Raw genomic sequence first — 72,089 nt, 5'->3', positions numbered from 1 at the left:
ATAATAGTATAAATGCAAAAATCGAGTAAACACAAATCTGTCCAGAAGCCAAAATCGAAACAGATTTTTTGGGCACCTAAAAGAAAGCCTACTCGACTTTTCCTTATACCTCTGAAACTTTTATTTTTGTTTCTCCTTTTTTATTTCTCCTCTTCACAGTTTAAGCCACTCTTCTTGCATAGCCTATCTACACAAGAAACATAGAGCCTTGAACCGAACATGAATCAATCACCGAATGTCCAACTCAAAGCACATATAACAATCTCAACCTTGATTTGAATCTCATAAACCACATCTCTATAGCCTTCATATCCTCAACACCATCAAATGTTATAAACACTAATACCTCCACCTCTATATATGTAAATCACTAACACATGTCTATAATCCCTCCAAGGACTTCACAACAAATGCAATGAAAGATAAATCAAGTCCACATATAATTGAAACATGTTTATGTTCAAAGCTTTTGGTCATCATATTTGTTGAGTTGTTTTTTGAAGTCTTTACCAAGGTCAACCGCTTAAACTCGAAATCATCGAAACGATATTAATAGCAATCTATATCGTTCTTAAATGGATTATATCTTTTTCTTATCCAAAAAAAAAATCATACTTTCACTATCACAATGCACTCTCACCAAATTCAAGTTAAGGATACAACTCCCCAATGAGACCCTTCAACCACCTTGCTTCATTGAGTGACTCTAAAATGGTTATGAACTCGACTTTGGCCGTAAACATGGTCATTACATGTTGTAAAGAAGATTTCCGACTAACCGTTGTAGTACCCAAGAGAATAAAAAAACCTCCGCTAAAAGTCGATTTTCTATCATCCAAGTCGTTCATGTAGACCAAATCGCAATAGTCGTTCAAACCATTAGTGTCTCCTCCAAATTTGAGACTTAAGCTCGAGGTCCCTTTCAAATATCCCAACAACCATTTTACAGTATCCCAATGTCATTTACTCGAGTTATCCATATACATACTAAACATACTCACATGTTAAGCATATTCAGCCTCGAACATACCACGACATACATCACACTACCCATGACACTAGTGTAGGGAAAACCCCTCAATGATTTTCTTCTTGTTTGGACTGTAAATATAGATCTTTTAACGGTATAAAATGAGAAATAAGCTGAGTAGAAACCAGCTTTGCACTATCCATGAAGAAGTGTTGTAATAATTTCTTAATGTAAGTCCTTTAACTAAGATACAATATGTCTTTGTTTTTATCCCTTATTATCTCCACACCAAGTAGTCTTTAAGACTCACTAAGATCTTTCATATCAAATTTACTCAATAGTTACTTCTCCAATGCTTCCGCGTCAAGCATATCATCTACGCAATCATTATGTCATTCATTTATAACACTACATAAATACAGAACGCAACACATGTATTCTTTATGTAGACACAACTATCATAAGAGTTTTGTGTGAAATTATGTGACACCATGAAGGAATAAAACCTCTTAAGTCTTATAACTTTGTCTTGGAGATTCCTTTAAGCCATAAAGAGGCTTCTCCAACCGACACACATGATCCTCCCTAACCACTACCTTAAAGCCAACTAGTTGTTTCATATAAATTTCTTCTTTTAAAGATCCATGAATAAAAGTCTTTTTCACACAATTTATGCAATTTAAGTCGTTTGTAGCCACCAAAGCTAGTACAACTTTTTTGAAAGATGCTTCACTACTAGATAGAACACCTAATGGAGGTCAATTACCCTTTTTTGTGCAAGAGGCCACCTTCTTCAATGGCTTTGAAAAGGAAATTCCTGTAAAACTTGCTTAGGTTCTTTTTGTTGAGTATTTGCTGCTTAAGAATTGACCTTTTGATAATTTGTGTATTTTCAGTTGCCATTGATGAACAACAAACAGAAGAAGATGAAAATTTTTGGAATTTAGGAAACTTAAAGGGATGAAGAAAGAAAGAAAGAGATAAAGGAAGAAAGGAAGAAAAAAAAAGGAGAGAATGGTTTACAATTATGTATAAACTTAATAATGGAAAATAGATTAAGAAAGAGAATAAAAATGAAGTATAGAAAATAAAAAATTGTAAAACTTGACAAAAAAAAAGAGGAAAGAGAGAGTAAATGAGTATAAATGGCAGAGAAAATTTATAAAAATGAGAGGAAGTTGGGGTTAGGATTGGGTTTATTTGAGAGGGAGATTTACTTTGAAATTTGAAAATTCCTCCCACAAAGTTGGTGATGAAGTAAGGTTTAAAAATTATTTGTCGCTAACTTTTGCTATAAAATTAGCTACAAAAAGCTTTGTAGCTAGATTGCGACAAAGCATTTTTGTAGCTAATTTGTACCTAACCTTCTTTACATAGAAATTTGTTTTGTTTCCAAATTAATTTCTTTTTATAGTGTATATATCATTCTGATTATGGCGTTGCTCCACATGAAAGAAGGGTCCCTCCCTTTTAGATACCTTGTATACCACATTCACTCTGGAAACTAAATTTTGATGACTATGATAATCTCATTGGTCTTCTTAAAAAGTTGCCTAAGAGGCTCTTTGTCGGTCTTTTACTTGGACTACTGAAAATTTTATGGGCATTGTTATTCATTGCCACCCCTACTTCAATGAAATAACGAAAATGTCTCTGGATTTTAAATTTGTTTAACAAACGTAAATCTCACTTAATAACACTATAATCACTTTAAAAACATTAAATTAAAAGTTTAAACGTAATCTCGAACATTTTTATCGCGACCCTATATATATATATATATATATATATATATATATATATATATATATATATATATATATATATATATATATATATATATATATATATATATATATATATATATATATATATATATATATATATATATATATTGAATTTTCAGTGGTGTCGCTGCATAATATACGAACTCAAACACGGTACTATCTCTCTAAAATCTCTCTAAAAACGTTCTCTGAGTTTAAACAAGCTAAAAGTTTGAATCGATTTACAATGGCTAACGAAAGCGACTAAGAATCTGATTGGGTACGTACTTTAATCGATTCGAATGGGTGTTTTTTTAAAAAAATAAAAATAAAAATTGGGTCGCATGCGATTGGACTATGGATGAGTCGCACGCGACCCACTTTATTTTTTATTTATTGTTTTTTGTTTGATTATTTGCATTATTATTATGTAAATTATATAAATATTTATTTATTTATCTAGTAATTTATATTATTATTAGGTAAATTATTTTATAATTTATATTATTATTATATAATATATGTTGTAGTAATTATTTTATTTTCTAATTTATATTATTATTATTTAATTTATTTAAATAATTTTGTAATTATTTTGTAATTTATTATTAATTTCTTATTATTATTATTATTATTGTTGTTGTTGTTGTTGTTGTTGTTGTTGTTGTTGTTGTTGTTGTTGTTGTTGTTGTTGTTGTTGTTATTATTATTATTATTATTATTATTATTATTATTAATTTAAATAATTTATAATTATATATTATTATTATTATTATTATTATTATTATTATTATTATTATTATTATTGTTATTATTATTATTATTATTATTATTATTATTATTATTATTATTATTATTATTATTATTATTTTCTTATTATTTAATATTAATTTTTATTTTATTATTGTTACAATTATTTATTTTATATTTTGTATTATTATTATTTTATTATTAATTATTAAAGTAAATTCTAATTTTTATATAATATTCAATATTTTTATTATTAATGTTTGTTTGTATAATGTTTTATTAACCTAATGTATGGTTTATTCATATTTTAAATTTGCAGGACTATGAAAACTTAGGGGACAATGTAGATTACTCTGGTAGATTTGTTACAGCCAGGAAATTTGATTCCGTAGATGGATTACATAGTTGCGCCGATGAGATAGCAATAGGAATTTGTTTTCAATTTACACGTGCTTCTTATAAACAAAAAGAAAGACGTTCTAGAGTTAGTTTGTATTTAAGATGTCAACACTATGGTAATATTTGGGGTGATTTGCATAACCTAGATAATGTTGCTCGATCAGGTTCTAAAAGTAGAACATGTCGGTGTAAATTTATGATTGTAGCAAGTAGTCGTAAACCAGGAGAAAGACCTTGGACAGTAAGGGTGTGTCCTGGGGAAAAAGGTAGACACAACCATCGATTCTTAGTGTACATAGATGGTCATGTAAGGGCAAATAGGTTGAATGTAGATATTCGGCAGCACATACGAGAGCTTAGTGCAACCGGCATGCAACCTGCCTTTATCATGACTTCAATTAGAAAAAATTTTCCAAATTTTTTACTAGTATGAATCAGATATATAATGTAAGACAATCAATAAGGAGAGAAGAGATGGTGGGTAGGCCTCCCCTTCAACACTGTCTTTATATGGCCACAGAGCATCATTACGTGGTTTGGACAGACTTGGATAGTGAAGGGCAATTGAGCAGATTATTAGTTGCAAATCCTACCTCCATCCAAATGATACATACGTGGCCGTATGTTGTGTTGATAGATACAACGTACAAAACAAACAAAAGCAAAATTGGCCGCTGTGTGAAGTAATCGGAATGACGCTAACCAATCACAACTTCTTGGCTGCGTTCTGTTTGATGCGAGATGAGGCGGCTGTGTCATATTCGTGGGTGTTACAAGGATTGAGAGATATTTTTGGCACAACTCAGACTCCTAGCGTCATTGTCACTAATCGAGATGAGGGTTTATCTGCAGCTATTCGTCATGTCTTCCCAGGTAAAAAGGTTTTGTTGATTAAATATTGTCGTTATCTTTATTGAATATGTCTTAATTACGTTTAATGTTGTGTTTAATGTAGATGTGCAGCATTTGTTATGCATATGGCATATTGCCAACGACGTTGAGAATATGGTGGACAAGTTGTGTGGCGGGAAAAGAAATCAACAAGGGCAGATATTCAGGAAAAGTAGATGGAACATCTTGGTTGAAAGTTCTACACTCGACGAATTTGAAGAGAGATGGCAATCGATTGTGACTAGCTGGTCGGTTAGGAACAAAAAGGTTGTTCGATATTTGGCTGGAACATGGATTCCACTTAAAGAGAAATTTGTGTGTGCATGGACGAATGACTATTTACACATGAGTTACCAGACTACCAGCAGAGTTGAAAGCCAACACTCGTCTTTCAAGTATTATCTTGGTAGCGGTAATAGCTCATTTGATACCCTGTTTAAAAGGGCACGCGCACAGATAACAAACCAGCAAGGCAGGATCCGACAAGCATTACAGGAATCCATGAATTCTATTTCATGGTTGTTGCGACATCATTTCTTTAGACCTTTATATCGCCATGTATTTATTTTTTCCTTGGAGCAGTTGCGGCTTGAGCATAACCATATGTTAGATTTGGGTAATTATGTGTTTAACAAATGCGGTTGTGCACTTCAACACACCCATGGATTGCCGTGTGCTTGTTATTTATATCTGTCGATCAGTTCACAAGGTTCTTTGTATTTGGATGACATTCATCCATTCTAGAGTACCTTGACGTACACAGAGGTAAGAGATGACACAAATGAAGAAGTACGGCACGCAAACGCCGACAACAAAGAGTGCTTTCAATCGTTGGTCGATAAAGTCTTAAAAGCTGATCCCACAGTTGTACGACGATTGTCCCAGGTACTTGAAGATGAATTACACCTTGATGGAGCCGATATACCTGAGCCTTACGCAAGTCTACCTAGAAAGGGAAGACCAACCACAAGCAAAACCCTTAGAAAAAATAAAAGCTCATTTGAATATAGTAGATCATCTTCTCATGGTCGAGGATCTAGATCTTCATTCCCGGCAGATCTAGTGGTTGGGAAACACAACCCTCAGTTGGAATTAAGTTTAGTTTTAACTTATCCGGTAAATGACTTTCATTTCCGTTATTTAAATTAGTTTGTTACAGCTTAATCTTACTAACCTTATTTTTAATAATTGCAGATGATCCAGTAGGTCGTGATTTTTCACTGTTTTCATAGCCCAATCACATCCCGCACATTCTCCCTCCTTACTTGTTTGATTGGATTGATGTTATAGGTGATGGTATCTATGGTTTTAGAGTTATTGTCGTCACCGAATTAGGAGGCAAGGAGGCATGGCCTCTTTTAAGACGTGCAATGTCCATGGAAATGAAAATGAACAGAGAGGAATACCTACGTGTGTATCTATCAGAGCAGGCGTTAGACAACGCTATATTCAGAATTGGTTCACTAGGCAATGGACATGCTCCTTATATTCACTGGATGGAAGCAACGATGGCATTATACTCTGCAGCAACATTTCTTAACATTGGCATTGCTTATTACGGTTCTGCTGATGGTAATCTGATCTACAACTATTTGGTTCTTCCGTTAAGGAAAGCAGTGGATGTGCATAGTGTAAATCAAGTTATACATACATGTTGGGTGAATAGAAATCATTTTGTTCAACTATTAATAAATGATGATTCATCTCCGCAACCACCAGTCCAGCATTCATGGAGAGAAGCAGTTGACAATGCTTCCAGACATATAGAAACGCATTTTAGTAGCAGGATTTTGCTTTGGAATAGACTATATGAGCCACGACCACCACAACATAATAACACCACTGAAGATGCTGTAAATTTAGATAGTTCATAGTGTAACTATTGTGTACATCAATATTTAGTTTAACTATATATGTAGATGGGACTCAATTTGTAGATATTCCATAGTGTTACTATTGTGTACATCAATATTTAGTTTAACTATATATGTAGATGGGATTCAATACGTGGATGAAATTCAATATGTATAGAATTGAAGTAAATTAATAAAAGCATTGATGTAAATCAATTTAACTATAATGTAAATAGCATTGAAGTAAATAAATAAAAGCATTGATGTAAATTAGTTTTCAATTACAAAACCAGACAGTCTATGAAGGGCCATGCCCCTTAAAAGCTTGTCATTCGACAAATAAATCTCTAACATCATCAACGTACACATCTAAAGCCTGTCTTTCTCAGGGGCTCATTTTCGGAACAGGAGGCAGTCTCATCAATGGAGCGACTCGACTCGACCATTCATTTAGAAACTATAAAAAAAAAAAAAGAAAAATGGTGTGAACAAGATATTAAACATCTAAATAACACAAACACATAATAGAAAACAAATAAATTAAAAAACTAACGTATTCCACTCTGCTTTCAGCTGGACTAAAAACTACGTTCGGTCCTTCACCGGGGAGGATGTATGGGTGGGAGGACACTTTGAACCAGTCAACGTAACTAGGATCAGCCTCTGATGGAACAGATGCCCGACGAAGTGCCTGATCACCAAGGCGGCCACAATAGAGAACCTACTCCATGCCTCCGTGTAAATAAGCGGAGAAGCAAAGGTCACGGAATAGGTACCATGTGCCGGTCGTAGAGCCTGGGTTGGTCTGATAGGAGCGGGGGGAATAGCCTGCACATAGCCCAGCTGTTGCACTTTCCTCTCCGACAAATACACCTAGACGAAATCAAAGCAAGTGTTACCGCCGATGTAGGCGGTGCGTGGGTGCTCATTTAGCAATGCCCTTGGAGAAGTCATGTACGGAGTCCATTCCACCTGCATACAAGCAAAATTTACATACAAAAATAAACTAAAATTAAAATAACATGAATAACAAAGTGTGATGTAATGTACAATACCTGAGCATCCGTCATGGAGTCCAATATACTCCTGCAGTCCCTCGGCCTGTTGATCAAACGACCTGGCTTGGGCGTGGACCACATCTCCGCCCTAGTGTTATTAGGCACATCTGCTTGACGAGGATGAGGGTGGAAAGCCGGAAAATACTCGTAAATCCATGTCTGAAGCAATGTGCGGCAACCAGCAATGGTCTTGCAACCAACCCTAGACGTCATTCCCAGTTGCCGATACATGTACACCAGCGTCACCGCACCCCAAACGTTCTCATCTTGATCGACGTTCACGGTTAGTATCGGGTGAGGTCGCATGCCGGTTTTGGTCTCATCCGCCAGCAGTGTAGAGCTGACAATAGCCATGTAATAGGTTGTCGATTGGATCTCCATAGCCTAGGACCGATGGCACAAGTGTATAACTTCACCAACGTTGATGCAACCGCTGGTGAATATTCCTTTCTGTCGTAGCTCGGACATGGGCTCCCCAAACAGACTAGTAATAGTGAGCTTCCACTCCCCCTCAACAGGTTCAGCCGATAGTGAACCTTCAATACCAATGCCCAATATGCGTTGCACGTCGTGCAACATAATCGTCATCTCCCCCCAGGGCATGTGGAAGGTGTTCGTATCCGGCTGTCACTTCTCCATGAAGGTCGATATCAAAGGACAGTCAATATGCTGGTGCATAATGTACGGTAGCCGGCCGAGGGGAGTGGCAGGTAGAACATCGTAAAGTGCATCAGTCATATCCCGTAGTCCGATGATTGCCTCCAACGACTTCTTTCTACTACGGCACTTTAGAAACGGAGGCGTACGCTCAGAGCCGTCAAAAATAACTTTAGCTATGTGCCCGCCATAGCTGGGTATCAGCCGCGTATCAGTGGGCCCCCCGGGCTGGGGTGATGTGATCAGTCAGTCCGTTCCAGCTGAATGTGAGCGCCTGCTCCCCCGTGGCGGCTCATTATCAATGCGACTATGTCCGGCGTGCTCAGATGCGTCTGCAGAACTAGGGCTGGCACGTGTGAATTTACCGTCGAGCCTACGGACAACAGTCCAATCCATTGGGCGACCAACTGCGGCTTAGTACTCATCATCATTATCATCACTAGAAACCCGCTAACTACTCTGGACACTAGTGCGCACTTGGTGCAGCGTACTCGACCATTGGGTCTCACTATGCCTAGCAGCCTCATCCTACATAGCCCTCCTAGCAGAACCCGTAACCTCCCTCTCATGAGGGTCCCTTCTGAGTAGGGTAGGCCTTGAATTATTACCGCTCAACAAGTGTCTAAAAAAAACCCTTTCCTTTCCCTTGATTACCAACTATTTACTACAATTTTGATAATTTAATTAATTATTATTAATACATAAAAATAATCAAACGTTACGTTAAATTAACCTCATGAACAAAACACAATAATTAATTAACATATTAAACTACTCATTATCAACAAATATAATTTAACAACAACAATATTTAACTAATCATAATCAACAAATATAATTTAACAAAATATTATTATTATTATTATTATTATTACTATTATTATTATTATTATTATTATTATTATTATTATTATTATTATTATTATTATTATTATTATTATTATTATTATTATTATTATTATTGTAATTAATTTTCTAAATTAGCAATAATCATAATAATAATAATAATAATAATAATAATAATAATAATAATAATAATAATAATAATATTTAAATAACAATTTAAAAAAATTTACTAACAATAACAATAATAACAACAACATCACCAACAAAAATAATAAAAATAGTATTTAAAAGAAAAATAAAAAGTTAATAAAAATAAAAATAATAATAATAATAATAATAATAATAATAATAATAATAATAATGATAAAAATAAAAATAAAAATAATAATAATAATAATAATAATAATAATAATAATAATAATAATAATAATAATAATAATAATAATAATAATAATAATAATCAAAATAATAATAATAATCAAAATAATAATAATAATAATAATAATAATAATAATAATAATATTTAAAAAAATAAATTTAAAACAATAATAATAATAATAATAATAATAATAATAATAATAATAATAATAATAATAATAATAATTTTTAAAAAAATTAAAAAAATTAAAAATTGGGTGAGTCGCTCGCGACTCGGAACGTGCGACTGAGCCACGGCCGAGTCGCCGGATTTGTGCGACTGACCCGCGGTCGAGTCACTTTTTTTTTCTTAAAAATTAAATTTAATTATATTCGAATGAAAATTAGCTCGATTGTTTGTTTGTGGTTTGAATTTCTTAGCTTTAATTCCACGAAATTTATGTTGTAATTTAATGTTTTAAGAGTGATAATGGTTTTATTTAGTGAGGTTGGAGTATATATAAGAAATTTTAAGTCCAGGGGCAAATTCATAAATTCATTAAGGCAGGAGTGGCGTTAAAATGAAAAGGATGGCATTTTAGGATTTTGAATTTTATTTGTAGAAAAAAATTTTGTATACCCATGTCAGATTTTTCTCCCTTCCATTAGTGCTACGTTAAATTTAAAAGACATTGTCGGTTAGAATAAAGTTGTGACTTCTTCCTCATTTCAGTTTACTTTCTCATTTTAAGTTTGTAACCTACGAGATCTCCCTCTTCTTTCCTCCATTAAAATCAACTTCAATCCTTCAATTAATCTCATCAAATTCCAAGTTTGTACCACTAATTAGTTCTGTCATCTTCCTACGTTTACTTAAGGTACTATTTTTTGTGTTTTTTTTCATTTTCGAAAATTAGGGTTCACAAATTGTTCATGAACTTTCACATAAATGTAGGTTCTTAAACTTGAAATTTACTATTTCTTATTGATCTACAACTTATTAAGGTACGTTTTTATTATAAAATTTTTAGTTCTTGTTGATTTTAAAATGTATGTCATTTATAATGGTCATATAATATCAAATTCTATGAATATGTCAAATGTACTTGTTATTTGCCATGATTTTCATATTGAGGTTTTTTGTTCATGAATTTAATGTAGAAAATGTTTTCGGCAATGAATCATTCTGCCAAGAATGCAGTATGAATTTAATCAAAAACAAACAGACAATCATATTCAATTAGGGAAAATGCTCTCGAAAATTCAACACAATTTTATTCATGTTCAACGAATCCATATCACATTACATAGTTCATTCGTTAAGTTAAACCACCGTCGCTATCTAAGATTGCTTCTTAAACTTTCTCATAATCCTTTCAGTCTCTTCTTTCCTATGTGTCATATCATCTAATTGTATCTTGAGATTAAATATCTCATCTTTAAGCTCTTGTTTTTCTTTTTCAAGCCGTATTATTAACTCTCTCTGCCATTTGGTACCTTCTGGAGCAATCCATCTAAAGTATGTGCAACCTAATCCTTCAACCAAGTAGAAAGGACAAGCAACAAAATCACGCCCAGGATCGAAGTTGCTCCAATCTGTATTAATCTCAACTTCATAACCACAATCACAAAGCTCTTCAATAGAATACTCCTGTGACATCTACGGAACACATATGATATAGTAACGTAAGTAAACATTCAAAAATAATATTAACATTTATAAATTGAGAATAACACTAACATAATACCTTATGTTACCTTTAAAAATTGATTAGCTAGAACAAGAATGATGGAGATTGGATACAATGAAGTAGGGAAATAAGGAAGTTATTTATAAAACATAATAACAACGGCTATTTTCAACTTTATAACGCCTATTTTTCTATTTAACAATGGCTAGTTTAATTCAAACAAGAAAGTCAATAAAAGTCAAACCAGTCAAGCATCAAGTGACTTGAGGCTTGACTCAAATTTTGACCATTTGCTTTGATTCGCTATTAGTAAAATCAGGTTTACACCGAGCCTAGCTTTGGAGGTAAAGACGCTTATTTTGGGAATAAAGTTTTTCCGAAACTTATTTTTTGAATAAAGTTGTTAAATTATCTTATTTTTTTACAAATTTTGTACTACATTAAAGGTAGAGACTTATGCTATATCTCTCTTCTATTGTTAATGTTTAAAGAGATAAAAAAATTAACAAATATTTTGTTCTTATCAACAGGGTATAAAAATTGTTTTTAATTATTTTGTCTTTTTAAACTTTATAACATTGTCCCACTTTGTTTGCTGTTACTAATAATAAATAAAGTAATTTTTTACTCTTATTCATTGTTAGTAACAACAAATTTATATATTATTTAAAAAGAAATATAGTCAACTCATTACGACAATCAAAAATAAAATATTCATATTAAAAGAGACAAATAAAGTAAATTATTTTAAAACTAATTTCGATCTCAATGCCATTATAGTTTAAAATCCCTTATATAGACGGTAATACACTTAAATTTTCGTCTCTTTACACGAAGCCAAAAACCGAATGTTACATTAAAAATAAAATAAAATAAACTTAATAAAAGAGAATTTATAAATTGTGAGGGAGAATTTCCGCAGCATTGACACTATTTAAAAAATTAAAAAAACACAAAACTTATCAAAATAATGACGCATATCTGATTGAAGTTACCACGAAATACGGGAGAGAATTGAAGTGTTACAGTAACTCTAATAAAAGGGTCATCTAACACCTCATGTTCTTAGATGATACGACAGAGACACATGCAATAGTCTCTGCTTGATAATGCTCTCCAGTCTCCATTTCCCAAATTTTATACTCACAAGTCACAATAATTATGCTAAATTGTCAAAGTCTTCCTAGCCATAAAATAATAGCAGTACATCAATACTATGAACCAAAACATCATGTCTTATAAATAAAAAAAGTTGAAGATTCAACTATAAAAGTAAACAAAAATAAGAGATAAAGTAAGAAAAGTTGTATATTTGAATGAAGTAAAAAAAATCCATGTAAACGACATTTAAAATTAATATATAGTTTTATGTGGACGAACTTTGAAATTAATATACTCCTATTAGTTCATGATTTTATGTAGTCGACACCAATCTTTTAAGATTAAAAATCTGACATTATTGTTATATTCTTTCAAAAAGGTTTTTATTGCCTCCGTTTTGAAATAATTGCAATTTATTTTGACATATTATGTTGTAAGTATCATACTATCAGTTACAAGTATAATAGAACAAAAGAATATGTATCTAATACAAGAAATGTACATAACTAATACTGGAGACTGGAGTCTAATTCTTGCGGTCAAAGGACTAAGGCAGCTGCTAAACTTTTGATCATTTCAAATCTCCCAGAAGAGAAGTAAACTTCTGGCAAAGATTAAAAGCCAGAAATTATCAAATTGCAATGATCAGATTGGGTCAATGTACCATAAAACTGAATTGACGAAGATTTACATAGGTACAGTATACAGCAAATCGTTCAGAAGCTACTATCCAAGTGTATCTAACCAAGAATCAAAATCTTCCAAAACCACCGGATTAGAACTGTGTTGGGGCGAAGAGGACACTGGTACCTGGACCGTGGATTGAAAAATATCATTTTTATTAGCACTCAATTCTGATGTTTCAGCAAGAAGGTCATCAAGCTCATCATCTAGACTGCTAGTGATGGGAAACCCGGCTGCAGATTGACTCGATGGATGCTGTAATGGAGCTTCATTAGTTAAAAAGCTTCCGGCCTTATGTGATACAGAGACTTTAGGTTGATTCATAGGAGTACCGAAAAAATTTGTCTCACGGAATGATCCAAGAAGCGTGTCAAGCTCTGCTTCTGCGGAAGTTGCTTCAAATCGAGAGGAAGATTTTGCGTCTAGTTCAACGACATGAGGAACTTGAGGCATCTTTATTTGGTCTTCCAAGCCTTTCGACTTGCTGTTAACTTCCTCGGTAATATGAATAACACGAGTTGGTTCACAAGCATCAAGAAATCTCTCATTGTCTGATTTTCGCTTTGTCAAATCTGCATTAGATTCTTGCTTTGTATCTGGATCATGGTGGCTACTAAGATCGGATGAGAACATTGTACTACTTTTATCCACATTATCTTGTTTAGCCATTTGTTCGTCTTCCAAATATAGAGCCAATAACTCACCAAAACTATCAACTCTTTCAACCCTGCGTCTCTCAGGTACCTGATTATCGGCGTCATTTGCATCTTGGCCAAGCTACAACATTGAACGATGGAGAAAAGATCATGTTAGAGTACAAATCCAATTTGTTTGGTTTTTCAATATGTTGCTAGGGAGAACCAAACATTTCAATTGCAAAAGTACAAATTATAGACAAATTCAAAAGTACAAATTAAGATTCATCCATTGACTACACTCTTGATATCAATTATCACCCAAATAGTATAATCAAAATCATCACAAGTTGTATCAAAACAGGACAGCTTCATCAACAGAACAAAACTCGGACCCACGTATTTGAAGAATCTAACCTATTTAGAAGTATAATTCCCTCGTCAACAATTTTGCAAAGCATTTAATTTACATAATATCAGCCAATTAGCTGAAGCTGACATGGAAATGGACACTTAGGTGTTTAGTGGGAATGATTCCAAAAAAATTTGAGCACAAATCTGCTCTTTCAGACATATAATCTTTAAGTTTGTTCAATGATCCAGTGACAAGTAATCAACATTTTCTTTTCAACATAGATTGACCCTATTATTTGACAGGTACTACTTCGCATACATAATGATGGCAATAATTTGCAAATAACTAAAAAAATATTCCTACAGGAAAGTAATATATGCAAGATGTTAACGTTGCTGCAAGTACCAATTCATTTTTCTGACGACAGAGATAAACTGATCGATACGATTAAAATAATCATACTAAGAAGAGTCCTTAAGAAGCGGGAAAAGATGTGGATTGCTATAAAAACGTTTATATTTTTAAAATATAAATCAAAATGTCAAACTACAAATTAACTGGCCACAAATTTTGAACTCCAAGCAGCTTTTAATTTAGTGGGATACGGAAGAATGAAAGAGGAAACTCAATTGCTTTAAACAAAAACATATCCTGGTCAATTAAAGAAATACATATCACAAAAGGAAGCAGAAGAAAGCATTAAATTTGTTAAACAAAAGTTAATCAATTACACTACTCAAATGACACCTAAAATAAGAAACTAACACGTCTCATTTTGTTTTGTTTAGTCTGAATCTCTCTAGTTTCTAGTATAATATGGACATATTCTTGCCAAATTTTATAACCAATAATCATGATAAATAAACATTATCAAGGACAAGCATGGAGAAAGCAAACAAGAGGAGCATATCATACAAAGCACAGAAGATAAATACACATACCATTTCTTGAGGCAAAAGATCTGGTTCAATGAAGAGTCTTTCAGCAAAACCTACTTTTGATAGCTGCTCTGCAAGGTCTTCTAAATCTAGGGTCAAAAACAATGCCTGCAATAGAATACGAAACAAATAAGACTTCACAAGGCATTTAAATATAATATACAGAGGGATCCTCATTACATATGAATGGAAAAACGAGAAGTGGTTTTCAAAATGAAAATAGATATACAGCAAATTCATCTGTGGAACTTTGAAGCAGAAGAAAAGAGACAAACAATTAGAATGTAACTATGCAGTAATTGAAAACAGACTTCAGTGACATCCTCTTTTTCACTTTTCATTTTCTTGGTTATGCATGCAAACTAACCTGTATAAATTTAGAGTGCAGTATTCACTACCTTGACAGGAAATGGAAATACGATTACTACCAGATTATAGCACCAACACTATGAATACAATTTTTTATTACAACATTCCATTACCCAATCGCTCTCACCTAAATTCCAACCTATATGGGGTTTAGGGAAATTGACGTACGCAACCTTACCCTTGCGATAACAAATAGATTGTTTCCAAATAATCCTATTTAATAAACATCATTGAAATGTGAAGCACACACAAACTACAAGATCAAAACTTGAGGTTGAAAATGAATGTATATGGTGCAAGCAATCAACTAAACCAAATATGCAAGTATGTAATGAATAGCAAAGTAAACAAGACAATATCACCATGATTTAAGATGGTTCACCAATTAAAGACTACATTCACCATAGCTAGCTAGGCTTGAATCAATAATGTGTTAAAAGGACAAAAACAACAAATTTGAAGGAATTACAATAGAGGGATTAAAGGAAAGAAAAGCTTAATGTTTGGGAATAATTAGAAGGAAAGGAGAGCTACAAATGATACTTTTGCCTTAGTAACATAAGACCTAGGTGTGAGGTACTTATAGGGTAACATAGGGCAAAAACGTGGCAAAGGGATAAGAACATTAGCACAATGAACAGAACGAGGCAGAAGGCTTTGGTGCCTTGTGCTCATACGAGCACAATGTGCTAGCAACCTCTGGTTGGATCTTGAATTTGTGCAACGTGTCCCAAGGTCCCCAATGCTCCCATTAGCTATCCTGCACTTCTCTTAGGCTGATTGCTAGCCTTGGTGCCCAAGTTTCTCCAACCAATGATTGCCCAATCATTTATTCCTAGATTATTCCCTTTCATCCAATCCCAAACTAGCATTAGACCCTTTTCTAATCCATGCCAACATACTCAATTAATAACCTTAATTAAGTCCTAATACTTGGTGTACAAAAGTCACCCATATTCCTAACAATCATCAATCTTCTATAGCTTTGCATGAATGAGAAGTGAACATGATATAATAAGCCATTTACTATAGGCTATTACCCGTAAATCTTTGGCACTATCAAGAATGGACAAGAAATTCAAATAAGAAAAACCAAATACTTGCACTGATAAGACAAGGAAAAAAGGAGGGCTTGACAGCTTCAGCAGTGCAGAAAAATTATTCAAATGTCCATGCTATCAACTATTGCTTTAACATTAAATGTAGTCAATACTCCCACTGTCCCTTAGAGTTTGCCTCATTTGACCAAAAAAGCTCTCACAAAATATGGTTAGAGAGGGCAAACTAAACGGGGTGGAGTAGTAATGTATTATCCAGAGCCCACACCATGATATAATCTTCATTGCAGCATCTACGCAAAAACATCAAAGCAATTCACAAGCAGCCAAAAAATTAAAGAAATTAAACACGTGAAAGCAATACACGAGCAACAAACAATATTGAACTACAAAGAAAGAATAGGACATGTGAATAAGAATCACATGTTCATATAGTTTACCAAACAGGTGAGTCCAAATACAATGTGTTAACAACAACAATCACATGTTCATAGAGAAAGATGATGGCTGAGGGCATGTTCGGAGGTAATGGCTGAGGGCATGTTAGAAAGAAAGACATCTGAACAACTTTGATGACTGGTTGCAATGCGCGGAGCGTAGGTGTACTTCTATTAAAACCCCAAAACCATTACCTGTAGGACATGAAAAACATGGCTCCACTAAATTCAATGCTACCAATTTATAGCCATTCCTCTCAGATTCCACATCCTGATAGGGGTACTAACAATCAAAGATGCACTGAATTCAACATTAGCAAGGAAAAATCTAACTAAAAGTTTTATGAATTCAGTTCTTTTCTAGGTCAATTTGCTCAGGTTTTGCAGATTGTGGCAAAACATGGCTGTTTGGTACTTGTATATTTTCTCCTCTTTTTCCTAATCCTCGAACATCATTGGCTACTAGAGGTTTTTTTTGGAGCTATTAAGGGGAGGTGGTTCTCAGTTTCTGTCTTCATTTGGCCTTTAGCCCACACAAAGTAATGAAATATCAATACCACAAGGGAAATCATAAGTCAAATAGGAGAACTAGAATTAGGGATCAAACGAAAAAAGATCTAAAGCAAACCCTTGGGAAAAAATAATAGCTCAAAGTCTAAAGCTAATATGCAGCAGTAAGTGTAACATCTTGACAAAAATTATGGCTCCAAAAAACTTCTTCATGCTTTGTGTAGCAAGCAAAAGATTGTTACAAAGATGTATTGTAATAACATGTTCGTTATTGCAATGGCAAAAAAACTAGCATTCCATGGTAGAACAAAAGACATAGATGTGAAGCATCAATTTATTCGAAAGCTTGTTACTGATTGGATGATCATTCAAGTTTAGGACACAAATGAGCATTCAGCTAATAGCTTCACCAAATCACTCTCATGTCTAACCTGACAACAACAACTCAGGTTGAGACTAGGTGTAGCCGACTATGACTCAAAAGGGACTATTGACTATTGAGTGAGATTCTGAAAGTTCACTAGATTCTAATGTACGCAAAAGAATAAAAGCACTTGAAAATCGTATAAGTACATCAACAAAATAACAACTAAAAAGGAAGCAAAAGAAAAAAATCACAACAAATTCAAATGAATTAAGGCAATAAGCATGAGTTTGATACCTCTTGAGTACCAGTCACTTCATCCTCCATAAGAAAATCATCATCCCAGTCCTGTAAAATCAGTTTTTCACCCCTAACGGCAAGCATTGGTGCCACTCCCTGACAGAACTCTATAAATAATCCAAAGCTATATGTTAAATGGATACTCAAGACATTAATATACAAGTACTAATTGACCACAAAGAACATCTACCATCAAAATTCAAATTAAGATTTAAAGAAGAAACTATATATAAATTCGAAGTAGAATAAAATCATAACAAAATTTCATAACTCTCATAATAATAAGAAAATGTTAGACATATCTATGTATATTATTGGGCCATTGTATATTGTTTTATATATTGTTATTTTGGGCCTAGGGTTTTTGTATATTGGGAGAGTTGTACACATTATAAATAACTTTAGAGAAGGCACACAAAAATATTATCACAAAATTTGGGCATGGTGTAAGAGCCACTCTCGATATTCTGTCTCCTTGTTACCTGGGTTGTGGTGATCAACCCAAAAGTTTGATTATTCGTATTATGCTAAGTAGCGACAACTTCGTAACTTCGTTTACGGCCATGACCTTATCCTTGAGAGCGCACCGTAAATTTGGATTCATTATTGGCACCAATGAGAAACCCACGGGTGCAAAACAACTTTATTAGCGAAACACCATACACACCATGATGGTGTCCTGGTTGTTACGAAGCATAGATTCGAAACTTGCTTCTACTATACTATTCCATGACAATGCTAAAGAGTTATGGACATACCTTGAAAAACGATTTTGCATAGCTAATGGACCTCATATTCAACAATTACGGGCATGTTCGTTAAGTGCTTCTAGGTCCTCAATCTTTCAACAGTAGCTCGATGGCAAGGCCAATGTGGTAACTAAAAATATGGGCACATTCTCGAGTAGGGCTGGCGTGGCTCTCCTCTTGTTAATTCAACTCAAGACCAAATGCAGGTTTTGATGGACTTATTCAATGATAAATCCTCTAGTGACCAAATGGCCGGTGAGAATATTCGACAGCGTCCTCTTAGGCTACCAAACGTTCGCAATTGGCAACGTACATCTATCTCCTACACTTGTTTGCACCATGTCTTATATGTTCCTAAATTTCAATGCAACTTAACTTTTGTTTCACGCTTGATGGATGATAATCCATGTACCTTGCAATTCACCAAACCTTCAGAGATCCTGATTTGCAGTCTCAACTTTAAGTGATTTTGACTTGTGGCATCGAAGATTGGGTCATCCCTCGTAACGAGTTGTTAAGTTACTTCTTGCTATTAGATCTAGTACTACTATGAAGAAATTGAATAAAAAATTTTATGTTTGTCTTCCTGCATAACATACACATGATAAATATCCTATTAGTGAACACAAAGCTAGGTAATTGTTTCATGATACATTGTGATTTGTGGGGACCTTATACTATCCTCGTCATGTGGTGCGATTTATTTCTTGACTATTGTTGATGATTTCTCCCGAGCTGTTTGAGTTTACTTGTTGCAAAATAAAACGGAAGTGTCCAAGTATTTTTCCTCTTTTCTTTTCCATCGTCAAAAGACAATTTGACACTAAAGTCAAAGTAGTACAAGTGATAATAGAATTAAGTTTAATTGCATGCAACCATTTTTTTACTAGTAATGGCATTGTTTTTCATTCTTCTTTTGTGGGAACACCTTAACAAAATGGTCGTGTTGAAAACATATTTTGAATGTTAGTAGGGCTTTAATGTTTCAAGCACACTCTTCTGTTAAATTTTAAGGAGAATGCGTACTTACACAAGTTCATTAGATCAATCATACTCCATCGAGTCTTTTTGGCATTAAGACACATTATGAAGTAATTTTTTATTTAGCCCCTGATTTTGATCCTTTAAAAGTTTTTGTTGGCATTAAGATCTCTCCATTTTCATTGGCATATTAAGACAATGAAAATGGAGAGATCTTCATTTCTCGTGATGTACAATTTCATAAGAATGAGCTTGCTTTTGAGCACATAATTGATGTAGATTCTAACATTGCTATACCTTCCGAGACATGGATTTTCTTGGATGACCAAGATCATCCAATTTCTGTGTCTTCTCCTCCCGCCAGCCTACATCTCCATAGGTTGATAGTTTACTTATACATCCACTTAATGATTCGAACTCTGCTCCTATGTGATGCTTTAGACGCCTCTATTCCTCTTGGACGTAGGCATCGAGAGAAACTCTCTAGTGTGTTACTTCATAATATGTTGCTCATTATATTCAACGAGTCCTCATACTTCATCTTCTGGTCTCCTAGGTACTATTTATCCCATAGCTTACTTGGTGAATTGTGATCATTTTTCTTCGTTTCATCATGCTTACCTTGCAGCAGTTGATTTAGGTGTTGAGCCTAGGTGTTTTAATGAGATTATGCAATATATTAAATGACGAGATGATATGCAAAGAGAAATTAATGCTTTGAAAGATAATGAAACATGGTTTATAACTAAGTTGCCTCCTAATAAGAAAGCTTTGGAATGCGAATGGGTTTACAAAATCAAATACAATGTTGATGATAATGTTAGGACGTCACAAAGCAGACTTGTCATTCTTGGCAATCATCAAGTACAAAATGTAGATTGAGACTTTTACACCTGTCGCCAAGATGGTTTCTGTTTCGGGCTTTCTTAACGGTTGTTGTTGATGTTCATCAAATGGATATTCACAATGCTTCTTACATGATGATCTTGATGAAGAGCACAAGAAGCTTCCCTCTGGTTTCAATAATTCAACTCCAAAACAAGTATGTCGTCTTAAAAAGTCTCTCTATGGTCTTCGACAAGCCCCTCGATGTTGCTAGCTAAGCTTGATGTCTTGCACCATTTTGATGTTCATCACTCTTACTCTGATTATTCGTTTTTATCTTTTTGTAGGGGAGTAATCATCTTCATCCCTTGGTAGATGTCGATTACATTATCAATTCTGGAAATGACGTCGCTATTGCCTCTTTTAAAGAATAATTGAATCGATGTTTCATTATGAAAGATTTGGGTGTTCTCAAAAAAATTTTGGGCGTTGAAGTTGCTCATAGTTACAATGGTTTCATTTTCTCTCAGCGAAAGTACAAGTGGATATTATCCAAATCCATTCATACTCTTGAGCAGAATCATAATCTTAGTGACAACATTAGTCCTTTATATTCTGCACCTGGAGAAATGACAATATCAATGTCTCATTTATCTAGCTTTCGCTCATCCTGATTTTGCTTATGTTGTCCATGTCTTTGATCAATTCATGCATCAACCATGACAAACTCATTGGAACACGAAATGTAAGGTCGTTGTTTTCCAATCGAAAATATCTTATCCGGATTGCGAGACGACACTTATACCAAATCGCCATGGGTCACATCCCGAATCGTCAAAATGCGCGCCCTTAACCACCATCACTAGTTTTCACGAACAGAAATTAGAAGAATGAAAAAGAAGATATGAAGAAGAGATAAGAAAGACGATGTTCTAAAGCTGTTGTTAATACGTAGGTCAGTACGTGGTGTTGCCATGGTAAGTTTCTTAAGGTTACTGGTGAAATTCAAGGGAGCCACCACTATGTAGGGTTTTTTTTGTTTTTTGTGAGATCCACTATTTTCCTTCATAGAAAATCTATAGGATTAACTTGTTTGTCACGAGCTTTACTTTTACCCTTTTGTTTTTGTTTCTTTTCCTTTTTCCTTTTCTTTTCTTGTTTTTATTTTTTTTTTCTTACTTCATCATTCAGTCATTCCAAGTATTATACAGTACACTACGTACTTCAAAAAAAAGTATTATACAGTACAAATTCTTGTATTTCATATATTGTCATTTGTTTTCTTTAATTTCTTTTAACTCAATCGAACTTCAATTTGTAAATTTTAAAATCAAAAAGGGCACCCACAGTTCCGGAGTCACTTTAGGTAGTGACCCCGCGTTCTCTTTCCCGTCCTACGCTCTAAATCGTATTGCGTTCCGGATAACTATGGTCACGACTAAGCTGAAATGGCTCCAATCTCTCTTGTCCAGCCTTGGCGTGTCTCCTTCTCGTTACATTCATCTTTACAGTGATAGTTAATTTGCTTACACATTGCTCGAAATCGTGTCTTCCACAAGCGTACCAAACACATTGAAGTAGATTATCATTATGTTCGTGATGCGGTTACAAGTTGGTCTATTTCATACTCAGCATGTCTCTACTCTTGAACTATTGTCTGATGATATCTTTACCAAAGCATTGGGTAAATCTCAATTTCTTTATCTTATGCGCAAATTTGGCATTTATGATCCTCAAGTTCCAATTTAAGGGGGGTGTATTAGACATATCTATAGTATATTATTAGACCATTGTATATTATTTTATACATTGTTCTTTTGGGCCTAGGGTTTTTGAAAATTAGTGGAGTTGTACACACATTGTATATAGCTTTAAAATTTAATAAGAAATCAAACAAAAATATTATCACAAAATCTTGGCATAAAAATCAATAAATTTAAGAGCAAAACTATTAGCAATGGAGTAAATTACAACTGAAAGGGAATGTGAAAAATTACCAGGAACTTTATCATCAAAAGAAGGGGAATAATAAGTGCGGGATTCTTGAGCTTGAGTAATCAAGTCCCTAAAATCAGCGCCTTTACTCTTGGGTTTAATCACATCCTCATCACCAACCTTTTTAGACATTGCGGGTTGACCCGACTCATTAGAACCCGCATTGATTCTGATGGGTGTTTCTTCAGATTCAATCTGTTCTTGTTCATCTTCATATCGATCCCAATTGGAAGGGAGTGAAGGTGGCTGTTGAATAGCCCTCTTTCTATCCCTAATATCTTTTTTGGAGGCAGTAGAAGATGAAGAAGTAGTAGATTTGGAAGAATGGTGCGGTTTTCTGGGTTGGTGATGTTGGGTGTGTGATCTCTTCGATTTCGCCATTGATTTTAAGTCCATATTCTTCTCTCCTGAGTTCTCAGTCACTCTTCACTTTCTTCTTTACGTATTCGTCGTTCTCTACAAACTGTCGTCCGTCAATGACTGTTTATTAATCACCCTCTGGCCTCCTTTCTCACTGCTTGTAAATCACCGCCGGCGGCTTCCGTTTATTCACCCGTCACCGCCGTTTCTTTGGCAAAAGAATTCGATTTATTTTCTGTGTTTGGGTTCTTTCTTATCTGAGAGTTTGATTTATTTCGGTCTTTTTTTGATTTATTTTCGAAGAGTCAAGTTTCTTAAGTGTGTTTTATTGTTGGTGCCCTAACATAGCTCGTCATGTATGAGACCGTCTTACGGTAAAATGACTTTAAAATAAGAAGTTTATATGCTAAAATTTATATTATAAGGCTATTTTACCCAAGTATGAGGCATGTTTCATAGTGAGACCGTATCATAAAAAAATTGAACAGTTTTCATGATGGACTTGATGGTTGCATCTTTTTTTTGGAAATAAGGCAAAATATTATAAAGCTAAAAATAGTTAGGGCATCATAAGTGAATTAAACAGTTTTCATGATCCTCCACAGCGGGTGGAGGAGGATAAACTACAAAAGCAAATAAAAGGTTTTAGGATACATCCTAACAAAGAAATAACTGACTGAAATCAAATATGGTAGCTTCATCTGTGAAGATCGGGGATGCAGAGAGCCAAAAGAGTATAAGCTGTTGGGGGAACTTCGTTCGCGCTTGGCGTAATAAGTAATTTGCTATGTGAACTTTCATTTTGGGGACATGGCGAATTTCCTTCTTCAGATTTCAGTTTGGAAGATCCCTACAAAAAGTATCAAGAAAGGAATATATGTCTGTAATAGAGGAACAGCCTGACAAGCTATCCACTGCTAGGGAGTATGAAATGATAGTAAATATGGTCCAAAAGAGGAGATCAGCCACCATAAAACCAGTAATAATAGCGAGGAGTTTCGCCATGTTAGCATTGAGAGCCCTAGCAAAAAGGATAAAGAATGAATGCAAAACCCCCGTAAGAGAGAAGCATACAACCCCAATGGTACAAAGCTTAGAGGATGGAAGGAAGGAAGAATTTGCTTGGATTAGCAATTTATCAAGGAGAGAAAAGTTAGGCAATGCAAGGAGATCTGGGGCAGGACGCTCCTGGAGAGGGTGGGAGTAGAAGAAGTCTAAGGCTAAGACTTTGGTGTGGTTGAAAGAAAAGGATGTTGAGGGATTGAGTTTGGCAAAGACCTTGTTGTTACGGTTGGCCCACGAGGTCCAAAGCGCAAAGTTGAACCAAGTTGGCCAAGGAATAGAGTTGTAGTAAGAAGAGGATCTTAGGTTTAAGTCCAACTAAGCGGAAAGCTCAAGGTTGAAAAGATTTTTTGGTAAGGCAGAAAAGCAAAGGATTCAAAATTCTTTGGCTACTAAACAGTCCCTAAGACAATGAATAGAAGTTTCAGCAAGAAAAGAGCAAGAGGGGCAGTCGGATAAAATGGCCATATTAAAAATTTTCATTTGCGGTGAATCTGTAAATTACTTCACATTAAATTTCAATGTTCGCTAAGGTGCTAAGACCATGGGGAAAAGAGCCATACAGATTCGTTCATTCGCAAACCCGGACTCCCACCTAACAACATGATGAGCCAGAGTATTGACGATTAACAAAACTAATATTCAAATCAAGAGCATAATTAAAAGCTGAAAAACTGCTAAACTAAAAAAATAGGCAAAAAAAACCCACTGCACCCTTAGCCAAACTAGCAATCATAGTATGAGCATCTCCCTCTAGGTGAATTCGATTGTATCCAAGCCTAAGGGCAAGATCAATAACGAATTTTGCTGCCATTGCTTCTGTGACATCGACACTCTCCACAGACGTTGTACTCTACGAACTCCAGTAGCCAGCAGTACACGGTACACCATTTGCATCTCTGATGACAGCACCAAAACCCTGATCATTCATCCCCATATGAGCATCAAAATTCACTTTAATCCATCCTTGGTCAAGAGGGCACCAAAAGTGATAAGTAACGCAAGTCGAATCTCGCACAACAGTTTGCACACTAGCTCTGTACTCCATACTCTCCTTATTATTTCCAATCAACATTAAAATTAGTGTTATTTTTCTATACTAGTATGCATGTACGGAGTTTCTAAGATTAAAATATATAAAAAAATCATGATTTTAAAAATAAAAATGCAAGTATAAATCATATTTATCAAGTTTAATTTTTCCATTAAAATGTAAAAAAATTTTAAAAAAATAAAATGATATTTAGAAGATAGAGAAATTGATGTGAACGATGATGTAAGTATAAATAACAATTTATTTTTAAATAAATAAACAATAATGAATTTTTAATAATAAAAACAGTTTGAAGGATTTAAAACACCTCATTGTATACAACTTTCAGTGTGATTAAAAATTTCAAAATTCTTATCACATACTAGTGTAAAAACTCATACAATGCACAATTTTTTTAGCATCGAGATATGTAAACATATAATATTAAAAAAATAAAATCAGAGAAAATTATGCAATAGAAATACTCATTTTTGACAATTATATGTATAAAACTACCTTGTAATTTTAAATATTATCAGCAATATATTATGCAGTATATTAAATTTTCTAACTTACTCAATTAACTATAAAAAATAATACTCCCTCCGTTTCTTTTTGTTCTTTCCATTTATTTTTTGAACAGTTTTCAATGTAAATTTTTTAATTCTCAATATCTCTAAATATACATAATAAAACATTATAAAAAATACATAATTAAAAAGTATACATTAAAATGAATCTAACGAGATCTCACATGGATATATTTTATCTTCTAAATATGTGTCAAAAACCTTGATTAAATTTCTCTCTGCATAAGTTAGAATATTCCAAATAGGAAGAGTATTAGAGAATAGAGCGAGTGGTCAAATATACTTTAATGATAGAGATATTGCTCAAGATTAAATGTCATGTCATTTTTCATTTCGCAAAACTCTCTTTAATGGTGACACTTGGTATTTTCCAAGCTTCTAGTAACTTGTATGATATTATATATGCAGTATATTATATATTCTCTAACTTACTCTATTTAACTATAAATAAACTTGTATAGAAACTCGTACTATACACAAAGTTGTTAGTATGAACATATATATAAATATAAATTTTAAATAGATATACAATTACATATTATTAGTATAGAATTATAATTCTTATAAAATAGATAGAGCACTTTAGAACATATAGTGCTTTTAATGAAAAAAATTACGTTGTTAATATCAGTACTAATTAATGTTCTCATACTTTTTAAGGTAAATTTGGGTAATCTTCTAACAACATTATCAAAATGATTCTTTGTCATTCACAAAATAATTTTTGATAATCATATATCTTTTGTTTATTGGTGAAATATTTTAGAAATGAAAATTTTAATGAGTAAACTTTATTCATATTTGAACATAAATAATAATTAGCAAATATTTCAACATAAAAAAGCAAATATATTCTAAAAACCTTTAATTGAAAATCTTATGTACCTTTTAAATTTAAAGATATAATTTAAAGAAAAAAATTCACAGCGAAAACCATTATCCATACCTGAAATCGAGTTGTAATTGGTTAAAACATTAAATTGCCTTCACCTAAAAAGGAATTAAAATCCAGGAAAAAAGATTAAGAAATTGGACTTTATTAATTCTAAGCCCTAAATTCATCCAATTCATCAAAAATGGATCTTCATTCGAATTCTAATTCCAACCAAAGGAAAAAAAACCCGAAAAAGGAAGAAAATGAGAAAAAAAAAAACTAACAGTAGAATTCATAACGAAAACCATTATTGATTATCCATACCTGAAAACGAGTTGAAATTAGGTAGAGTTTAGGGGAAAAATGGATTTTCTTCATTCGAACCCCCTAATTCCAACTAAAGGAAAAAAATAAAAAAAGGAAGAAAATGAAAAAAAAATTAATAGTAGAATTCATAGCGAAAACTATTTCATACCTGATAACAAGTTGAAATTAGGTAGAATTTAGGAAAAAATATTGGATTTTCTTCATTCAAATCCTAATTCCAACTAAAGGGAAAAAATAGAAAAGAAAAAAATGAGAAAAAAATAAATAAATTTAACAATAGAATTTATAGTGAAAACCATTATCCATACCTGATAATGAGTTGAAATTAGTTGAAACATCAAATTGTGCTTCACTTGGAAAAGAATTAAAATTTTGGAAAAAAAAAAGATTAAGGAACTAGACTTTATTAATTCGAAGCCCTAAATTCATCCAATTCATCAAAAATGGATTTTCTTCCTTCAAACCTTAATTCCAATCAAAGGCAAAAAAAAAGAATAAAAGGAAGAATTAATAGGTTAAGAATAAAAGGCAACAGTGAAACATTAGGAGATCCTAGGATTGGGGAAAATTAGGAGTAGATGAAAAAAATCAAGCAAATGGTAAAAATGAGATCAAAAAACAGCAAAAAGAAGGTAAATGAATGTGAAAAGGAAAAATACACATTATGAACCCTTAGATGGGGATGTGGCCAATAAGAAGATGAAGTGGCGTCTAACATGACAGCCTAATGGCAAAAACACTATTCATTTGCAAATGATGAATAGCGTTCACCTCTTAGAGGCTTTTATAGTTTATGGATATGGATTATGGATGTATGATTAATTATCTTCAACGGTTACAATAAGTACTCAAGTATTTGTAATTGATAATAAGACTTATTACTAATCACAGTTACCTGGAACGCTGGACGCTGGCCCGTTTCCCGATCTGGGACAACCGATCCCAAACGCGGGACGCTTGTGTATCGGAACAACGTGGAACGGTTACCAGATCATGAAGAGTGCAACCCATAAATTGTGTGTTGCCATTGTTGACCGTTAAAAATACAGTGAAGAAGCTAGAAGAAAGGAAGAGAAACAAAGAACAAGAGAAGAAGAAAAAATAATAGAAAAAGAAACTTACCTCATTTGACTGACTTAGGGCTTAGATGTCCGGCTACTGGGCTTATCTTTTACTTTTTTTATTTCTAACTCCTCTTATTCTTAAATGTATATTTTAATATTAAAATCATACCCACTCGTTCCGGAGTCACCTTAGTCAGCGTTCCACGTTTCCGTTCCCGTTCCACGTTTCAACCCGTATTGCGTTCCAAGTAACAATGTTGTTAATCATAAAGACTTTATATTTATTCATAGAAATATAACATAGTCTTATTATCATTATTTTTTTATTATTATTCTTATATGATTAATATCTATGATTATTATAACAGTTCTATCTAAGTATCTATTCTAATATTAAGCAGACATTATTTCAATTCAATTTATTATTAGATTAAATATGCTAATAAAATAATTGAAGGATTAATTATTTTGTATTGAAATCAGTTAGTTTTTTTTTTAAATATGGTAATTAATTAAGTTTCTTTATTTTTTCTTTTAGAAATTGACAACTTGCTTAAGTATATGCCATGTAGGTGGAATTTAACCAATAGGAATTTTCCAATTGTCAAAATTTTTCTTAAATTGACACTTGTCATTACATATATCATCTTTAGTAATTAGTATTCCCTCCGTTTTCATATGTTCTTCTCAAATACTGGAATTTATGGATTTTAGTGTTAAACTTTGATTATGATTTCTCATCGATCTATATAATAAAACATATTCATGTGAGATCTTGATATATTTGTCTCAATATATATTATTTAAATATTAACTTTTTAGAATTTAAAAACTCACAATTACAATTAGGAAAAATGACAAAAAACTACCTTTTATGATATTTTTGTTTTCAAAAGACTACCACTTGACGGAAATCGTCAGTTGACCGTCAAGTGGGGCTGACTTTGCATGTAAAAGGCATGTGACTTCATTAAATGTACCTTTTTCTCCATTGTTTTTCTTATTTTCCTTTCAATTTTCGAATTTTTTTGCCTATTCCCTGCATATATACAATGCCAAACAGTTTCTTGGTAACAATTGAAAGGTGTATAGTATAGTCTAAATCCTTACACATCTCGCCCATACCAGTATAGTATGCTACTCCCCCCAAGAAGAAAATTTATGTTTTTCAAGTTTAAATTTGGGTTGTTCTTAGATAAAAATGATTCTAGTAATGATGAATTATTGTGTGATATTAGAGATTGTAAATCCTTTATTTTGAAAATAAAATCCATGTAACTTTTTTGATTTCTTACTCTTAATTTCACCACAAATCAAAAAAATAAACCAATAAAGATAAATTGGAAAAATCAAGGTTAACACAGATTTACCCTAATATAATTAAGAACAACAAAAAATAAATAAATAAATCTCTGAAGCTTTTGACAAAAATAACCTAAAATTGCTATCAATGTTCATCATTTTGAGACTAATCAAGCTAATTCAAAAACTTGAAGAACAACACAATTTGTTCATCGAAATGTAATTGAAGGTAAGAGATTTCAATAGTCTACTGTTTTTACCCAACATTCAACTCAAATTGTTTGAAAAACCTGAAGAACACAATTTGTTGGGACAACCTTCCATTTCAACGACTTCTTTACATAATCTTTAATCTTTATCATCTCAACATTCAACTTTCTTTACTCACCTGCAAATACCCGATCTTTTTCACAATTTCAACAAATTTTCAAGCCAAAATTGGATTTATCATGTTACTTCCCATACACAATCCCCATCACCTGAACCCTTATCTCCATCATCTTCATCTGAGAGTAAGAGAAAAAACAACATAATGATTGTTCATTGCTGGATGCATTCATGTTTCATGTTTGTTTTTGTTTAGCTTTATTAAAAAAGAGGGAGATATTATTTTAATAAGGAGAGAAAATTGATAATACTTATTGATTTGTTGCTTATTTTGCTGATCTGTTATCTTAATTCTTAAACATAGTTACTTGATGATACATGTTTGATGATACGATTATAATTACTTATTATTGTTCATGATGATATGTTCTTAGTTGCTGATTATTGTTCATGTTCATGACGTTTGATAATCATGATTTTTGATATGATGAATATTGATTATTATATTTTTGCATGTATTGTGATTAGTTATTCGTTTATTTGTCATAATAGTATATCTTATTAATAATTTTATTATCCATGCATGAAACCTTATTGGTTTGTGATAATGAGATGCATGAAAATTTATTGGTTTATACTATCCTGTTTTTATATTGTTTTGTTTTGAAACTGTTTTCAAAGTCTTGAAAACATTTTGGTTAATGATATCTTGTTATTGTTATCATGTTTTTCAATTCATGTTAACTTAGTAATATGATTTAGGAAAATATGGTTTTGACTTTCATGAAGGGGAAGATTAAAGACTCAACTCTCTTAAATGATGATAATTCAAAACACATATTAATTAAACAAATAAATTAAGTAACTACATTTAGTAGTTTAAGTTAGTCTAAAATCATATTGGATATAAATTTAATAATTGATATATATGTTTAAGTCCGAATTGTTGGAATATGCTTAAATAACTTAAACTTATCTTAAGGTTGAATTTATAAGTCTTGAAATTAGTTTCAATGTCTTGAAAGTGATTATGTATATAATAACGTTAGTTTCGTAATTATCTTTAAAATATTTTAATAGGTCAAGGTTTATAAAATTAACTTTGAAATATTTTAATAGGTCAAGGTTCATTAAAATTAATTTTGAATTGTCTCAATAGGTTAAAATATTGAAATTAAGTTTGTTTATACGTTTGTTATTAACGTTTGATATTTTATTTGAATTTAAAATATGTGCTTAAAATAGTTAGATGATTAAATATCCATAGTACAAGCTAAACACGTTTTGTTATTATTACTACACGTTAATATTTGAATTTAAATTAAGTTGTTAAGCTAATTAAAGAGAATCCTATAAACAAACTAATGTAATATTTAATTTGATACTAAACATAGGAAATGACAATTTAAATTAATGCTAAATATAGGAATTAACTTTGAATAAGTATTTACACGTTGATTAATCTGGTTTTGCTGAGTTTTCAATATCTTGAGTTCTAACGTGGCAGCTCAATAAGTATTAAGCAAACTAAAAATAGCAAACAAATGACGCGTTTAACAATAACAGCAGGAGCGTCTGTTTGAATAATTTTTCAAGAGTTTGAAAAACGATCCAGATTGATCAGAACTGCTATTTTCACGGATGAAGCTTCCTTGGTTTACAAGATTGTGTTGAGGCGTGACATTATAAATAGAAGACTTCATACAAAGACTAAGTGTTCATCTAGCTCTTACAATTTGTAATAGGCTTAAGTGTTAAAAAAAAGAGTTAGATTAAGTTTAATACGCCAAAGTTAGAATACTTTTCAAAGTGTTCAACTTGTAATCTCTATTGTGAGATTGGAATTTTCTTTTATTAAAGGGACTTGTAAGACGTTTCTTCAAGGGGAAGAACGTAGTGAGAGAAGATAGTGAGATCTTCTAGTTTGTCTTAAAGTCTATTAATAAAAGATGTTGAAATCCTACGGGTTGAAAAAGAACCCATGGGGGGGAGTAGGTTGTTTAGAACCGAACCTCATTAACATATCGTGTGTTATTCTTTAAGTTTATTTTCCGCACCTACGTTATTTTTTTTATTACTCGACCAATAACTGTCCCAAAAAACAGTTTTTAAGGTCACTCAATCTCTTGAGATATTTTTCCATACAAAAATTTTAAACGCCCGTACTCTCTATTCACCCCCCTCTAGAGAGTATTCGACCTCCTATCAACTTTCAAACATAATTCAATTTGGGAAAGAATTAGGGTTCTAAAGAATTGAAGGGAAAGGGGAAAGGGGAAAGAATTTGAAGAAATCATGTCTTAAAAGAGGAACAAATGCTGACGTAAGTAACTCACGTGACCCCACGTGCTGGTCAAAATAAAATTTTATGGTGAACATAAGAAAACCGTCAAGTGGTAGTCTATTGCAAGCGTTTATGTCATTTAAGGTAGTTTTTTGCAAAAAAAAAAAATAGATTAGGTAGTTTTTTGCAAAAAAAAAAAAAAGATTAGGTAACTTTTTGCAATTTTTTCTTAAAATTATTTGATTTTAAAATTTGCATTGGAATCTGCATAAAAAGGAAGAAGAATGAAAACAGAGGGAGTATGTTATAAAAAAACAACATACAGTCTGGTTACGCAAGGCTGCTGAATTTCAATTGTACAAAATAAATCATATTTTTTTTCTTCTAAAAATAACAAAACTAACTGATGATCAATATGAATAGTTTAGGAAATTTCCAAAAATTTAATTATTTCAAAAATTATGCTACTACCATAATTTGATAATTTGATAATTGGTTATATTAGATAAATAATTTACGCATAAACGAGTATAAATTTCTAGAAATTTAATTATTTCAAAAATAAAAAATTCTCGTGAGAGACCATCTCTAATTGGGTCATGCCATTATATATTTTTTAAAATATTATAAGTAGACGTTAAAAATGATTTAAGTAGACATTTACGATATTGAAAGTAGGCATTAAAAATAAGGTAAGTAAGCATTGAAGATAATGTAAGTAGGCATTTAGGCATTAATCTTTAATGGGTTGGGCTTGAGAGATACATCTCTAAAAGAAACGGTCTTTCAAGAGACTAGCTGTTCAAAAATATGGTAAAATTAGTATAAATTATTGTTTTCCTTCTTTACATTCAATTGCCTATTATTAAATTGTTATAATATTATTATATCAATTATTATATATTAATGAAAAAGATTAAACTTAATAATGATGATATATACTTGCATTATTATTTAAAAATTATATTTTTACATATGCCAGCACTTAAAAATTTCGTATGTTATACGGGTTACTAACAATAGTATATGATATTTACTAATCAGTTAATTAGTACTAGTCAACATAAGAAAATGGGTTGAATTATTGCTAACTAATTAAGCTAGTTAGTATTAAAATTAAAAAAATAAGTTGTCAAATTAAATCAAATTACATAGGAAAAGATGACATGCACCAAAATCTAGTAAACTAAAAAGAATCAATATCTAAAAAAAATAAAAGAAATTATAATACCTTGATTATTACAATTAAATTAAGAACATATATAGATGAACACTATTAGTAGTAAGACCTAATTTGGAAATGCATATAAACAAAGAGCACAAACAATAAGATTGTAAATAAGCAAGTAAGGTTAAGGGTAAAAGACAAGCAAAGGAAAGAAACATACCCTTATAGACAACAATTTCCTTTTCCCTAAATCCTTTCATTCAAAAATTTCAACATTTTGTAAGTTTGCACAAGATCTATTATCTTGGCCTTATTTTTACCCAAGAGTACATAGTAAATAAACTAACAATTAATTTAAAATATTAAACTAATAAATAAGAAAAGGAGATGATATATTAATAAAAAAAGAGGGATCAGAAATGTAGTTAGCTAGCAAAGGTCACAAGTAGACCTCGAAAGTTGATGCTTTTAATTTGGGTTAAAGATGATGTGTTGGAGAGGGGGAAGAATATTCGAAAGTCAGAAATGTACAAGAAGAAAAATACAAAGATTAAATACTAAAAAAAGGTTTAGAAAAGAAGAGCATAATTAGATTATGATTATTATTGTTAAGGTTACCAGGATAAGTCAGCTCATACGGAGACGACTACTCCACATTTCTAAAAATTCACTGCTCTTGTCAGCTTCCTGTTCTTTTACTTGTCTCTCTTCCCCTTCCTTCATTTTACTTCTATTTTTCATCTTATTTTGTTCATTTCAGTCATTAGGTCGATTTCGGGTTAAATGTTTTAAGTTAGTTTAATATTTGAACTTGTGCCCACCTTGGATTTTATATAATTTAAATTCATTTTAAAGTCGGGTCAAATTATGTTTGATTACAAAGTTAGGTAAATATCGAGTCTGTTTTAAACACCTTTAGAATTTCTCATTGATTGTACTTAATACTTGAAGTGCGATTATTTGTACTTATTCTTTTTTATACTCCTTGTGTGATGTTTTAGTGGGTTTTAGGTAGTGTGGATAGTGTTATTTGATATTTTTATCTCGTGTCTTTGATATTGTATTTTATGTAATTTTAAGGCAAAAATCAGAGTTTTATTAAGTCCCGGGGGTGATAAGAGGGTGAAGGCTTGAAGAATTGGCCTAAGACCCCTAAAAGAAGTGAAGAGGTCAAGCCAAACAAGCCCCAAGGGAAAGAAACGAGTCGTAGCTAAGCCATGTTAAAAAGCCACGACCCGTCGCTCAACTATTGGAGTCTAGAACAAAAGTGACGAGTCGTCCCCAATTTACCACGACTTATCGCATATCTACTGATCTGTGCAAAACATTCCAGAGGCAAAGCGACGAGTTGTCTCCAACTTGCCACGACTCATCGCCAATTCGCTGAAGTCATTTACCCCAGGCAGTAGCCATCACGTCAGGTGTCTTTTTCGTGCGTTTTGACGGTTACTTTTTGGAGCCACTATAAATAGTGGTAGTTATTTTTATCATAAGCAAGTTTTTAATTTTAATTTTTAGAATTTCCTTTTTGTTCTTCTTCTTTGAGAGCTTTCATTGTCGAATTACATTGTTACATTTAATTTCATTGCAATTTACATTTATGTTCTTCTCCATTAATAAGTTTTCTTAATTTAATGCTTTATTGTTTATCTTTGTGCATTAAAATTATTCATCATTTTCATGTTTAGTATTTTAATTAGGGTTTCATTCATCATTAATCACATCTTCATCACCATGTCTATTGAGTAGATTTTCTCTTCTAGGATTAAGGGATTAACCCTAATTCGAAGCATGAAATGATATTTTATTGATTAATTGTGTGAAATTTGGGTCTATGATTAAACCCGTGCTTAATGAACCTTAGTTTAAATATCTTTATTAACCTTTTCAATAAAACGAAAGTTTGACATTAGGATTAATTTAGGATTGAGGTATATTTAAGTTAAATTCATATTAGTTTAACCAACAAAACGAAAGTTTAAGGATTAATACTAGTAAGGTCTTAAACCGATATTGATCAATAAAGCGGAAGCTTAAGATTAATTAGATCACGTTTAATTATGCCAAAGACTCAATTTCATACAATTCTGAGAGTTATTGACTCCCATGTTAGAATTAGGTGATTTCCGACACCTTAGATCTGCCTTATTATCATCATCTTCGTATTAATCATTGTCTTAGATTTATTTATTAGTTTTATTTACATCATTTTAGTTATTGCTTTGTTAGATTTTCAACCCACTTATATTTGTTTGTCCGAATCTCATGGTTCTAAACTGAACGAATAATTAACTTGCTTCTCTGAGTTCGACCTGTATTGCTACACGTACACCATGTGCTTGCGGTTAATTAAAATTTGTACATTAATACTACTTGTCAAGTAAAAATATATTATTTCAATACCTTTTAAGATAAGTGTGTACAAAAATAGTGTAGACCAAGTCCATATAAAATTTTCTCTTAATCTTGAACCAAAATATTAACTAATATCTCTTCAACTAGCTATACATATCACTTGAACTCTAGTCATGAAATAATTAAAAATATTAATAAATAACTAAACCAAATTTTCTTAAAATTGTTCTTTTTTTAACTAATATTCAATAAAATGAATTTTTGCAATGTATAAAATAGAAATTTCAATCACTTTTGCATTCACCCTTTCTAATTTTTTGAATATGGAATCGCATCTATTTAATACAAAAAAAATCCTAAATTGTAATGTTGATTATTTTTATAAAGTGATCACCATTCAGCAATATCTAGAACTTTTATATGAAATTGGGTTTGTTGGCATACACTTTGTTGCCATGTAAGAAACCTAGCAAGCATAGACAAACTTCTACATTATTTGAGCATAAAAAAGAAATCATTTATGAGTCATTCTATTTTTAAGATCCAAAAATAAAGGCAACTATAATTAAATGTATTTTACTTTGTTTAGGAATCAAAGACTAAGAATTGTTTCAACAAAATAGCCATTAACGATCAACAATAAAACAACTATTAATAATAGTTTAAAAGCCTGAAGTCAAATAAAAGATTAATATAACACGCATTAACATTAAATAGTCACACTTTTGGGTTACTTGTGAATACTCACACTTTTGAAAAACTTAATAAGTAAACATCATGTAAAACTAATCAAATTATTTATAACTAAACATTTAAAATTTTTAATGTAAAGTTAAATTTCTAAAAGTTTAATAAACATCTCTTAGGGAATAAATTGTTCTCATTATTCAGATCCATTAAAAAATTTATGCCTCTCAAATCTAACTTTAAAAATAAAACATATCCTAAAATAAATTTGGTGGCAATATAAACCTTGAACAAAAGGATTTGTGGCATTTGAAATATTGTATGGATTTGTTGGTAGCTAATTAGAAAATTGCTCTCGTATTTTGAAAATAATTGAGGATTTTGGGTCTCAACAAAAGCATATCAAAGACCATAACACTGAAAAAAATGGATGAAATCAACCCACATAGCCAAACACTCAACATAAGTCAAAAAGATAATTATGAATACATACAGTGGAGAAAGAACCATGAACATCATAATCAGCTTCATCATCTTCCTAGTCTTCTTTTAAAGCTCAATTTGGAGTATATGGAGCAATCTTAGTATTAGTGACCTCCTAAAAAAGTTTTTTCTTGTGCGCACGAGTAAGGTCAAAGTGCGTTAAAAAGGTTTGTGTTGATTTTGTGGGATCAATTTACAACCTCAAAAGATAGTCATAAACGCTTTAATAGGACCGGGGTGTTATGTAGCTAGGTTTTATAAAAAAATAAGCATAAATTTGATATTATGAATACATTAAAATTTATTTTATGTTTTATATTTAATAGACGAGCTCAGTTTTGATTTCAGTTTTCAATTTATTATGAGTAATTATTATTGTTCGATTTGAACTCGAGAAAAAATTTAACTCGCTATTAATAATTCAAACATTCATATAACCTTTTAGATTTCAACTGTAAAAGTTTTTAGTAAATTGAATTTTCAGCCGAAATAGGCTTCATTAAGATAAACATCTTAATTCAATAGCTCACCTTTCAAATAAAAAAAAAAGTTCAATTGAGTTTTTTTACTATTATTATAATTGCTTTAAGAGATACTTGATAAAAATAATAGAAATTGGTAAAAAAAATAAATAAAGGCAGTGGATTAATTATGTGGTAATCATTCCAAAATGAAAAGGATGAGGATTTAACTTTCTCATAGCCTCATCATATGTGTCATCATGCACACCTTTGTGCTCCTTTGCCCATTCCCACTCCCCTTCCCAACTTTAACTTTTCACCGCCAACCACAATAAAACATTATTATACTCTCAATGTCCGACCAAAAGCAAAGGTTAAACCACCACATACATTCTTTGTTTTGGACTCTGTCATTTTATTTTTTTTTCTACATTTACAAATATAATGCACCTAAAAGTTTATGTAATATTTAGTGAAAAAGCAAATTGAATCAAAAAATAAAATAAATAAATAAGTGGTTAATGTAATTAGTATTTAAAATGCAGAGAGATATTTCCTTTATTTCTTTGATTTTGCACCTTAAAACTCAATAATTGAGAGTTTTTTGAGTCTTAAAATAAAAATTCAAAGAAACGGAGAAAGTAATAAGTTTGTAAAAATGATTGAAAGGAAGAGAGTGAGACTATTAAAAAAAAGTGTAAAATAAGTGAAATAAATTAATATAGAACATGGTACAAATTGAAAGTCACAAAGTGAGTAGTATATATGCAACTGAGAAATAGGCTGCTCAGCCTCTCCAAGGCTTTGCTTCTTTATTTTATTACTATATTATTTTTCAAATAATTTCCCTGCCAAAAGATCTTTATTTGAGTATATATAACTAAGTATTAGCTACCCTTTTGTTTTCACTTAATCACATCTTAATCTAAAGAGAAAAATTTTCAAAAGGATTGATTATTATCTTTAATTTTTTGGCAAGCTTTTGCTGATCATTTGTGGTAGCATCTTAAAGAGATTAATAAGAACATCCAAGTAAAAGATTTGAATAGTAATGGCTGATCAAGAACCAATTGCAAATGGTTTTATACAAACCCAAATAATTGGATCTAATGAGCCTCCTCTTCCTAAGAAGAAGAGAAACCTACCTGGAAATCCAGGTATGTGATCTTATTTCCATTTTAGCTTTTTTTTTTTCATTTGAGGTAGCCAGGCTAGAGATTCCTACGGGCAAAGATAAAGTAAATGAATCATACTTATGGTCTATAAATGGTAAAAATCAAACCCAAATAACAAGGATGAAAAAGAAAAGCCCTTTTGATCTATGATTCTCTTATTTTCCATTCTACTTAGTTCTTAGTGTTTCTTCTCAAAGTTCAATCATTTATTTCTTTTTTAAAAGGGTTGATCATTGGGGTGTTTGGAAAAATAGTTTATAAGATAATTTTAGCTTATTTTGATTTAAACAGATTGGGTGGTCAAACTCAAATCATCTAATGCTAGTGTGTTTGGTAATTAGCTAGTTAAAATAACTTATCCTATAAATAAGCTATTTTTAAACAAAATACTCATAGCTATAAGTTTGAAATCAAATGGTTAAATCATTTAATAAAATTAACTGGTCAAATCATCTACCAGTTATAGACGTTATCTTTTTTACTCATCATTTAGCTATAGTACCTTTATGGTATAATGATGAAGTCTAGCTTGGTATATTCAGAAATATACACAAAATCAATCACTAAATATAAATAATTTTATCTTCATTTTAATATATGATATTAATAAGTATCTGTCTTTTTGTGTGTTAAAGATCCGGAAGCAGAGGTAATAGCTTTATCACCAAAAACCCTAATGGCAACCAATAGATTTTTATGTGAAATATGTGGAAAAGGGTTTCAGAGAGATCAAAACTTACAACTACATCGAAGAGGCCATAACTTACCATGGAAACTAAAGCAAAGGAGTAGCAAAGAGCCAAGGAAGCGAGTTTACGTATGCCCTGAAAAGACTTGTGTACATCATCATCCTTCTCGTGCACTCGGAGATCTTACTGGCATTAAAAAACACTTTTTTAGAAAACATGGTGAGAAAAAATGGAAGTGTGAAAAATGTAACAAGAAGTACGCTGTTCAGTCTGATTGGAAGGCTCATTCCAAAACTTGTGGAACTAGAGAATACAAGTGTGATTGTGGAACTATTTTCTCAAGGTATTTTCCTTTTTTTTTTTACCATATTATTTCGTTAATGACATATATAAACCTCATATGTTAATTACATCAAATACAACATCTTTGTTATTGTCTTTTAAATCTGTGTACACCACATCAATTATTTTAAATCTCGCTTATATACAAGTCACTAATAGTACGATTTTGTATTGTTTTTCTGTTAGATCATATAATATATGAGTCAGAATTTTAGAGTTAATACAATAACATTGATCATGCATCTCATTGTTACTCATAATATACTCCTCCCTCACTCTAGGTATGTACGCACGGTCACGTCTTTTAAATTTTAATGGAATTATAATAGATCTTAATATAGAATTAAAAAAGAAATTATAGATTTTAATGAGGTAAAATATGTCATATTCCAAAAAATAATATAGCAAACCATGTAAAATGAACTAAAATAGTAAAATCAGAAGAAAAGATATATCGATTACTCATTATACATATAGATTGTTGTCTAGGAAGACATGTTATGTTGTTCTACTTTTTATAAAGAGAACAATAATGTTGTATACGAGATTTGACATTTTACTAGTATATGGCTTGTAGTTACATAACATAGGTGCATTTATATGGTAATTAAAGGAATAAAATTATTTATATGGTAAAAAAAGAGGATGTCATGGTCCAAACTAAGAAAGGTTTAAGGTAGAAATTTATTAGGAGGTGAATTAGGAAAGTGATGGAAATGAAAATGATGCATTTGATGTTATTATGGAAACTTAAGTTTGTCTATTTTGAAAGATAGTAACATTATTTGTTAATGTATGAGTGAAGTGGGGGCAAGAAGGGTAGATATATGAATATGAGGACAAACAAATTGTTAAGAGAATAATTTATATATATGGGAATCTGAGGGTGGTGCATAATTGTCTTGGCCAAGATATCTTATTCACATGCAAATTTCAGTAGCCTAAAACTAGTTGTCCCTCCCAGCTTTCTCTCTCTGATATTCTCCTTTTTATGTTTGAATTCCAGCAGCTGTGCTACAATTGTTTCATATCTTCATCTATTTCTTTTTGTTATGGCCCATCTCTCTACAATTATTGGTGTATTTTTGTAATATAATTAGTTTTTTCATTGATTTTTAACTTGTTGATTTTTAATTTTTGACACAACTTCTTTTTTAATAATAGCGAACAACTAAATTTTAATTTATTGTACATCTTCATAACATCGGACTAACAACTGACTTAAAAACTATTAATGCTTTCAACTATATATCCAAACCAACTAACTAATAGCTTCAGTCAATAATCATTTATATAATATTCTATGTAAGATTTGATTTATAATGTTAAATCATTAGTGCATTCATGTCAATTGCAAGATAAATTATGGACTATTAGTACGTATTTCTTAATAAATTTGTACAAAATCTTGCACGAAAAGTAATCAAAGTGGATAAAGTAAAGGGCAGGAGTAGGAGTACTAAGATAGATTTAAAAAAGAAAATACACGTAGAGGTGAGTGTTGGAAATACTTCACATGTGAGACAAGATTCCACATCGATAAAATAGTGGGTTGTTGACTTGCATATATAGTGGGTGAGCTAATCTTCCTACTACCATATGGTTTTGGGAAACAATGAACCTCACCGAGTGTATGTGCAAGTCAACGCTCTTGACTCGTGGATTTGTAGGCTCGAGTCCACGGGTCTCCCGTGTCCACACGAGTGGGCCGCAGTGAAAATCATGTGACGAATTGTCACAACCTAATTTAATAGTGAGAATTGTTAGATTTTGAGTCTAATCAGTATTTAGATCATCTAGTTAGATTTTAAATCCAATTATTTACGAATTTATGCGTGCTTACTTGGATGCTTGGCTAGTTATCACATTATTTAAAAATTCATTTTAATTTGTTTTTATTCTGTTTTGGTCAATTTATAAGTCACACTAATTGAGTGATCAATATATAAACAATTTACCCAACTCAACATGCTTTACTAGGTAGAAACTATATATATTTAGTGCTTATACATATATGAGGGAATGAGTTGGAAATTTAGAATGATAGGTAAGAATCAAACCTAAAATCTTATTTGGAAGAAGTATTATATAGTATTTTAACTGAAACAAAATCAGATTCTCAAAAAATCTCAGATTAATTTTTTATTTTCGTTAAGTTTTAACTAACTCTCAATAATAAATTATAGGTTAGCTCGTTTTAAGGAATGTATTGTACATTCCTATAGTCTAGAGTGGTCCAAAATAAATCATCAACCAAAAATGGTGCAAAATATATATTTAATATGAAGTAATCTAGCCATCTACACTACAAATAAATGCTAACTAGTTCCACTATACTTGCTCTATTAACTTTTTATACAATTCAATGTGTTATTCTAATCATTTATATATTAAATTATACACATTTAAAAATATAAAAAGTTAATAATATAAAAATATGCAATTAAACAATTCAAATAAGTTTTACTTGACTATTTTTTCTTACACATTAACCCTAATATATAAAATAATTGTAATGTAACAAGTATTTCACAATTAACAAGTATAATTGTTATACTTTACTTTTTTAATAGGAGTACAATTTTTTATATTTCTTTATTTCTTCTCCTTGTGTGTATTTATTTGAACAGGCGGGACAGCTTCATCACACATAGGGCATTTTGCGACGCATTAGCAGAAGAAACAGCAAGAATGAATGCAGCAAACGCCCATTTCAACCTTAATACAGCAGCAGCCAACAACAACCTTAATTACCACCATCTTATGGGACCTAATCTCGGACCAGCTGTCGCCATGGCCCAACATTTTTCCTCCATTTTTAGGCCTCTTTCTTCATCTTCTACTAAACAAGAAACCCTAGATCATCACCATCCAAACCCAAACCAAAGAGATCAACTTTTCCCTTTATGGTTCAATACTAATACCCATCAATTAACTCAATCTGAAGGGTTCAATCAAACCCTCCAAAAATCACTTATAAACACCCAAACAATCCCATTTTTGGTTCCAGAAGCTTCTAAACCTCAACCCCATTTGATGAATTGGGATTTTGGAAATAAAATCTCTGATAATCTACAAAATATAAGTAATAATAATAACATCCCTAATACTACATCATTTCCTTCCTTGTATAGCACCAATCAGAACCCTCAAACCTCTTCAAGTAATTCCTGTCAAATCATGTCAGCCACAGCCTTATTACAAAAAGCTGCTCAAATGGGTTCTACTTCTTCTACCCCAACAAATCATGATCAATTTTTCCTAGGAAATTTTGGGTTAGAAATGAAGGGGAATGATCACGATATTAATACAGATTATAATAATAATAATAATAATGATCTTACTAATAACAGCTACAATGGTGGAGGTGGGTGTGGGTCCCTTTTTGGCACTTCAAATTCTACTACCACTAATGTTGGAAGTGATATAGAGGGCTCAGTTGATGATCTTTCTACAATGACAACTATTTACCATGCAAGTGTCAATAATAATAACCCTGCTAAGCGTCAAAAGTTGTTTAATGAGGAAAGTCATGTAGACCGTATTACTATTCAAGGAATTGTTGGAGCTGGTAGGCAAACTCGGGATTTCCTAGGGGTTGAATCACAGCCGGCGGTATGCCGGCCGTCATCCATTAATGGTTGGATTTGAGTTGCGATCGGGATGATGATGATGATGATTTAGGGTGAAGTTAGGTTGGAATGTTAAAGTCTTAGTCCTAAGAGATTGAGATAAGCTATTTCTGTCTTTATAAGAAAATAATTAGGAACGTATGAAGTCTTGTAAAGAATTTTCAAGTAAAAATATTTTTTATAAATGCTTAATTTTGTTTATGATAGTTGAGAAATGAGAATCACGAGCTAGCCATGTGATTGGAAATTTTTCATTTCATCATTGTAATTCTTTTGTTTGTTGATTTTATATCGTCCGAAAATAATTTTTTTTTTTATGATTATGGTTGCTTGAAAATTCATGCACATTCTTTTGATCTATTGAACCCTATTATAAGATTCACCCATAAAAAAATTAATGGGAATTTTTTTAATTACTAATTGGTATATTTTGTGCGAAGTAGTTGATAAGGGTTGAGTGGTGGGCACAAAAGCAAATGATTCTCGCTTTACATCTCCATTATTATAATACTCTAGTTTAGTAATGTTCTTCTTATTTACATTTTACACAGTTTTCAAATAAAATTTTGAATTTTAATATCTCTAAATACGTATCACAAAAAATTATAAAAAATATATAATAAAAAAATACACTTTAAGACGAATCTAATAAGATCTCACATAGATATATTTTATTATCTATATATATCTTAAAATCTTAATCAAATTTTTCTCTTCAAAATAAAATATTTTAAATAGAAAGAACATTAGGAAATAAAAGGAGTATAAGGTATCTTGAATAACTATCAATTGTGAGTGGTCTTTTCAGATCAAAAAGTGCACCTCTAAGTGGACTAAAAAGGCTCTACTAATTACATTTGCACCTGTGCATGCTCATTTAATTTAACTAATTAATAATGATTTATATTTTACTACACTCAAGGATTAGAATTTAGATATATATCTTTATTGATTTGATGAACTCATAATTCTCTATGTTTCATTTTATTGGTTCAATTGAAAATTTTTAAATTGTTGATGGATGAGGCATTAGAATATGTTTTGTACTTTAACATATTCTCTCGTACGAGAGCTCTTTAGGTTAGAAATGTGGATGTAATATAAATCCGTTTAATATTCCACTTTAAATGATTTTAAATGAAGGGTGGTTGAGATTCGAACCAGTGATCTTTTGTCACGCTGGCTTCTGGTACTATATTAAAATATCAACTTAACCAAAAACTTGTTTAAATTGTTGACACCCCGGCTCATAATATGTTATATATTCTAAATAACAACTTCTAAATACATTATCTTTAATGAAGTATAAATAGTAGTCCTATAGGCTATAACAGTAATATTACCTCATATTTAACCATTAGTCTTATTTAACTTTTCACACTTGCCGATAGATTGTTTTGTTCATTTATATTTCTAATGTTCTTGATTGAAAGATATAAAGAGTAGATATTAATACTTTTCGTATTGAGACGAATCAAATAAGGTCCTATGACTATATTTTAAATTAAAGATTAAGAATAAATTATAAATTGATAAGTAAACAATGAAAAAAAAAAATAAATAATACTAAATTGTTGAATTCTATGAATTGGGAACAAAGAAAAAGTGTGGAAGAAAATAAAAAGAAAATAAGAGTGCAACAAGTAAAGGAAAGAGGGCATTTAATTTTAGTATGAAAGGTAATAAGTGGGGAATATGTTATGTAACTTTGTGGTTGAATAATTGTATGAAATGAATGTGATTTCCATTTTGTACAAAGTACAGTACATGTTCAAGTAGGGAAGGTAATATAACTTTCTCAGCCTTTCTTTTGGTTAAAATTAAAAATAAAAGTGAAAAAGTGGTTGCAAACTAAAAGAGTGTTGAGTTATGGCCACCATTTTTGAGGCTTTTTATCAGAAACACATATCAGGGAAAAAAGAAAAATATTGTCATGGACTGCTGTCATCTCTGTCTTATTCTTGCTTTATTACTTAATAGTAAATTGAATTGAATGTCTTATATACCTTCATAATTAAGAGTACATTTCATTCATGGGTATATTAAGGACCTCATTGTATTATGCGTCTATATCATGTAAATGGCTCCACAAACACAAGTATGTGTAAAGACTATAGATTTTAGATCGAATTCTATTTTTTTATTGGAAGAATTGAATATGTAGTCGTACAATAGTCATGATTCTCGGCTAGTATCAAGCAAATTATATTAATTTACAATCTTTCACTAGCTAAACTATGGTAATGATACAAAATAGTAACAGAATAAATCTTACACGATAAAAAAACACTTCCAACCACCCACCAGTCGATTTAGAATGGTCAAAATTTCATTTTAGTATGAAAATAGTTGGAATTTACTACTAACCATGGATAGTCGGAATATTAGTTGGAAATTCTGACTACCAAGTTAGTCAGAAAAATAGTAGGAAACTAAATAGTGCCCTGCGATGCACGATTTTATTAAATTTTCCGATAGAAATCACATCAATTTATATAAATATTATAACTATTAATAACACATTTCAAAATCAAATTTAACAGTTTAATATGTAAAGTTATTTTATAAAAGTTTGAACGAAAAAATAGTTTTTGTCATGAAAAATATAATTGACTTACATAAAAATAGTTACAACCTGAATCATATTAGAATTAAGCATTACATTTAAGTAACCAATTGTGTAAATAACAAAAAATCCTAATAAAAGTATATTATGTTTTAACCATCTCAAATACTCGGTTAGTCAAAAACTTTTAGTCGGACTTGTGCCATTTTTTGTAGTGTAATTAACTACTTTCTTCGTTCTGAAATACTCGCTACACAAGGATTATTGACAGTATTATTCAATGTTGCTAGTTGTGCTGCAAAAGTTATCCTTATCACTGGCTCAATTAACATCAACAAATGCATGAAGTTGAAGGGGTGATTGTTTGCGTAAACGAATAACTTGTCACAAAAATCCATGAAAATAACAGAGCAAGCATTTTAGAGCTTGTCAAATGTTGGTCGAGGAGCATGCATAAATTGAGAGAGTTTGTAAAATATGAAGGCAACATCTAGTCGAGTGAGAGATAAGAAATGGCGGGCTCCTACGATAGCCCTATAGAAGGTGGGGGTTCGAAAGGTGAGTACCATGTTTTAGAATGAAGTAGTGGAGGTTTAACGTCATTGGTGTCTAAGTAGGCATGGACTCAAGCATTTCCGCACACGGTAATATATCATGGATACACTTGCTTTAGGAAAAAACAAGCCTGGAATGTGTGGGAATTGGGATAAGCTCTGCTCCAAGGAACTTAGGATAGTTGGCCAAGATCTTTGAGTGAGAAACGAGAGGCAACGGAAGTATGAGGTTATTTATGTGAGTTGGGTTATGACCGGTGTTGTGCGACAGCGGAAGCAAAGATCGAAAAACAATAATGAAACAATAAAGATTCAAACAAACAATAAAGAAAATCACACCGAGAAATTAACGTGGTTCACTATCAACGTGATAGCTACATCCACCGGCACCGAGAATAAACTTTTCACTATAAACAGGGAGATTACAAGATGAACACGAGAAACCACAACAATGGCTCTCCAAGCTTTTTCTCTCTTAGTTTTCCTTACTTTGTGTTTTTCGTTGTCGTCGTCCTAATCTAATTACATGGGGCCTTTATATAGTGTACCTCACGTTAAAAAGAAATTAGGGTTAAGAAACTATAAAAAAACCGTCAAATACTAAGAGTAACCGGCCAAAAACGTGCCAAGAAACCGCCATTACGCGAGCCGTGTAAAACTACGCGAGCCGCGAAAAAGAGGGCAGAAGCAACTCCGCGCCCCGCGGACTGGGACAGCACAGTCTCCGCGCCCCGCGGAGGAGTGTTCAAGTCACACTATATTTCAACAATCTCCACCTTGACGAGAACACGTAGTCAACCACTACCTCATCAAACCATAGTGAAACAAAACCATTCTCAAGCCAAACCCGATGCAAAGCTTAAGCATAAGCCATACATCCCGACAAGTCTCCAACCAAGACCCATCCCGATAAGTCTTCAACTAAGACCCATCACATACTCGTTTCCAAGTATAACAACTCATAACGCTCAACTAGCATCACAAGTTCACTCATAATGCTCCACCTGCATCACGAGTACACGAGGCAAGCTCCACCTTGAGGTTGTGCACACCTCCACCTGTGAGCTCCCTCACACCGCCCCTAAGGGCCTATGCTAATGAATCCAGCATAGTAAAGAATCTACTAGGACTGTCAGACCATCCTACCTTCTTTACCTCTATCTTCATGTACGTGCATTCCGAATGAAATCTGACCACACTGTGCTTCTCCCGAACATCAAGTACCTGATCACTAAACACACAATCGTAGTACACAAAAGCCAACCAAGGTTGATCACAAAGAACCATCACTGAGATCAAGACATAACCAAACTCAGCGAACACAACCCAAGCTTCAACCGATGTAACAAAGCACTTAATATCATTCCTTACATAAGAAACACCACAGCTGATCCAAGCAAACCGTAGAGAGAACAAATCTCTACCTGCCAGTGCCCCCACTCAGGTTGAGTCACAAACCTGCAAATGACACTTCTGGCATGCACAAAACAAGTACACATCACAGCATACTTCAAACACCGAACCATTACTCTAGACATGTAGACCGACTTAGTCTCAAAATGAGGTGATGTAATTGAGCTAAGTAACACTACCAGTCCATACAACAGTTCCCATACTCTACTCATACGTAAAGTCATAGCAAGCCACTGCGCCCGCTCACTATACTCTACAATGTGCTCATAAGTTGGAGGTCCAAGTGACTCCACAAAAATGGCTACCAACCTTGCCAATCCCACAAGGTTCAATGCATAACCTTCCACACTTATAGCAACCAAAACAACACTCCCTACAGCCAACCTATTAGACTTCTCGATAACACATATAGGCTTTTCTTGAAACCCTTTAGATCGGCGGAATGTTCCCTGTACTGACTCCTTTAAACTATTCACAGAGATAAAGATAGCACCAGAAATCACAGTCAGAGAGATACCTGGGGTAGCATCAACATCATCAATCTGGGGTCGAACAGAGATGGATGAGGAGTTAACCTCATACTCCACCTCAAACTCGGTACCACTATCACCATAACCAGCTGCTGCAAAATACACAACAACACACCAAAGCCCTAACAAGACTCCAAATATGAGATAGCACGATACCCTACTGAGCCACACCACACACATACTGGGCACCTCTAATCCCGTGTGTAAACCCCGATCGAACAAACTAATCCAGTATCTACTCAACAACCAAGTACCAGAGAGCATGCATAAGACTCTCCCTAACAAGGTCCAATTTGCTATTCCTGTAACACCGTTCTGCAATGGTGTTATCCCATAGGTATGATGCCACAAAATACCTAAAACACAGAACATAACAAATCCACAAAACGAACTATCCAAGTGTAGCCAACTAACCATCTTACCATACAAGTGATCATGAGCTTCAATGCTAAGCTCAAACCCGTGTTTAAACCCAAACACACAATGCTTGTCTTCCTCAAGGTAGGCATCCTTGACACATGTAAGACGATTTTCAATGGACAATTCCAGCCCTCTACTTTCACCCATATGACCATGCCTATCATAAATCGTCATCTCCTGGTGACAAATAGAAGCACTAACTACAGAACTAGGCAGCGTAATACCCTGAAAGACATACAGGGATTTCACCTTGACACCCTTAAGTATCAAATCCGAACCCTTAAAGAAACTCACTTCCCCATTGCTAAACTCACCCTTGAGCCCCAAATCATCTAAGGTCCCAAGCGATATCAAGTTCTTCTCCAATGTAGGAACATGCCTCACCTTAGTCAAAGTAACCCTTCTCCCATCTCTAGTCCGAAGTCTCATGGAACCAATACCTACTACTTCACATGGAGTACCGTTAGCAATCGTAACTGAGGCCCCAAAACAAGACTCATAAGTATCAAACCAATCCCGACGAGGACTCATATGGAACGAACTACCAGAATCAAGAATCCAGCTATCAACCAAATCACTAGACTCAACACAACTAATCAATGCTAAATCTTCCTCCGAATCATAGCTCTTGTTCTGTTTACTTTCGACTACTGTGGCCTGAGATTTATTCTTTAATTCTGGACATTTAGACCTAAAATGTCTTGGTTCCTGACAGGGATAACATATTATGGTCTTAGTGTTGCTAGACCCATCTCTACTATTACAAGTATCCGACCTAGCACCGTTACTATTGTTAGATCCCTTATTCTTTCTAGAATTTCTACCCGACCTAACAACTAACCCACTGCCATAATTCTCATTATCACCTGTCGCCTTTTGACGCAACTCCCTAGTATAAAGTGCTGCCTTCACTTCTTCTAGAGTCAACGAGTCTTTGCCAACCACAAAAGACTCCACAAAGTTCTCATAACTATTCGGTAGAGAAACAAGCAATATTAACGCTGCATCCTCATCATCTATCTTAACTTCTAAATTACGCAAATCTAGTAAAATAGAATTAAGATTTTCTAGATGATCCCTTAATGGCGTACCTGACTGCATCCTGAGGCTAAACAACCGCTGTTTCAGTAGTAATTTGTTGGTTAAAGATTTTGTCATGTATAGTGACTCCAATTTTAACCATAATTCTGCGGCCGTCTCCTGATCAGCAACCTCCGTGATGATATGATCATCAAGACTTAGTAAGATGGTAGAATGAGCCTTCTCTTCCATCACTACTAACTGTTCATCAGTCCATCCGTTTCCAGATCCCGACGTAGACGCCGCACTCTTTGGGATCAACGGACGCCAAATCTGCAACTGCTTTAATAACGCCTTCATCTTAATCTGCCATAGCCCAAAGCTATTCTTCCCATTCAATTTCTCAATCCTTATTCTAGAATCTCCTACCATTGTTTCCTTCAAAAACTCTTCCTAGGATTAAACCTGAGCTCTTTATGCCAATTGTTGTGCGACAGCGGAAGCAAAGATCGAAAAACAATAATGAAATAATAAAGATTCAAACAAACAATAAAGAAAATCACACCGAGAAATTAGCGTGGTTCACTATCAACGTGATAGCTACATCCACCGGCACCGAGAATAAACTTTTCACTATAAACAGGGAGATTACAAGATGAACACGAGAAACCACAACAATGGCTCTCCAAGCTTTTTCTCTCTTAGTTTTCCTTACTTTGTGTTTTTCGTTGTCGTCGTCCTAATCTAATTACATGGGGCCTTTATATAGTGTACCTCACGTTAAAAAGAAATTAGGGTTAAGAAACTATAAAAAAACCGTCAAATACTAAGAGTAACCGGCCAAAAACGTGCCAAGAAACCGCCATTACACGAGCCGTGTAAAACTACGCGAGCCGCGAAAAAGAGGTCAGAAGCAACTCCGCGCCCCGCGGACTGGGACAGCACAGTCTCCGCGCCCCGCGGAGGAGTGTTCAAGTCAAACTATATTTCAACAACCGGTAATAATAATATTATCTACATAACACAATAAGGTAAATAAGAGAATTAATTATGTGATGGAAATAAAAATAGTGATAGATGAGAAAAAATGTGAGCGTAAAACCTTAAGAGAGAAGATGGTGAAGTAACTTATCATATTAGGATCTACTATTGTGAAAATGATTCAATCAAGAACTTGGAATATATTATTTAGGAACCTCTTCACATGTTGTGAAGATGACAACCATATGTTGTATGTTAGTTGTTGCAGCTATCAAGAGGTGATCTATTTTTCAGTTAGATGTTAATAGTGCGTGCCTTTTTGCATGGTGATGATTTCTACTAGGATGTTTATATGAAAATTCTTGAAGGAATTTCTAGTCCTTCAAATAAGGTTTGTAAGCTCAAAAAATCTTTATATGGTTTAAAAAAGGATTCTAGACACCGATTTGCTAGCTTAACCACTGAAATTATTCATCAACGGTTTAATCAATCCAAAAATAGCTATTCATTCTCTTTTGATTAAGCATAAAGATGGTTATACTATTATTATTATAGTTTATGTTGATGATATTGTTCTAACTGGTGATAGTGTATCTCAAATTGAAAATTAAAAGACACATTTAAATAAGGTTTATAGTATTAAAGATCTAGGGTTACTACGTTTTTCTTCTTTGTATTGAGGTACATCAGTTGTCTAATAACATTATTAAGAATCAACACCATTTCACTAACATGTTATTGTCTGTTAGTGGAGTCTAAGAGTTCAAATCTGTTGTTACTATTCTCCTTAATCTCAAGTTGCAATCTCAATTTCTATGCTATATTATTCTGATTCTACTAGTTAAATACCGCAGGTTGATTCATAAACTGAATTTCTTAACTAATACTAGACTTGATCTTTCTTTTACTATCTATTGATCATTATCATGCTCGTTCACACACTTTAAGCTATGTATATTTATCTATAACAGGTCAAAGCATTATTTTGAAAGTTGTTAATTGATCACCTTTCTTTTTAAGCCTTATGATTCTTGTTATGCCACACCGAAAGCAAAGATCAAAAAACAATAAAGAAAACAATAAAGATTCAAATAAACAATTAAAAAAATCATACTAAGAAATTAGCGTGGTTTACTATCAACTTGATAGCTATATCCATCGGCACCGTGAATAAAAATTTCACTATAAACTAGGAGATTACAAGATGAACATGAGAAGCCCTAACAATGGTTCTCCAAACTTTTTCTCTCTTAGTTTTTCCTCACTTTGTTTTGCATCACCCTAATCCTAATTACAAGAGGCCTTAATATAATATACCTCCTAGTAAAAATAAATAATTAGGTTAATAAAAACAAAGTGTAACTGTCAAAGAATAAACTGGCCAAGAACGTGGAAAACTGAAAAACCCGCATTTCCCGCACAAACATCGCGACCCGCGACTTTCGGTATGCCTCGCAAGCTCGCAGCCCGCGATCTATTTTCCTGCTCACAATTTGTCTAACTTCCAGATCAGAATACCAGTTTCAAGTTTTCGCGACCCGCGAAAAAACTCGTGACCTGTGACAAAAGTCACGACCCGCTACTTGCTTATTTTCCACAACTAGAACCTGAACGACAAGTTGTCGCTTTTGTCCTTCCTCATGCCGGGAGTCGCCATCTACTCTCTGGAAAAAGTCAAACTCGTACACTCCACTCAACACTCTTGATTCATCATTTTAAAACCGATTTTAGACTCAGTTCGAGTCACAAAATCACAACGATTCTAATTGCAGATTGTGTCCTAACACTAATATTCAATCATTGGGTATTTTCTTGGAAAAATTACCTTGAATAATTCAATCCTTATTTTCTTATTTTCTTTTATTAAGTATTTCTCTTATGGTCAACCTGAGTGATATCTCTCAGGTCCAGCTCATTAAAACTTAATGTTCACTTACTGTATCCTTAATGCGTACTTACAATATACTTAACACCCACCAAAAAAGTACTTAAAATGTCTACTTGCGATATTCTTAATGTCTACCGAGAAATAGCCTACTAGTCTACTTACCATATTCTTAATGTCTACTTATAATATACATAATGCCTACTCTGTAAGTACTTATGTACTCACAATATTTTAAATGCCTACTTACAATAGTCTTAATGCCTACCGAGAAACTTACTCTATATTTTTTCCTTTTTGGGTCAACCTAATTAGAGATGGTCTAAAAAGACTGTCTCACAAAAGAATTTGTGTTCTCCTATAAGCCGGAAATCCAAGCTAGCAAGCTACTATCTCTTGGTCCTCATCCGAAGCTATGTGCCATGCACTAGCAGCAACTTCATCCTGAGATAACTTGGGTTATTCGTTTACTTGAAGAGTTTAAACATGTTCTTCATTGTGACAATCAGTATGCTCTCCATATCGCTCATAATTATGTGTTTCACAAGTGAATAAAACACGTAAAGGTGGATTGTCACTTCACTTGCAATAACGTCTTTAAAGGTCTTATACAGCTCACATATTTGCCTACAACATCATATCTTGCTGATGTTACACAAAGATTCTTCCTTAAAAATACATTTCAATCAGGATTTACTTTCCAAGCTTGAGAGGGATGTTACATATAATCAGTTAGTTGGTTATAATCAATTTGAAGTTGTTAGTTATAACATTTTTTCTATGTTTCTTCTCATCCTATATATAGATTCCATTTGAGTATTGTAATGTATGGAAAAGTCAATAAGCAAAAGTTCTTTCTTCATGTTCTTGTGTTGTTCTTCTCCAATGCAATACTATCTGTTTAGCAAAATACACAACTGGTCTGTTGATTACAAAAATCCAACATAAATAGTTGGTACAAAACAAATAAAGCAAGATAAACAAATATGTAAAGTACTAATATACATTCCCGTATATAATACAAAATTTTTTAAAAAATATTTCAACATTATTTGTTTTTCATATTCCGATACCTCGTCCTTTAACTTATTCATTCTAATGATTAATTCCATAGAAATGCAATGCAAAATGATTTGTACTTGTAATTAGCTAGAATAAAAAGTTGCAATAGCACTTCATATGCGATTCAAGATATAATAAATGGAAAAGAGAGCATCTCGTCAAAGTTACAAAAGACATGAAAAGGCAAAGTTATTCAACATTGTTATATAATTCAAGGTGTTTGACAAATGGTTCATAGTTAATTTGATCAACTCATTTGCTAACTGGTTTGACCAGCTAATTTTAAATCTACTACTATATAAGTACATTGTTCAAAATAACTTATTTAACAATATAATGTTTCAATCAACTAGTTTACCAAACATTAATATTTGATGGTTTGACCATCCAGCCCTCTATTTTATCAAAATAAGTTAAAATTACACAATAAACTATTCTGGCGAACCTCCAATTATGATCATAACAGACGAAACATGTAGGTCTTACTGGGATTGCAGTCAAAATTTTTATCTCCTCCAAACCCATACTTGGTGTTATAGCCAGGATACTTCCCACGTTTAAACTTCATTTCTTGAAAAAGATGTAACCCAAGATCACTTCCAAGTTTCGGTATATCCCATTTTAAGTAAAACCCATTACATTTTGACGTTATGTGAATTTCCCCATCATCTTCAATCATTTTTTTTGCGTTTCTTAGAAAACCTCTGATTAATTTCTGATGTTTCCTGATCCAAAATTCAAAAGATCGAGTCAACTCAATGCATTTTATATTTATATTTTAAAAAATAATAATTAACTAATGTTGGTGGTAGCTTACTGAAGGTTAGAATCAGTATGAGTGAATCTGCCTGCATGAGGAAAATTGAAAATTACACGATCATATAAATAGTTGATTAAGATTGGGTGCTTCGCCATTTTGTTTGCATTAACATCATGAAGGACCTTGCTACCTCGAGCCTGTAGATGTGCCTTGTTGCCGAAGAACTTGCCGTAGTTGTTCATTAAAAACTCTGATCAATAAAATCATATATCATCCCTAATCCGATATCCCGCTCAAAAATTCGGCCATATATAAAATCATATATGTTACAATCATAGTGTAAACAATCACGACCGCGATAACAGAATGGTGATGCATTAACAAGTGTGATGCGTTTAAAATATAAATTTATTAGTTTATAAATGATGAATGTGAAATTATAAAGAGAGTAATGACATTATAATATAAATTTATTAGTTTATAAATAATAGTTTAATTTTAATTTAATCCCTTAACTCTCTTTAAACTATATCATATTAGTGAGGGGTGTCAAAGCCAAAAATACAAAAAATTCGCATTTTTTATAAGGATGCCAAATCCATCTAGCTTCGCCTATGCCTATTAATATATTTAAAATCAAAATCTGGTATCCAACTAAATTATGACTTTATTTTCTAAACTGAGTTAGTTCAGCCCAGTTTCGATTATAACCAAATTTAATTAAGATATGGATAATTGAAAAAATAAAAATCATAGTCTAAAAATACAGTAACGATTGCGATCACAGTAACAGAACGCTGATGCAGTTTTGATTATAACCAAATTAATTTGATTTTTTTGCTCTTAGATTTTTTTCATCTTTTGTTCTTCTTTTTTGTTCCTTTTTTTTTGTTTCATCTAGATTTGTTTGTTCATGTCCAGATTTGGGTTCATTTTTTGTTTATATCCGAATTTGAGTTCGTTAGTTCTTGTTCTTCGTTTATTCTTCCATTGTTTTTTTGTTCATGAGTATTTAATTTTTTATTTAAGAATAATTTAATTTTATTCAGTAATGTGTGTATATATATTATTTTTATGTATTATTTATTTAAAAAAAATTAAATATTTGTTATTATTATTTAATAATAATGGTAATATTTATTATTATTATTTAATAATAATAACAAATATTCAAATTTTCTTTATAACCTGTAAAGTAATTATGCGACATAATAGGCGACAGTTTTTGTTTTTGTCGTAGAGCTCAGCGACAAAATAGGCAACAATATTTTTTTAATGCGACAAACTTTTAGGTGACAAAGGGTTTTGTCGCTTATTTTGTCGCCTAATGGCTTATGTGACAAAATAAGCGACAAAAACACTTTTGTCGCTTATTGTCTTTCTATTAGCTGTGCCCAAAATGTGATTTTTGAGAAATATAGTTCGTTTGTTTTGAAAACCTTTACGATGCGGCCTTGTTTTTATTGTATGTTAAAGAAGTAGATGTTGAGACAAGCTAGATGTTGGTTTAATTAATGGTGAAAAGTGTGTAATTACCTTGGGAATCAAAAGAAGTAGCAGTGATATTGAGAGCAGAATCTCCAAAAGCGAGGGCTAAAGAAGCAGAAAAAGAAAAGTCACCATCCCCAACCAGTAATATCTTCTGAGTGCTGTTGTATTGCCCTATTCTCTTAACACTACTAATTTCACTTGGAATCCTATTACTATTACTAATCGTAGTATTAGTAGTAGTACTCACATTATTTTCAACCACCACTTCTACTTGTACGGCATCTTCTACCACAATTTGCTCATTTCCATGATCATCATCATCATCTAACTTATGATAATCTTTCTCGGCCTGATCAACCGCTTCTTGTTTTTCAGTCTCATTTTGATCGGAAATGTTAATAATGCAATGCTGTTCTGGTGGTTTACTCTCATTGTTATCTTGTTGAGATACTATTGTTTCGTAATTTGATTTATAAGTTCTTGGGTATCTCCATTTACATAAGTAGGATATTATTTGACCCATTTTCACTACCTAGTATAGGAACTAGGAACTACCAACTTGCATTGTCCTTCAAATTTAAGGAATTCTTTCCAATTAATAATCCATCAATTGCGGGTCGGGTCGGGTGGGGTTGGTTATGTTGCCGAAGAGACAGTGTCGTAGGAACTAGCTAGGAAGGTGAAGAGATCACCAATGCCTCGGGCCAAGGGGAATTAGAAATAAAGTTTCACATTTATTTTGTATGCAATGCCTCTCTCTCTCTGAACTGCTTCTTAAATACTTCCCAAGTCTTTATTCACAGCATCTTAATTATAATTGGTTATAAAGTATAAGACGTTTGAGGGACTAAAAATTAGACTAACCTTTGATAATCTTATCTCATTCGATCCTAATGTTTTATTTAATTTTGTACATTTGTCTATATTTGTCTATATATTTTATGTTGCAATCTTTAAGTTAAAATTTATGAACTTGTGATATTAATAATACTAAAAACACATAAATTAAGAATAGGCTTGAAAATAAGATTAATTGATTAATTTTATCAAAGACAAATAAAATTTTTTTATCGAAACTTGAAAGACAAGAGTTGTTACCAAGTATTTAATAGGAGAATTTCTCTATATATTTATTCTAAAACGAATGAGATTAGATTTAGTGCCTCTAATAGACAATGAGAGGAGTTGTTACCACTAATAAGGCTGTTATCATTTTGGCTTTCACAACTATTAAAGGTCTTGACAACCTTAGATGTCTTAATTGACATTTCATTATTTTGAGTTGGTTAAATGGAAACAAGTGAAAGAGAAAGATTGTGTTTTTAAATTTTAATGTGGGTAAATTGAGGTTAATAAATGTAAAAGTGTAAAAATGTTACGTTTAATAAAGGTGAACAGGTAAAATTATATACCCAAAATATAAATGAAATACTTAGGGTGATTTAACACAATAAAATAATAAAGCACTTGGAGTTAATAGGAAGAAGTATGTCATATATAGTATATAATGATTAATGTATTTTCTAGAATATGCGTTTAAAGATCCCTTTGGAGAAGAATAATATATTTTACCAAAAAAAAAATATAGAGAAGATCGATCACAAGTACAAAATAGGGATAGTCATAAGATGAGTATGAAACGGGTATAGTCATATCTAAACACTAACCTATTAATTTTTTATGAATCCATATCCAGATCCGAATCCTAAAAATCTGATAGGTCTAGGGTCTTTAATGGTTCTGTGCTAAACAATATATATTTCGTAGAATTTTCGTATATATTTTACAGTGCAAATACAATACCAAAGTACTGGAAAGACGTAATCAGTAAAACCCAATTCTTTAATGAATTCATCACATTTGATTCTCATCTTATCAAACTTGAAAACCGCCATTATTTCTTTCATTCTTATAACATAATAATATTTGAGGTTATCACGTAATATATATTGAGTTATAATAAAATATATTTTTGATTATAACATAATATATTTGAAAATATAATACATATGGGGTTATAACAACATATGTTTGGGGTTATAATATAATATATTTGGTGTTAAAAAAATACTATACCCTCAAACACAGACCATTATATACCCAATTAAATATATTATGTTATAACCTCAAATATATTATGTTATAACCACAAATATATGTTGTTATAACTCTATATATATATATATATATATAGCTCATCTTGTATGAAATCGTCTCACCATTAGATAGGGCCATATAATTAGCCAATTTTTTAATTGATTACTTTAAAATAGTAAATAATCGTTTTAAAGTTACAAGTAATCACTTTAAGACTATAAAAAATAATTATTTTAAAATTGTAAGTGATCACTTTAACGTTATAAGTGATCAATTTAAGATAGAAAGTGTATATTTGGTCAGCCCAATAGAGATGATCTCACTGTGAGACTGTCTCATTTAAGAATTAGTGTATTGTTATAACTTCAAATATATTATTTTATAACCCCAGATAAATTATGTTATAAGTTTATAACCCCAAATATATGATAGTATAACCCCAAATATATTATGTGACTTTTAACATTTCACTCCACACGTATGCGTCATTTATTTTAAATTAATATAAATTAGATTTGGATTGGATTTATAAGAGTCGTCTTTACAAAAGACGATCTCTCAAGAAAGCACAAGGGAAGGTTAAAGGGGTTTTGATTTGGTATGTGAGCCATTTTTTTCCCTCTTTCCACACGGGCAGCACGCAAGAAAGATGGGCTTGGACCCGGATTTTGTTGTTCTTGTTGACCCAAAATATTTGAACAATTGATTTCTTTTTTTTTAGCAGCTCCTCTTGTTTTTTGGTTTTGCTAATTAAAAATACAATTCGTGTATTTTGTCTTACTTTGACTTAATGTTAACGCTCACGACTCAACTCTTATCTCCAACTCTCTAACTTTGCTTTTACCCCCACCTTGGTCTATGACACTAAAACGATGTCATCTGCTATTTGCAAACAACATGCACCAGTCATGTGTCCTTGTATCAAATGACTAATCTCACTTAGAACTGGAGTAAAAAAAAAACAAGTCGGATCTGGATCGTGTCTCGCTAAAGGCCAATTATGATCGGGAAATATTATGGTGCCTTACTGCATGTCACAAAATTCATCTTTACTTCTCGATATATATCTTGCATTATATTAATATACGTCTTCAAGATACTCTTCTTTATCATTGTTCATCAAAGTACTTCTCTTAACACCTTATCGTATGTTTTTTCTAAGTCAGTCTAAAAATCAATACAGTTCTACAACTGTAAAACAATTTACATATTTAACATAATTAGAGTATTTTGTTATAAGGAAAAACGTTTTTAAATTAGTTCATAAATTATCTCATTACTAATTGAGTTGGATTTTAATAAACTGACAATAATTAATCTAGTCCAATATATATACATATATATATATATATATATATATATATATATATATATATATAGGGGTAGGATCAAATAAAAACACTTAAAGTGGTGAAAATTGAAAACAGACAGTGGTATACATATTGTAGCAAAAGGGGTACATATTATCTTATAGGGTGTACATTAAGAAAAAAATTCAAATTACTTACAAAAATGTCATTTGAATATGTACCCCTTTTAAGCATATCTGTACGTTATTTAGCAAATGCCTAATTATTTACAAACCTGCCACCCAAATATGTACTCAATTTGAGCTTTTATGTACCCTTGTTTTCAGTTTTCACCATTTTAATTAGTTTTCACATGATCCAAATTTTATATATATATATATATATATATATATATATATATATATATATATATATATATATATATATATATATATATATATATATATATATATATATATATATATATATATATATAATAAATTGTCTGTTGATATTTTGATTTATTGTTCTCTATAATTTCCAATAATACTTATCGACTTTGTTTAAATTATAAAAATTTTAAAAATTTATATAATCTACCCGTACAAGAGTCTTAAAATTATGTTTATATTTTATATAAAGTCAAAAATATTCTATTTTTAAACAATATTCGGGGAAAGTATCTATATTAAATTACTTAAATTTTACTCCATATTTTTATATAGAGAAAATTCTATGAAACTACCTATTCTATACCTGAATTTGCAAAAAACTACCTTATCTAATTTTTTTTGCAAAAACTACCTTATGTAATACTTTTGTTTGCAAAAGACTACTTTCTAACGGATTTGAGAGTTTGACCGTCAAAACTAACCTTTGACTATCACGTGTGACGCACGTGACCCTTTAATAAGCAAACCTTCCTTCTTCATTTCAGAACTGTTCTTCATTGCTGCTCTTCAAACAACTATATCTGATTGATGGAGCAAATTGCGCCTGAAAATGCAAGAAAAATCACTGGCATGCTGCTTGAGATGGATCAAACAGAAGTACTACATCTGATTGAGTTTCCAGATTCTCTCAAAATGAAAGTTGACGAGGCCCTGAAAGTTCTTCGTTCAGCTACCTTAAATCCTGAAGTTTGTGATCAGAGTAGCTCGCTCTCGCACACGGAACAGTAAAGCTTATTCATGATGCAGTGTCAAATAATACTGTTTGATGCACAGTCAAATTACTTGTCCTAAAATGCTGATTTTTTCTGTATCTCATATAATTGATGATCTGATTTTAGAGTACTAGAAATATCATATTTAGAACCAATTGACTTTCAATTTTCAAATGCAATTCAAAGGCCCTTTATTGAAACTAATAACCAAAGTATGAATCAGAGTATAGCAATTTATCAAAATCTCTGAAAATGGGAAGAAATTTTCACCGATATATCGATTTTGCACTTAGGAACTACAAGAAATCTGGGTGGATATCTTCCTCAACAGGTTGATCAATACCTTCCTTTTCAAGTTTATAACCACGCATCAATCTGAAATCATCAGCAAAAGCAGGTCTCAACCCTTTGTCAATATTATCAACATCTTCATGTTCTGTCATGTACTTAATCCATTTGGAGGCACCTGGTTTCTTCACTTCCTTGCACATATTCGTGTGCTGTAGCTGCTGCTGCCGCCACTGCTGCTGCCGCCACTGCTCTAATTGTCTAGCAGCAATGAAGAACAGTTCTGAAATGAAGAAGGAAGGTTTGCTTATTAAAGGGTCACATGCGTCACACGTGATAGTCAAAGGTTAGTTTTGACGGTCAAATTCTCAAATCCATTAGAAGGTAGTTTTTTGCAAACAAAAATATTACATAAGGTAGTTTTTTGCAAAAAAAATTACCTAATTTTTTGCAAATTCAGATATAGAATAGGTAGTTTCATAGAATTTTCTCTTTTATATATGTACTATCTGTGTTCATATATGAGTGTGCTACCATTTTACTTTTTACTTTGGAACTTTTTAAATTTTATGTATTGTCCTTGCTAATTTTTTTCTTTTTACTTTTATCTATTTATTTTCTCTTACTCTGATCTCTTTTTCAATTAAAACTATTACATTTTAAGAGAAAAAGTTAAAATTTAGAATATTCACCTTAATCCTCTCAGATGATAAAAATTTTAATCCTACCTTTATATCAAATTATTTATCTAAAGTATTATTGACATTATTTATCTAATGTATCCATCATTTACTATTTTCGCCGTTCTGAAACACTTGTTGTATTATGTTTATTGATATTATTCATCATTCAAGTTTATTTTATATATATGGTGGCTAATATGTAAGAAAGAACATAGTCAAGTTAAATTTTATTTAAATCGTGTGATCGCATATTTTCATAATATTAACTTTTTATAATTTTTAGATGTGCATAATATATATACAAATGATAAAAATAATACATTAAAATGTGTATAATAATGAAACGGTAATTGTATGATGTAATAATATCATAGTGACAAAGAAAATGTACTATTCTTTGTAATGCGTATAATAATGAAACGGTAGTTGTATGATGTAATAATATCATAGTGACAGAGAAAATGTACTATTCTTTGTAATGCGTATAATAATGAAACGGTAATTGTATGATGTAATGATATCATAGTGACAGAGAAAATGTACTATTCTTTGTAATCTGATCTTATATTGATTTGGTCAATTTTTGTATATTCTTCCGCCTCTTGTATTTAATATTAGTTTAAAAGTCCATGCCATGCACGAAGTTTAGTATAAAGATATATAAATTAAATTTTTAAAGAATGATGAAAAAAATATACTCTTTTGTTAAAGAAAAGTATATAAATATTATATATTAAAATATTACTTTGGATAACAATACAACTTACTAAAATATTTAAACTAATTTAACTCAAAAATTATACTAAAATGTATTTTTGATGGTATCTTTCATTAAATAAAATAAACTAACTATTTATGAATGAGTTAAGCTTATTTTAAGTCATTTCAAATTAATTTATTAGATTTTAATTTTAACCTAATTAAAATTTAACCAATTAAAATGTGATTTAATAAACTAAATTAATATATTTTTTATAAATAATTCCTCACGTACAAATAAAATATTTTATTGAAACAATTAAACTCTTTAAAATTCTTATTAAATCAATTAAGTGTAATAATACATATTTTTTCTTAAATGAAAATAAATTATGATAATTATTAATTTTTTCTTAAATGCAAAATTGTAATTGGAAAAGAGATTTAGTATTGGTATATGTAAAAGAATTTTATACTTATGGTTGTTGAAGCATTGTAATTGATTGATTTTAAATAGAGTAGTTTATTTATTTCCATTTTTACTTTAATGTTTAGTATTTCCTCCGTTCCTTTTTATTTATCTATATTATTAAAACGAGTAGTTTTATAAGTTTGTCCACTTTAGAATCATTTCTTTTTTTTGACATAAATTTTTCCAAAGCTATCCTCATACTCATTTTACTATATGTTTAAGTAATCTATTTTATTATTCAAATAATCGATAGAAAGTGAAATTATTGTAAGATATTAATTACATATTAATGATTATCATATCTTTATTTATTTTTCTGATTTATCTTTCCAAAACATGAACGAATCCTTCATTTTCTATTTTAAAATAATGTTCTATATTAAGTAAAGATTCTCCTCAAATTTTTTGCCTAAAAGTCAATAATGGACAATCATAAAGGAATGGAGGGATATAAGCGAATATGATTAAATTGTGTAACATATTTAATTGATATAATTATTAATAATTTTCATAATTAAGGAATTAAAAAGTAGACATTTTTAATCCAATCAAAAAATGACAAATTAAATTACACAATCACTCTAAGTGTGCTATTTGTTGTTAATTTATTATACATCAAAATTAATAGATGTTTATGATTATTTGTAATTTTGATATGTTTTACTTAATTTATAGTTTCTGTTTTTAATACTCATATAATTTAAGAAGTATTCTCTATGTTCCATTGAATTTGCAGCATTTTCTATTTTTGTTCGTCTCACTTAATTTACATCATTTTTATTTTTGGATAATGGTCTATTACTTTTTTAATCTCATCCATACGTTTGAACTCTATTTTAATTTTATCCACATAATTCATTCTTCTTTTTATTTATATATATTTTTTTTAAAATAATTCAATTTTGTCTTTCATGAAAATAAAAAGGGGAGAGAATAAAGGTATTAAGTGCTCACCTAAAAATTGAGTTAAGAAATATCAGTGAGTGATTGACATAGATGGAAAATGAGGTTCCCAACTGGGGTCCACATCAGAAATTCCTAATTAATAAATTTGATTTGTAAATCATCACAAAAGAATAAAATAAATATTAATAAAATAAATAAAACAAAAAAAATAAATTAAAATTCTAAAAGTCATACCTTATTATATTTTTTCATATAAAGGTGATTTGTCAATATTATAAATAATTGTTATTTACTTAGACTATCTCAGTCAAGAGTCCACAATAAAAACTGCCACGTCAACTTTGATGTAAACAAGGTTGGATTTTACTAATGTCGCTGCATTTATTTGATGTAATTTGGGTGTTACGCACTTACGCTTACGACATTCTTGTTTTTGTGGCTCCAACTACTTCACTTACAGTTTTTGTTTCAGAACTTAGGTTTATAAAACTCCCGTGAGTTCCATCCTCACCCCTTCGTATTTGAAACTCAATATTTGGTTTTTTATTTTTATTAAAGATTTATAGATAAATAACAGTCATTTAAAAAAATTGTAAATTATTATAGTTCAAACATCAACTTTTTAACTAACGTATAAAACAATTTATCAACTAGAAGTTTTATGACTATTTCTTTTTAGTTCGACCAATAAAAAACTAAGCTAAAAACTAATTAACTCACCTAAATGTCAGTTACCTACCAAGGTGTAGATGCCAATATTATAATTACTTCTTTCATAGAAATCGCAGCACCAATAATAGTACAAATATTAAAAATTAATGTTTTCTACTAAATTGTGCGGATTTAATTAAAATTAAATGAAAATAAAAGACAATAAATTGCTAAAAAATACAAAAAGCAGAAAAAACAATACTTAAGTAAAAATACTTTAAAAACAGACTAAAATAAAAAAATTGTAATAATAACATATATTTTTTGAGTTGAAAAAATAATTTAATGCAAATATTTGAAATCACTCACAACCTTCAATTTTAGTGAGAACGATTGACACGTGCATGAGAAGTGGTCCCCAGGTGACAGAAAACGATTAGGCTCACTAGGTGAATGTCTTGTTTCATAAAAGCCGGTCCACTATTCAATTTCGTATGTCTGGGGTAATTAATAATGCATGTCCACATTTTATCCATTTGCTATATGTCCCCATTCTTGATTCTACAACTATGATGTTACTCTCTCTAGCTAAGGATGCAATAACGCTTCTAATACTTCATGTCTAACTCAATCAACAAAAACGGTAATATAATGTTCCTATTTGTTTTTATATGTTTTTCTTAAATAAATAAAATTTATAAATTTTTATGTTAACTTTAATTATAATTTTTCATTGATTTATATAAAAAACATATATATTTATGCGGGATCTTAATAGATTCATTTTAATATAAATTTTCTAAAGATCAACTTTTTAAAATTTTTGAAAACTCACAATTAAAATTATTTTATTTAAAGTTTACATTGAAATCTATGAAAAAAGTAAGTGAGAAAAACAAATGAAAGTAGAGGGAGTAGTTCTTTTAAAAATTGTGGTATGACTGTCTCACTGTAAAACGCCCCTCATATATAGGTCAAACAACCCAACTAATACATATTATAAGAAGATGAACTCTTTGCTCTCTCATAAGAGTAGCTATAATTCTTTTTAAAATTTTCCTTATAATTGGGTTGGCCAATGGAATAATTAGGTTAGGTTAAAATAAATTTAGAATGTTAAAAATAACAAATTTAGCTAGGAATAAAATTCAGAAGCTCTTATTATAGATGAGTAATTAATATCATTTATCAGGATTAAGAAATATGGCTCTTGCCACAAAACCAGCAACACAAGCAAGGAAACAAAATGTAGAATATGACTTAAATAGAATGATAGAATAATGGTCTTATGCAATATACGTAGTTTGAAATTTCAAATTCCGACTAAAATGCAGTGAAATTCACAAAAGTTGGATCATTGATGTGAAACAATCGAAAAAAATAGGGAAATTCTACGTGCAAGCATCTAGTTTTCATAAAAAGCTAATGGTAGCACTTTTGTAAAATTTTTCTACATGATAGCATCAAATTTATACACTATCTAACTGCCGTAATATTTTCCTTTAAATTCTTGTTAATTTCTGTTTAATTTATTATTTTGTAAGTTCTTTTACATAGTAGCATCTAATTTTTGCTCTCAAATGTTTAATTCACCATTTTAACGTTTAGTTTACCGATTAATTTATGCCAGATTGGACCAGACACATTTGAGGTTAGCACAAATTTGTCTTGTACTAGAGTTTAGTGGATAATTAGTGCACTCTTGAGGTTGTCTTAGTTGCTGTCTAGCCTTTTTGGAGTAAGATCACCTTTAATTTAAATGACTAAAAGATTGAGTGATCGACTACCTCTGAGGCCAAAGTTATGAAAAGAGTATCTTAAATTGATCATCTCAAAGTGGATAGACTTGGGTGAACAGGTTTATATGTGATTTGAAGTTTGTATGAATAAATACCAACTCTCCAATGATAGTAGAGTGATGTTTTAGGTTGATTGAAACCCTTCTCCAGAATCCAGTAACGCTGTTCAACTATTTGTTTCCAACTTTTTGGTGATGTTTCCTTCTCCCATTAAAAGTGAATTTAGGGCATTTACTTAAAACGTGGAAGCATGCAACTTTAACTGCTAAATTACTTTGTACTTCTTTTCAGTATGCACCAAACTGTGGCTTCATTGTTCATCATTTTAAACTACATGCTTTATGACAATTAAGAAATCTTCTTCATTTTAAGTACTGGGCATTCAGATTAGGGTATCTCAGTCCAGACACATACTAAAGTTGTTTCCCTTCCTTTTATATATATATATATATATATATATATATGTACTAGTATAATAAAATAAATCCAATTTAAAAAATTTAAAACTAATGTCAAATGAAATAAATATAATTAAGACAATATAAAATAATTCCAAATTATAAAAATAGACTAAGTAATTTTAAACTATTTAAATTAGGTCATTCTAAATTTGAAGTGTTTTTTCATCGTAAACTACCTTTAAAATTTGTATACTTGTGAGAATTTATCTATTATAGTTTTTTTTTTTTTTGATTACAATCATGATACAAAAAGGTGAATTGATCAATCAATATGACAATCTTGAATTTATTGATATCAAGATGTAAGAAATATTATTATCACTTCAAAAATACGAAAATCATTACTAAAATGATATTGTCCCTCTAATTCATACCAAGTATTTCATTTGTTTTTTACACACTACTTCACTTATTAATTACTTTTAATTTATATTTTATTCTAAATTTAGATGTCAAAATATAGTCATGTGAGATTTTGTTTGTTTCGTTTCAATATAAATTTTATCAATATTAATTTTGATAATTTTAATTTGCACAATGAAAAATATTTAGGATTGAATTAAAGAATTGGATATAATGTAAAAAATTAAATGAGACAATTGGTGTAAGTTCAAAGGAGTATTTTCACAATATGATCTTTACTGCTTATATTAATTCACACACACTCACACGTGCACACATACACACGGACATATAAAAATACAATAATTGTATTTAATCTTGCAATTATTATCTTATAATCTACTTGTATCGATTATATATCATATTTGAAAATATTTAAATTTATATAATGATATTTATATTTCATCATTCTTTAAATTATATTCAAATATGTATCTTCATACTAACAACTAAGTGTATAGCATAGATTTCACACTAGTATTTTTTTTATTATTATTTTGGTAATTTAGGTGGAAAAAAATATAATTGTGACACATAATACTAAAATTAATTTCATTAATTTGATAAATTAACTCAAAATACAGGTTAGAATATCATCATTGTCCAAAAAACATGGAAATAAATAACGAAAGGTAATTAAAAAGATAATAGAATGCCTCAAATAACAAAATTTATTCACAAAACAACACTCGTAAGTCGTTGTACATTGGATAGAGAAACATAAAGAGAGATGAACTAGAAAAGAGAGTGTAGTAAATTATTATTATTATTATTATTATTATTATATATTTTTAGATATGTCGTCAAATTGAGGGTTATATTATATATCGATAATTTATTTATAAATCAAGGACAAGAAGGGGGAATCTTAGAAATGCCTTGACGTTGGAGTTCCACCAAAACACTGTCCATCAATGGTGGCTTTAACCCTATTGGGAGTGGCTTCCATGGTTTTGCTAAAACTTCTCCAATGGCTGTATCTATACTCTCCTTCGACTGTACATATACACAACAGGAATAAACGTTAGACATTTACTAATAGTTTAAATGGGTAGGGTCGGGGTGGGTAATGTGAAATTTAGACGTGATGGGGTAGGTCAAGCCTGTTTAAAACCGACCCGCTTTTGAAAGTACATATAATAGTTTTTAATTTTAGGTTTGTTGGGTCGACTCACCAATATAGGTAAATTTTTTTTGCAACCAATCTCTATAATTATCTAACACGGCCCGGCCTGGCCTGATCCTATACATCAAGGCACGTTAACGGCCCGATTCATTATTAACTCGACTTGCTAATAACCCGTTAAAATGTGACCTGACCCTTGACCCGTTGGGTCGACCCGCCCCATTAAACACCTCTAGGTATCAATCAACCTTCTCCTGCATAAACCTATGCTCTCTCCTTGGGGGCAAGGACATATCCGCTATCCTTTCCTCTGAACTCTTCCGATTTATATGGAGTACTGGGTTGTTAACTTATAACTATGATTATGAATAGTCTATTTGGTCAGATCCAACAAATAAAAGTTGTTTGATTAATTGATTTCATAATATAGGTAATTGTATGGTTGTTGAGATAAGGTCAAACACCATGATCATCAATTGATCATGCAATAATACTCATTGATTATAAGGCCGATTACATTATAAAAATCTGAGCTACGGAATTATTATTTTACTAATTGAAAATAAATGCAAATAACTTAAATGGTTTAACCTATTAATATATAGTAAATAACATTTTAGAGAGGTTTAATTTATTCGACATAAATCAATAGCTATTTTTAAGTAGCCCCATTAATCATAAAAATCATACTCCATTAAAAAATAAAAAATAATATTCAGTAATCTATTTGTTGTAATGTATGAGTTTGAATACATATTATTGGAGAGAACTAGAAGTGTAAGAAAAGCTAACCGGATGAAGGTCAATGGAAGGGCGGGATCCAGACTGAGGAAGAAGCCCATGTCGATCCGGTCTGAACATTGTATGTGGTGGGATCCCCGGAACTGCTACTGCTACTGGTACTTGTAGTCTCTGCAGATTCCATCCGTTCGTCACAAATAAATTATTGGAAGAAATATTTTTGGAAAATTCAAAAATTAATGAAATTGAACTGTTCCTCGTCCATCAAAATAAACTCTAACTATTAATGAACTCACTATAACCAAAGTATTGGAGTTATCTATTTTATATACTCCCTCTGTTTTTTTTCTTTTTTAATTTACCTTTTGTACGTACTTTTTAGCAAATTTTAATCCTTAATATCTTTTAAATACGCATTATAAAAAATTATAAAAATTATATATTAAAAAATTTTACAAGACAAATCTAACAAAATCTCACGTGAATATATTTTATCTTCAATATATACTTCAAGAATCCAATTTAAATTTCTCTCTGTTAAAGTGGATAAACTTAAATTAGACAAATAAAAAAGAACAGAGGAAGTAACATTTATTAACTGATTAAAACAGTTATTAAAAACAATTACTTACTGACAAGTCTTGTAATATGAGATCATCTTATAGTAAGACGAATTCATACAAATAGTCTAAATGATTTATATTTAATTTTTGTAGCTATCATTATTTTTTGAAACCAGTTTTGTCTTCTTTTTCATAATTTTTAACGTGAGATTTGATGAAGGGAAACTAGCGGAAGTTGCTGCCCTCAAATATTAAATGTAAATTTAGGACCTTAGGTTTTACTCTTAGAAGTAATGGTATATTCATTTCGATTAGTAATGTTCCAAACTATTTGGGTATATCACTGCCTATATTTTTTAGAGACTAGCTTTTTGTATTTAAAAGGGTGTATATTCAGCTTGTTGATCAACTCTTCATTAATTTCTTATAAAGTATCTTTTTATGAAATTAAATAATAATAATAATAATAATAATAATAATAATAATAATAATAATAATAATAATAATAATAATAATAATACATTTGATAATATACTCCTATTTATTTTCTTTTGATCAATTACCCTAAGTGTTTCTTAAGAATCAAATATTCAAATTGATATAATCATTAATTAGTTCATTATATCATATGCCTTACTACTTCCTCAATTCTTTTTGTTTGTACATTTTAGAACTCTTTTTGTTTGTCCATTTAAAAATTTTTCATTTTAGAAGAGAGAAATTTAAACATTATGTTTTAAGTATATATTAAAGATCAAATATATTCATGTAAGGTCTTATAAGATTTATCCTTATGCAAACTTTCTTACAATATAATAATTTTTTATAGCCAAATTTGAGGAAATTAAAATAGATTAGAGTAATTCATAAAGATTAAATAATAAAAGTTCATTTGAATAAATATATTTCTCGGAAACACCCAAAGTACAAAACTCCAAGGGACAAGTCTGTACTTTTTTGGTGGGGTGGTGGGGAATGAAGAACAAGAAGCAAAGTTCACGAGCAATATTTCACATTATTGTTTTGTGGTTAAATTTTCTGGCATTTTATGTGTACATTAATTTTGTTATGATCGTAACGTAGAAGTTAATTGGTTGTAAGTTAATTCTCTTGAAATTTTTAAATTATAATTTTGAATAATTGTATTTTTGAGTATTTGTTTGATTGACAAAAACTTAGAGAAGCATTAAAAGTGTAACTACTCTTAAAAGTTTAAATTCCTACAAAGTGTAGAAGTTTAATTACCAAGGGGAGAATAAGTAAATCTAAAATCTCTTTATTATTATTATTATTATTATTATTATTATTATTATTATTATTATAATTCTAGTAGCTCTAATATTGCATCGTTTTGTTTGAGTAACTCTATTAGCACTAAATTTAGAGTATATATTTACCATAGACTAGCTTTTTGTGTTTAAAAGGATGTGAATGCTCAACTTGTTGCTCGACGATACATCAGTTTTTACTATATGAAAGATAATACGATTTATAATGAAAATAAATAATAATAATAATAATAATAATAATAATAATAATAATAATAATAATAATAATAATAATAATAATAATAATGATAATAATAATAATAATAATAATAATGATAATAATAATAATAATAATAATGATGATGAGTAATTCAAAAGCACTAAGTATAGGACATATATTTTTCACATACCAATCTTTTATATTCATAAGGGTGTGAAAACTTGTTGCTTGTCTTTCTACAAACTTCTTTTAACGTTTATTTCTATGAAGAATGGGAGTGTGAAAACCCTTCCGCTTAAGCTGATGGTTAAAGCCTCAGGATATATTATATACTCTAACACGCCCCCTCACACGAGAGCCCTTTGAGTTATTGAATACAACACAAACCCTTCTTATACCTGGCGCTAAATATTTCACTTTAAATGAAGGTTGGTTGAGATTTGAACTTGTGACCTAGTCACGCTGGCTTTGATACCATGTCAAAGAACCAACTCAACCAAACGTCTAAGCTGATGGTTGAGGCTCTAGAATATGTTATATACTCTAAGAGGAAGGTAGTTCTCTTATATTGTGGTACTCCTATTATTTTGTACTGTTTTTTTTTCTGAATTAATGAAAATTTTTCATTTTGAATAATAATAATAATAATGAGGTGGATGAGGAAGAGAGTGATAAAATAAGAAGTTGAAAGTTGACGTGAAAAATAGAAGAAAATGGAGAGTGGAATATTCGTGTGAGACAAGGATACAAAAAGAGCAAGGAAGGCATGAGTTGTTACTATTGCTGGCAGTGGTCGTAGAAAGCAAGCTGAGGTAGTGCATGTCGCAGGAGAGCTGTGGTCATCCTTCCCATTTTGGATTTTTGAACCTGCTCTTACTCCATTTTAACCAATATGCCCTCTTTTGGCCCATCCCATCACATTCTATTTTACAGCTTTCCTTTTTAATCCTAATTATTCTCACTCCTATATGACATAAATTTGTCATTGGAGTCAGTACATAACAGACCAGCACAATAGGGAGAAATTTGGTAATAGGAGGAATAATACATTAAACGTATACGATAATCAATTTCTATTTAATTCTTCAACTAATAATTAAATATGAACTATTCTCCAACAATTTTTACATTAAAGTTCATGTTATTGCCTATTTTTTATAACTTTTATTCAAGATTTCTAGATTTATATATTAAGGAAATAATAATAATAATAATAATAATAATAATAATAATAATAATAATAATAATAATAATAATAATAATAATAATAATAATAATAATAATAATAATAATAATAATAATAATAATAAGATATTATAAATTACTCTCATCCCTAGTAATTATTGTTTTAATTTTGGTATTTCAAAATCTTTATTTCACTTCTTTGACATTGTATATAAAAAGAATTTGATAACATATTATTAATTTCATGAAAATTATATATTGAAAATGTGCATGCATTTGATTAGATTAATAAAATAAAATTTCACTTTAACTTATCGAATATATTTATAATTCAAAAAATAGTTAAAGGTACTATTTCAATATTCTTTTTAACCATAAGACTCTATATTTTGTATTTTATTCTTAATTTATAAGGTAAAACATAATTAAGTGAAATCTTATTTTGATTCGTTTTAATGTAAATTTAATTAGTATCAACTTTTAAAATTTTTATTACACTCAATTAGAAATATTAACGATTAATATACTACATTGCCATTTTTGCAAAAACAAAAGGGAAGTTAATATATGGATGAAGTGAGTATATTGATTCATCAATATTGAGGAATAAACATACTTCTACATAATTTTAAAATACA

At 31.1% G+C, this 72,089-nt stretch overlaps 5 protein-coding genes across 5 annotated transcripts in view; 1 reads left to right on the top strand and 4 right to left on the bottom strand.

The window, feature by feature from the left end:
• Nucleotides 1–7,014: 7,014 nt before the first annotated feature.
• Nucleotides 7,015–8,068, bottom strand: LOC130798553 (protein MAINTENANCE OF MERISTEMS-like). Its single transcript, XM_057661627.1, has 3 exons — nt 7,685–8,068; nt 7,329–7,502; nt 7,015–7,086 (listed from the first exon to the last, which is right to left on the bottom strand). Exons 1-3 carry the CDS (start codon nt 8,066–8,068, stop codon nt 7,015–7,017), a joined length of 630 nt encoding a protein of 209 aa, XP_057517610.1.
• A 4,637-nt stretch (nt 8,069–12,705) lies between these two features.
• Nucleotides 12,706–23,205, bottom strand: LOC130815143 (protein ECERIFERUM 16). The gene is made up of 4 exons (XM_057681511.1): nt 22,542–23,205; nt 17,987–18,096; nt 14,955–15,059; nt 12,706–13,800 (listed from the first exon to the last, which is right to left on the bottom strand). The coding sequence occupies exons 1-4, from the start codon at nt 22,933–22,935 to the stop codon at nt 13,066–13,068; spliced, it is 1,344 nt and encodes a 447-aa protein (XP_057537494.1). The 5' UTR covers nt 22,936–23,205; the 3' UTR covers nt 12,706–13,065.
• A 13,981-nt stretch (nt 23,206–37,186) lies between these two features.
• Nucleotides 37,187–43,134, top strand: LOC130815136 (zinc finger protein NUTCRACKER). The gene is made up of 3 exons (XM_057681499.1): nt 37,187–38,073; nt 38,727–39,123; nt 41,753–43,134. The coding sequence occupies exons 1-3, from the start codon at nt 37,968–37,970 to the stop codon at nt 42,771–42,773; spliced, it is 1,524 nt and encodes a 507-aa protein (XP_057537482.1). The 5' UTR covers nt 37,187–37,967; the 3' UTR covers nt 42,774–43,134.
• A 10,230-nt stretch (nt 43,135–53,364) lies between these two features.
• Nucleotides 53,365–56,098, bottom strand: LOC130815126 (uncharacterized protein At4g26485-like). The gene is made up of 3 exons (XM_057681489.1): nt 55,482–56,098; nt 54,003–54,195; nt 53,365–53,910 (listed from the first exon to the last, which is right to left on the bottom strand). Exons 1-3 carry the CDS (start codon nt 55,957–55,959, stop codon nt 53,643–53,645), a joined length of 939 nt encoding a protein of 312 aa, XP_057537472.1. The 5' UTR covers nt 55,960–56,098; the 3' UTR covers nt 53,365–53,642.
• Nucleotides 56,099–67,010: 10,912 nt separating this feature from the next.
• LOC130815118 (transcription activator GLK1) overlaps nt 67,011–72,089 on the bottom strand; it is an 8,695-nt gene continuing 3,616 nt past the window's right edge. The window contains exons 4-5 of the mRNA XM_057681480.1: nt 68,267–68,386; nt 67,011–67,344 (exon numbers count right to left, since the gene is read on the bottom strand). Of these exons, the coding sequence (XP_057537463.1) occupies nt 67,195–67,344; nt 68,267–68,386 (270 nt within the window). The 3' untranslated portion in view covers nt 67,011–67,194. The remainder of the gene's footprint in view (nt 67,345–68,266; nt 68,387–72,089) is intronic.

Source organism: Amaranthus tricolor, chromosome 1 (assembly GCF_026212465.1).
Source record: "Amaranthus tricolor cultivar Red isolate AtriRed21 chromosome 1, ASM2621246v1, whole genome shotgun sequence".
Classification (NCBI taxonomy): Eukaryota; Viridiplantae; Streptophyta; class Magnoliopsida; order Caryophyllales; family Amaranthaceae; genus Amaranthus; species Amaranthus tricolor.
Note: the sequence above shows the minus strand (reverse complement) of the source record. Positions and strands in the feature narration are given on the sequence as shown.

Bases quoted from the DNA above. Each gene is read 5' to 3' on its own strand.
- LOC130798553 (XM_057661627.1), bottom strand. From the start codon at position 8,068: ATGGAGATCCAATCGACAACCTATTACATGGCTATTGTCAGCTCTACA. The intron at 7,503-7,684 runs GTATTGTACATT...GATTTCGTCTAG, and splicing joins ACTCCATGACGGATGCTCAG to GTGTATTTGTCGGAGAGGAA. The intron at 7,087-7,328 runs GTGATCAGGCAC...TTTTTTTTATAG, and splicing joins TCTCTATTGTGGCCGCCTTG to TTTCTAAATGAATGGTCGAG.
- LOC130815143 (XM_057681511.1), bottom strand. From the start codon at position 22,935: ATGGACTTAAAATCAATGGCGAAATCGAAGAGATCACACACCCAACAT. The intron at 18,097-22,541 runs GTAATTTTTCAC...GATTATTTATAG, and splicing joins TTTTGATGATAAAGTTCCTG to AGTTCTGTCAGGGAGTGGCA. The intron at 15,060-17,986 runs GTATCAAACTCA...ATTCTATTGCAG, and splicing joins AAGTGACTGGTACTCAAGAG to GCATTGTTTTTGACCCTAGA.
- LOC130815126 (XM_057681489.1), bottom strand. From the start codon at position 55,959: ATGGGTCAAATAATATCCTACTTATGTAAATGGAGATACCCAAGAACT. The intron at 54,196-55,481 runs GTAATTACACAC...TTTATTGATCAG, and splicing joins TACTTCTTTTGATTCCCAAG to AGTTTTTAATGAACAACTAC. The intron at 53,911-54,002 runs GTAAGCTACCAC...ATTTTGGATCAG, and splicing joins CATACTGATTCTAACCTTCA to GAAACATCAGAAATTAATCA.
- LOC130815136 (XM_057681499.1), top strand. From the start codon at position 37,968: ATGGCTGATCAAGAACCAATTGCAAATGGTTTTATACAAACCCAAATA. The intron at 38,074-38,726 runs GTATGTGATCTT...TGTGTGTTAAAG, and splicing joins AAACCTACCTGGAAATCCAG to ATCCGGAAGCAGAGGTAATA. The intron at 39,124-41,752 runs GTATTTTCCTTT...TTATTTGAACAG, and splicing joins TGTGGAACTATTTTCTCAAG to GCGGGACAGCTTCATCACAC.